A 61,135-nucleotide genomic window follows, 5' to 3' on the forward strand; every position below is an offset into this window, starting at 1 on the left:
GAGCACTTACCACTTACTACGCGCACCAGGTACTGCTTAGGCAGGGGTTGGGCTTTGTGGCTGGATGCACCTGCCTTTAAATTCCAGACTTACCAATCACCAGCCCTGACTCTTACTGTTACTTAACGTCTGAGCTTCACCTGGTCTCTTCATACATAAGTGGGGGTGGGAAATGCCGACCCCACAGTTGCAAAAGCAAATGAGATGAGAACGGTACTTAGCACACAGTGGGAACTCAACAAGGGCAGTTACTACCGACAGGTAAGTCCTTGTCATTATCTTCAAAAGGAGGTCTTCCTCAATGGCTGTCCTGTTAAGACGGAGCTCTCCAAGGCCTACGGCCCGTAAGGAGGCAGACCTGCAGACCTGCAGAGCCACCCCGGGCTGGCTCCCTTTCGTTCCTCTGCACGTCGCAAACGAAGTCAGGCAGGTCAGGCATGTCCTTAGAGCTCCGTGTTCAGAAGGACGATCGCCGAGTGCTTCCTCCGGGAGACACGCTCCCAGGGTTCAGGGTCAGCACCTCGGGACGACGGTCACGGAGCAGCACGCAGGCTAACGAAGGTTCTGTGCGCAGGAGGCAGTGTTTTCGGCCCTCTGCGGCCTGGCCACAGGCTGCCCCCACCTAAACATCAGTGTCCCCCATCGTTAGGGGAGCCAGGCAAGCAGAGCCCAAAAAGCTCCAGGTGAATTCACCTGCACCGGCGAGGTACACTTCAGAGCGCACATTCTGACATATGGATCATCAGCCGCCCTCCCGTCCCCTCCCCTCCCTTCCCTCCCCCTTCCCTCCCCCACTTCCCCTCCCCTCCTGGCAGAAAAGAGGCCAGGTTAGTCCCAAGGCTGAAGCTACGGTTTCAGTATAAGGCAGTTAACTAAGTACTTCCCTCCTTGCACAATAAGACACCGCTGTGGTACATCCACTTCACGTTTCTCCTTCCCGGAGGGTGGGTTTCCGCACGGCCATCCGCCTGTCACCCCTGGCGGCCAGGGAAGTGGCTGCCCAGGGCTGCCCAGTCCACTGTCAGGAGCCAAGCTATCGCTCAGATGGAATTTAAATGCACAGGCCTCATTGCGGGATCATTATTTTATAACGGCCCAGCCTGGCAACCGCAGGCCACAAAACCCGGATGCGGATCCAGCACCGGGCGACTGAATGGTGGGCTTAGGGGCCACTTCCCAGAAGGAAGACACGAAGGGCCTGAGGAGGGGGCTGCAACAGCAGCGCGGGCTGGGGACCCCCTCCGGGTGCTCCAGTGACCCCTGGGCTGAGAGAGAGGCTAGGGTAGGACAGGTCCTGAGCTGGGAGGGGTGTCCAGTTGCTGGGCTTGTTTGTGTAAGTCACTGGGTAACCACGAGGCAGCCACCTAACTTACTGAGGAGGAGAAGGAGCAACTGGATAAAGCGGATTAAGGGTCCAAGTCCTTCTGTTCATAAACGTGTCTCCTGAGTGAAGGGTGCAGGCTGGCCCCTCACTCTCTCAGGTGGGAAGTGAGTGGACTTGAACCCTTGACTGCTTTTCCTGGCCTCGCCTGGGAACTCCACAGCTACCGCTCCGGACGGGGCACCTGACATGAGAAGATGCTCAGCTACGGGAGGTAGTAGGGGAGGCCCGAGGGGAGGGAGCTCGTGAATGCCAGAGCATGTGGGTGTGGCGAGGGATCCCTTCCGTGCATGGGGTGCCTGGGCGGAGGGACGCCCAGGCAGCTGGGGAAACAGTTCAGGGTGCATCCGTGAGGGTGTTTCCAGAAAGCACGAGCCTTTGCCTCAGTCAGCTGAGCAGAAAGCACCCCCACCCATGTGGGCGGGCATCATCCAATCCACCGAGGGCCTGGCTGGAAGGAAAGGCAGAGGAGACCTGACCTGGCTCTCTCCTGGAGCAGGGACGGGCATCCCCTCCTGCCCTCGGACATCAGCGCTGCTGGTCCTTAAGCTTTGGACTTAGAATGCTGCCCCAGCCGGCTTTCCTGTGTCTCCGGCTTGCAGGGGGCAGGCTGCGGGGCTTCTTGGCCTCCCTACTGCAGAAGCTAACTCCTGCACTAAACCTCTTAGATCTCTTCACAGCCTTTCGGTTCTGCTTCTCTGGAGAACCTCACCATCTCCTAAGAACCCCTGGAGCTCCCTGTGCACTCCAAGTCCTTTCAGTGACTACACCTGTATTTGGGGGAAACCCCCCCCTCGAGATTCACTCTTAGCTGAGTGAAGAGGGTGACCAGATTTGTGTTTCTTTCTCGGCGTCTCCTGGGCCTAACTGTACAGCTCAGCTTACAGGACGACAGCGTGATCGACGGAGCGGAGAAGAGAAAATGGCAGCCGAGGGATCCTCCAGCTTCCCTCGCCCGCGGGCATGTCGGTGGTTACAGCCTGTCTTCACTCTAGGACACTGTCCCTTCTGCCGGACTCCAGCGAAGGGTGGCTGTGTAGGTCCCGAAGCCACTGACATCCTAAGCGTGACTGAAAATCAGAGGGGGTGCTCTATGGAGAGGAGGGGCGCTGGGCACGAGGTCGGGAAACTCCAAGACGGCTTAGAAGAGGCGCCACCGTTACCGGGGCGATCACACATAGTTTATGTTCTACAGCCTCACAGTCAATTTGCTCTTGCAAATGAGTGTTCAACATCCTTGCTTTTTTTCAGATCCACCTTTTGCCACCATTTCTGTTCAGACTTTAAATGCCACACGCTGCACACACACACACACACACACATTTTCACACCAGATGCCCCTTTCCTCCTAACTTCTGAACATTCCTGCTTTATTCCTACGTGAAGCTCGGAGGAAAGATGACTTTTCCCTGTTCAGTTTATTCTCAGCCTCCTTCAAATAGGCATCTCATCACCTTCTTGACAAATCTCGACACAGCAGATGACGGAAGTTCTTTGGCTTCCCTTCAGTCCTTAATGGCTCCATGCTGCTTCGCTCGTTTTAATAAACGTGTGATCGCTCGGTGCCTGAGTGTGCCGCCCCGCCGTGCTAACGCGACAGGCACCTGTTTAAAACCTTTATGCAGGACACATGTCTTATGTTGGAAATAGTTGCACTATGTTCTTTTGAATTTTCTCAATGGGCAACCCTCATTCTAAGGTTTTATTTTATTTTTAGAGAGAGGGGAAGGGAGGGAGGAAGAGAGGGAGAGAAACATCAATGTGTGGTTGCTTCTCACACGCCCCCTACTGGGGACCTGTCCTGCAACTCAGGCATGTCCCCAGACCAGGAATGGAACCAGTGACCTTTTGGTTTGCAAGCTGACGCTCAATCCACTGAGCTACACCAGCCAGGGCCGCTGTTAAGTGTGGATTTGATGCCTAAAAATGGTCAAGTGTCTTTCAAAATAAAGTCTAGTATTCATGCAGAATACTACTGTTTTCTCTAACAGCAACCAGTCAGGTATTAACTCCTCGTATTGTTGTAAAACAGAGCTGGTAATGACGTCGCCAAGGTCCCTTTTTGTTCTTCAGCAACCTGCTCTGACAAGGAGGTGCTGGCCGCACCCCGAGAGGTCAGGGAGGTGGAGCCGGCCCTGGGATGCTCCCATCTCTGCTGGGCCCGCACGCTGCGCCGCCAGTGTTCTGTGCGCCAGGTCTCCGGGCCCAGCGTCTGCAGCGTGCACAGCTCACAAGAATGCCGCTCCTCCCGTGGCCCCCGGAGCTGCTGACCTACCTACCGAGATCTGGCAGAACTGTCTCAACAGCCATTCCCAGAGCCCTGTTTCCCTCCGAGCCCTGCCTCCACAACCAAAGTATGGCTTCCCACGGTGGACTCCAAGACCCTTTATTAACCTCCAGGGCACGGCTCCCTGCTCCAGGAAAGCAGGCTAACCGGTCACGTCCAGTCCTATAATTCGCTTTCTGTTTCCACGGCATTCTAAACTCCAGGTACGTCAGAGGACTTTAAAAAAACATCCAGGCCCCATCCCAGACGAGTGGAATCGTGCCGGGGTGGGCCCTGGCACACACGGATGGTTCCGCAAGCTTCCCAGGTTATTCCAATGCTCGGCTGGCTGAGAACCAGCAGCTCAGGCTTCCTGCTGCTCCCTGTGTCCCATGTCCTTGTCCCAGCCCCACAAGGGGATCCCCTGGGTGCCATTCTAACGATCACTTACCGGCTAGAAAGTTATGATTGATTGAATTATTCTTGTTCCTAGTTTTTATCCTGTTGTTTGCTCACGAAGTTGGTTTCTAGATAGTTTTTTCTTATATAATATTTTTTAATAACTATAAATTCAAAGCCAAGAACTGGCTTGATGCACAGAGTTTTACGTACATCCTTACTCCTGAATTCTGCTGGTTGAACCCAGTCTCTCCAGGAAGATGCCCGCCTTCCTGATCTGTTGTGACCCCTCGTAGGTGTGAAACTGGTTATCCTGCAGACATCGCTGGTAGAAGTCAGCACATGGCAGAGGTGTTTTCTTCAGCCCGCATCGCGCCCTGTTGTCAGTCTCCGCCCACACCTGCTTCTGCTCCCCCACCCCGCCCCCCAACTGCAGTGCCAGGCAGCCTCTCCCCAGCACCCAGCCCGGGCCAGCGAGTTGGAAGTGAAGGGGCCGGCACTGCGCAGTCCTGAGTGAGAAGCACCAGCACCCCAGAAGCTGTGTGCCGGGTCGACAGTACCTCTCCGGCATCTGCTGCAGCAACACGTTCTCCTCAGGCCTCCTTCGTAAAATGCTTCAAAGCACTTTGAAGACCGCCCTTCATCTGGGCCTCGCACCACCCAGGTGCACGTGGGAAAGCGTGCATTTCCCTCACGCCACGGACAAGAGACCAAAGCAAGGCCTCCTGACTTCCCTTCCAGGACCGTTCTCATTAAAGCAAACTCTTGTTCTTATTAAAAGCATTAAGAATGCTATACACATGATATTTTACATTACACAGAATTTACGGGGAAAAATAACTACTGAATGACCCCAGCGCTCTAGAACCACCACTATTATTTTGGTGTGTTTTCCTATCCTTAAAAACGCAATCAGCCCCAACTGGTGTGGCTCCATTGGTTGGAGCATCGTCGCATAACCGAAAGGTTGTGAGTTCGATTCCCGGTCAGTGCACACACCTAAAGAATAGGTCTGACACCCGGTCTGGATGTGTAAGGGAGGCAACAGAGGGAAGATTCTCTCCCCCATCGATGTTTGTCTCTCTCTAAAAGCAATGAAAACATATCCTCAGGTAAGGATTAAAAAATGCAATCAACTGCATACTGTGTATTTAAAACAAAATTTTATAGTTTTGCTTAAATCTTGTCAATTTGTGTGGCTTTGGAGCAATTACAATGTGGTTACCACGGGAGACTCTTTCTTCAGTCACGATGCTTACCTCTCTGAGGTGTTTATTCTGTTGGATTGAAGCAATCACTCAGAAGGGGAGAATCGGGAGAGAAACCTGACAAGGAGAACAGGACCAGGCAGCAAAACCTCAGAGTCCATGATTTCAGAGTTGGAAGTGACCTTATGTTGCCATCTTGTTTGAGGGGCACGTCAGAATTAGGAAAACGAGGTGAGATCCCCACACCGCCAGCGGCTCGCCCCGTATCAAGAAGGCAGGGAACATTCCACTAGGGCCAGAAGCCAGGGTTAGCCCCTGCTCAGGTGCGCTTCTCGAGTAGCTTGATTTCTAGACTGCTTTCACAGTTTCACAGCAAACGCTGGCTTTGCTAATGAACAAAATCAAAGCCACCTAGCCCAGTGAGGTTTGATTGGTATTTTACTGGAGCTGTAGCCTGGCCATTTTCAGAGCGTTGGAGCACACGGCTGTCGAGGCTTCTCTGATTACACTGCGCCTTTCTGCCTTTAGTGGGCAGATGGTCTTAGGGGTGAAGTAGTTTTTTGTTTTGAAGGAGCGATCTGACCAAGTTGACAAGTCTCTGTATGTCTAGTTATATACATACACACATATGTACACACACACACACACACACACACATCATTATGGCCACTAACACAAAATAAAACGGAAGCAGGGCCAGGAAGGAAGGGATAACACCCCAGAAAGGGACAAATTACTCCTTCTGCAAGACACATCAACAGCACCTCCCAGGTCCTTTATGCAAGGGACAGTAACCTCTGACCTGACAGTGCTAACAAGGTCATCTTTCGAGGAACCCTGACACAGGTGAGGCTGCTTCTCTCCCGTCCCGGTCATACCAGAAACGCCACATTGTGCCACCGTCTGCCCACTGCCAAGTCACAGACCCTGGCGCGAGGGGGTCACAGACCCTGGCGCGCGGGGGCCCCAGGGCCTTCCCCGCCAGCTGCAGGTGACTGAGCCAAGATGAACACGTAACCCACGAGCAGCCAGTCTAGCAGCTGGCTGGGAACTCCTGTGGCCTGGCGTGGAAAGAGGAGCCGGGCCAGAACCGACGCCTTAGAACCTGAACTAAGAAAGCCCACGGGAGCCAGAGCCACCAGGTGCCACAGCACACGGGGCTGTGTGGAGCTGGGAGTACAGAGAAGGTGGAGTGAAAGAACAGGCTGCGTGGGCACGCAGGGCGGGGACCTCAGGTTTCCCGGGCTTCCATGGAGCCACTTCGGTTCTTGACACCCTGCTCCAGGCTCGGCCGGCTTTGCGGCCCCGCTGGTTGGGCCTGCACACCTCCCGATGGCTGCCATCCCGACCCCTTCTGCACACCAGGCTCCGTGCTCAGCACCTGCACTGGCGGGACCTCGCCTAACACCTCGGGGACACAGGTATCGCTCTCCTGTTTCACAGATAAGGAGACTGGGCTCACTGATGGTTAAATAATACGTGTACGTTATGTCACTTCTGCTGATGCCAGGACTGGAACCCAGGGCCAAGTCCATTCTCCAAAACCATGAAGCTGTACTAACCCCATGACGTGGCTTCATATTAAGGCCCGGTGCACTGACCGCCCCCACTCCCTCCCCACCCCCGGCTTGACCTACCTTGACTACCTTTTGCTTGTAAGGGCCCGCCACTTCCCTAAAGAGAGTCCTTGGCCCACGAATGCTGCTTCCTCTGGGGAGCGAAGAGACCAGGGCCAAGGGTGCCCACCACGCACACAGACAAGACCCGCATCTGAAGGCAGCCAGTCGGGGAGCAGTTCCTGGTCCGTGAGAGCTCTCTGGGGAAGGGCGTGCTTCTACCCACTGCCCCCGAGCGGGCAGCCGCGGGGCGGCCAGCTGTTGGGAGACACTACCATATGGGGGAGGAAACGGGGGCTTTCCTGCGCCCCCTCAGGAGGACATGTGAGCAGAGATGGGGGTCCTCCACGCCATTGGAGCGAACAGGATACAGGAGCTCGGGGCCTCTGACATCAGCAAGGCTTTTGCAGACTCGGACGGCGGGCATGCTGTTCCCGGGGAAGCCACAGGGTCTGGTCATGGTGGAGACAGGCACGGACACTCAATCCTCTCAGAAACGCCCCCACCTGCAGCCCGGCAGCCCCAGCGCGACGGCAGCCCCAGCGAGACCTCCGCAGACTGTCCTGGCCCAGGGCCAGGGGAGCGACGCGAAGCACTGCTCCTGCCAGAGCGCGGCCACGGGCCGCCGACACCGCGCATGCGGCAGAAAGGACCAGTCGTCAGCGCGCTCCTTCTGGACAATCAACTGCCATTTATTTTCACATCTGCGGCTGAACCGGAGGTTCATCTCATGGTGACAATGGAACACCTAGTGAGCACAGGGTGAATCTGGTCCTGCAGTCGACGCCGGGCTCCACTCTGACCGATGACACAGCACCTGGCTCTTCGTCCAGAGGGCGTGCCGACGAGCTCGCTCTGGCTCTGGCTCTCCCTCTCTCCTCCGCGCTTGCTCCTGACCACCACCCCGCAGGTTCTCAGCTAACGGCTGGGGCATGTTCGCGGCTGCTCTCGGGAGCCCTCGACGGACCCCGCTTCCCCGCACACAGAAACCTTTCTGTTGGGCTTTCCTCTTCCCACCGACCCATTTCACTTATCTGTTCTGGAATCTCGGGCAAACGAACTCTCTGATTTGGAGCTGGCCTGGAGTTCCACTCGGTGGAGGGAGAGAAGACCAGAATGCACCACAGCTGAACTCCTGGCCTGTGCCCAGGCCAAGGCCAGGCCCACACCGACCTCCCCTTTCTGACGTGGCCCTGCCCCCTCCCTTCACTCGGCTTCATGGCTCTAGCTTCACTGGCACAGGAACCGAGTTCGCTTCTTGTGGAGCTGCGGGACCCTGCTGACGGCAGCCCCTTGCGGGAGCTACCTCTAGCACTTTAACCCCCGGGTCTCTGTCACTGGGAAACTCGGTGTCTTCAGTAAACCGCTCATTGCCCATGCCACCTAGTCCAGCATCACACCTAGAAGCCCCTCTGCGGCACACCCTGGCAAACGCTTCAACCCCTTCAGAAAGGGAACGCACCATCTAAAGGTGGTACTTTGACTCTCCCACCTTTTCTTGAGGGAGATCCAGCTGCAAACCCAGCTGGACCCCGCTCAGGTTCCCAGTGGGTCACCATGCAACTAGAACTCCCAGAACCCCCAATTTTCTCAGAGCATGAGTCCAGGTCCTCGCTAGAGAGCCCCAGACACGCCAGCATTCTGTTCCTCCTCTGTCTCGGCCTGTTCTACACCCGTGGCTCTCTCCACCCCCTTCAGACTCCAGGTTACGGTCTCACACACACTGCTGAGGTCTCTCTCCCGTGGTCCCTGGCGCTGTGGGTGGCGCAGGGCAGACGCTGTAAGTGCGATCGTCCTGCAGAGCGGCAGCGTTCAGGCAGAGCCTTCCCAGGAGCAAAGCTAGCTGGGTAAGTGCTTTTCCCCAGCGTGGTCATATACAACCAAGCGGGGTCAAGGGTGAGCTAGGTGATAAGGAAAACACGGGTCCTTCCCTCAGCATTTCAGTCAACGAAGTGTCCTACCTGCTCCCGGACCTTGTCCGGAGGCAGCTCAGGTGGACTCAGGGGGACCAGGAGGGTGGGCAGTGCGCAGCCCGCCCGCCTAGGACCTAGTGCCGCTGCGCTCCCCGTCTTCCACCCCAGGCTCAGAGCGAGAATAAAACAACAACCCAAACTGATTTCAGTCAAGTTTCAGCAGGAATGTGTCTGCTTTGATTCTGCTGCTTGCTTGGCGTTGCCTGGGTAGACGCCAGAGGCAAAGATAGGATTTTGGCAGGAGGAGGAATGTATCACAAGATTTAAAAAAATTTCCTTAGAAACTCACTTTTTCCCCTTTCACCAGCCTCATTTTGCAGACAAAAATCTGAGATCTATAAAAGGAAAGGAAGGGACTTACACCCAACTGCGAAGCCACTTTGGTGCAGGAAAGACTCAAAGGCTCCCAGGTGACTGAATGACGGTGACAAAAGCACACACGAAGGCCAAGGTCCCTACAAGCACAATCAGCAGGCGGAGGCCGCCCCTGTCTGTGGCCCGGCTCTAGGTGATCTGCCCCTGCCGGTGCGGGAAGGGCCAGACGGGCGAGCCCACTCCGGTGGCTCGAGGAAGCTGCGCACCGCGCTCGCACCTCACTGCCGGGGAGCGGGAGCTGGGCGCCCACAGGCACTCTCTGAAACTCCTAACACCTCTGGCAAGTGCTGTAACCTTTTCTGCTGAGGACTGTCAAGAACATCAGACACCAGAAATGGAAAAGTCATCTACTGACTTATAAATAATAAAGAATTTGAAATAAATGACTCGAAGGAATGTGTCAGGCACAGCTGTTAGGCTGCGTTGCCATTTCTCCGGGACCTCTAGCTTTTGAAGCTGGGGCGGAGAACCCTGCTCCAGGCCTTCCTAACCGGGGCCTGGGCAGAGGTCTCCAGCAGTGTAAATGCCAGCAAGGCTGACAGCTGCAAATCAAGCTGGTAAAAAGTTAAGGGCTGTTCTCCTTAAGAAGCTTTCAGATTTCTTACTCACCCAACGTTTGACAAAATGTACTTAAAGGAGTTAGCCTAGGAAACCTAGGAAGACTGTACTGAGCTGTCATCTGGGGAGAGGCGTCCATCGGCACTGAGTGGACTCCAGCTGGCGTTGGGAGGAGCAGGAGCACGCACTGAGGCTTGACCGATCTCTCGTGACAACCAGTCTCACATCAGGAAACGAACAAAGGGCTCAGTGAAACTCGCTCTGCCTTGGGTGGGCCTCCATCTCCGGCGGCCATCCCCACGCACCCATCCCTACCCACAGCCACCTCGGTTCCCTATCCACTGCCCCGAGACGACTGAGAGGCCAAACCTTTGCTTTCCTATCTCCCTGCAACGTCTGCTTAGGTCGCATTTTTGAAAAGATGGGGGTGCTGGACTCCTTTCCGGGCCTTTCTGGGTTTCAGGATGTGGTGTTCTTGTAATGCTATGAAGTTCCCAAACTCAGGCATGTCTCTGGTCAAGTGCACAGGACCCCAAGTGCACCAATGTGCCAACAGCGATTACTGCGGGGGCCTTGGGTGAGCACGGACAACCAGGAAGGGAGGGAGGTTCACAAAACCCCCCCTCCGCTCCCCTCCCCGTACCACTGACTGGCCTCCAGGCCTTCAGTGTTAACGCCCAGGCCAGAGGTTTCGAGCGCAGTTAGGAGGGGACCTGGAGGGTCAGGCGGCTGTCCAGATGGGTCACTCTCGCCCCCACAGCCTCCGTTGTGGCCCGAACGCAGGTGGTCCTTGAGCGTCTGTTTGTAGCGGAAGCTCCTGCCGCAGTAGGCGCAGGGGTAGGGCCGCTCGCCCGTGTGGATGCGCTGGTGCTTCATGAGGTGGTGCTTGCGGATGAAGCTCTTGCCGCAGTGCGCGCAGCTGAAGGGCCGCTCGCCCGTGTGCAGCCGCCGGTGGTTCAGCAGGTGCTCCTTGCGCATGAAGCTCTTACTGCAGTCAGTGCACGGGTACGGGCGCTCGCCCGTGTGGATCATCTGGTGGCGGATCAGGGCCGAGTGGCCGTTGAAGTCGATGCCGCACTGGGGACAGGAGAAAGGCCGCTCCTGCGCGTGCCCGCGCTGGTGGAGCAGGAGGCTGATCTTCAGGCTGAAGCTCCGGCCGCACTGCGTGCAGCGGAAGGGCCTCTCGCTGGCGTGAGCCCGGCGGTGGCTGGTGAGGCGGGCCTGGTCTACAAAGCGCTTTGGGCAATCGGGGCAGGAGAAGGGGCGCTCGGCGCTGTTATGGACCCGGAGGTGGTAGGTGAGTCTGGAGGGGTGAGTGAAAGTCCTGGCGCAGTGCGGGCAGGTGGGGGGCGTCTCACCGGCGTGGGCCTGGGGGTTGCCTGCCGAGCTCGGCTTGCTGGGGAAAGTGCTTGGGACACTGGGCACAGGGCAAGGGGTGCTCGCCAGCGTGGCTACACTGGTGGGTGAGCATCATGTCCTGGCTGAGGCTCTTGCCACAGTGGTGGCACGAGAACGCCTGCTCCTCGGCTGGCGGCAGCAGGGGGTAGCTGCCCAGCTGCGTGAAGGTCACTTGGCCCTCGGAGGCTTCCGCCAGGTCAGTGGCCGGCCGCCCAAAAGGTGCCATGGACGTAGACTGCTGGCTTTTGAAAGTCACATCTGAAAAAGTATCCTTTGCTGCCGCTGCTGGTGGAGAAGGGAAGGGGACTGGAATCTCCGGGCACAAGGAGGCCCTGGCAAGGCCTTCGGCTTTGATGACGAGCTGTTCATCTGAAAGAAAGGACTCAGAGTCACGCCCACCAGCACAGGTCTCGCAGCCACTGGGTGGCGCTCCCGAGTTCTCACAGACTGCCTGGAGCTCTTGGTGGAGCTCTCGGTTTGCTCCCCTACGTACCCCCTAAGTACGTAACTGCGTGGAGGGAGGAGCAAATCGTCACATCGCCCACAGACCCTGCGGCAAATCACCTGAACCCCCTCAATGCCCCCGGCTGGGAGAAGGAACCCCCTTGGCACCAGGCTTCTCGGCGCTGCTCTCATCACGTCCCTCCTCTGCTCGCCGGCTTCGGGAGGGACAGCGGCCTACCGTGACCGGGTCTACAGTCACGGATTAGCCTACTCCTGCCCCTCTTTACTCTGCCAGGCAAACCCTCCAGGATCATCAGCTCTCTCACGGGCCCTGGAAATGCAGTGCGCAGCTCTGCCTCGCACCTCTGCTCATCCTGTCTCCCTATTGCAGCGTGCCTCCCTCTCTGCCACCTCGTACCCAGCCACACCGTTCCAACCTTCCAGGGCCCAGCTCCGGCTTCACACCTTCCCGAGGCCTTCTCTAAAAACGTAAACTAAAACCGGCGCGTGTTCTGCAAACGTCTCGTTTCTTGTGTACGGGTCATCTATCCCACTCGCCCTGGACGCTTACCAACAGGCAGGCCCAGTGTTGCTGTGCGTGCCCCCAGTGTAAGTACCCTGAAGCGCAGAAACGGTCTCCTTTAGCTCCTCGAGTCTAAAGGAACCCAAGGCGTGGGAGACACTGGAAATCAGGTTGCATGAAGTCACGTAAACAATCGGGTCCCTTCTGACCTCGAGGTTCTCCTTGAGGATTCAGATGGCAGAGCAGGGAGGGCGCTCAGCACAGCGGAGGGAACGGGCGTGTTTCCTTTCCCGTCACCGCCCCTGCCGAGGGCCAGTCCGCACCGACACTCCCGTCTGCGCCTCCCCGCTGACATTTTCGTCTCCGCCGCCCGCCTGCCTGCATGTCCTGCCCCCCCTTTGTTCTGTCCTTTCCCCGTGATATTTAAATGTTCTCGTGTCTTCTCCACCCTATTTTTGGTCTATCTGCATGTACTTATTTTTCTTCCTCTGACAACGCTGATTTGTCTTTATACTTAAAAGTGCCTTCTCACTTTAAACTTCTCCGTTTGATTTCGGTTTCATTTCTAACTCACTTGGGCAGGTCCTTTCCCGCCCTTCTCCCAGTGTTCTCCCATCCCCTCGCCTCCGCAGGCCACTTGGCCCGCCGCGGCTCCGGGCAGCCCCGGCACACACTGGCCCGGCCGCAGAGGCCTCTGACCGCGTACTCACCGGCGTAGGGACCCTTGTACACATCGCTCTGCTTGGACTCCGGAGGGCCCCCAGACCTGGGGCTCTTCCTCTTGTTTAATCCAAGACAGAATATCCGATGTTGAAATGCCAGGCTCTGTTTGTGGGGGAAAAGAAAACCGCCTTCAGGGACTTGAATCAGAAAGTGAAAACAACCACGGTGGTTTGTCGCACACCATGCTTTTGCCCACATTTAACTGCTAACCAACTAGAACAACAAAACTGAACCGGCCTTTAAAAAAATGCATACAACACCTAGAGACCCAGTTCGAAATGAAGCCAAATTAATTTATTTTTACAGGAGGTACAGTAGTACTCAGCTTGATTTACTACTTTCAGTGAGCCTACCTCAAAACAAATCAATTTTTATTTTGGAGATGACACCCTGAAATAATCTAAAATCAATAGTACTTTTCACTTCATTAGCACAATTATTTTAAAAATCCTTTCATTGTTTTGTCTTGCAGCTTTTTAATGAAATAATGGAAACAGGAATATTCTCTCCGTTTAAAGTAGAGAGGGCCCACGGGTGTTTAAATAAACAGGGAGACTTTATGGTGAAAGAGCACATTTTCAAATGTTTACTTTAAAATACAGCACAAAAAAAAAAGAAACACTATTGACCGAAGTTTTTTCTTCTTAAATATTAATTAAAAACCAAATACGCTTCCGGAATTAGAAAGCTGGATCAGTTCAAATACAGACCTGACTCCTCAGAAAGGTTACTTTTCAGATTCCCCATTCTAGGCTTTTTCTAAGAGAGTGTAGTACCTTTGCTTATTAAATGATACAGGTCATTGTTTCCTGAGGGGGGCGGTGCAGAGGGGTGAGGAGGGGAGAACTGTACTTGTAAGTCCCTCAGGCTTATGGATGCTTCCAGAAAGAAGGAAAGAGCAGCCTCCAAAGGCTTCACACACACAACACACCTCCTTTGGTCAGTGCCGAAGCAGCTGTGCCTGCCATTGCAGCCGAGGCCTATGGAACCTTTTTTGGCCTCAAAGGACAAGCTGCCAAGCTGACAAGGTGCAGAGAGTAGTTTCATCCTCTCTCTATTGTTTCCCAGAAAAGCCTTGTAAGCAGGTTATGGCTTTACTGCTAGCCAGTGAGGACTCACTGGTCTCCCCGAAGCCTTTAACTCTGGCAGAGAAGACCCCTGAGATGTGAAGGCACGCCCAAGGCCACAGTGAGAGGCCGGGCAAAGCTACGGCCCCAAAGACTGTCGGTCACGTGGGGAGACTGGAGGGGCAGATTTCAGCACACGTGGCAGGCTGCCTCTTCAACTTCCTACTTTGAGCTATAAGGCTAAAATCTGTGAAACATCTCCGACTTTCATCTTTTCTTTTTCTTCCAGATTAAAAAAAATTTTTAAACATTCACCAAAGAATACATTCACTGATTTTAGACAGAGAGGAAGGGGGAGAGAGAAACATCGTTATCTGCTGTCCCCTGCCCACACCATGACTGGGGCAAACCTGCGACCTTTCAGTGTGCAGGACGGTGCTCCAGGTAGCGGGGCATCCAGGTAGCAGGGCCGCCCGGCCAGGGCCCGATTCTCTACACACACACACACACACACACACACACAGAAGGACGCGGAAGGGCCACGGGCAGGAATAAGGAAAGTGATCTTTAACCGACATCTAGAGGATGAACTTCTATTCATCAACAATATGAGACTTTTAAAATGCTTAATTGCTTCTCTGCATCCATTTTCTGAGTAACAGGTTAGTGCTCTGGAAACCTCGGTGATTCCGGTGGTTTGCCTCTTTTTGGCTTATCATTATGGGTTCATATAATGTTATACATCTGATGAGTTACAATCCACTGCAGTCATTGTTCTTTTTAATGCTCGAACTGTCCCCTCTCTGGCCAGCAGGGGCCCCTCAGATCTGCTCTGCGTCATTTCACATCGCGGAGCACCCGGTTTCTGCATTTCTGGTGCGGCGAACCATCCCAGGCTCGCCTTGGACGCTCCCCTCTCCGGGCACACACTCAACGATCTCCGAGAAATGGGATTTGGAGACCACAGTCGGGGAGACAAGGATGCTAACTGGTACCGGGCTGTCACTGCTTCAATGGACAGAGCTATAAAACACACGCCTTTTAGGAAAAGTGTTACGAGTTTACACTCATATTTAAGGTTACAGGCTTTTAATTAAATCCTTTGATTTAGCACTTGTATCTTTTCTGTATTACCCTGAAAATGTTTGGTTCTGAATGACATTAACATGATCTCTGCTTTTCTGAATATGTTTCAAAATGATGCCAGTATTATTAACAAAAACATGAACTCGATGTAAATTGAGTGGTACTTTGCTGGTACTGTTGGTCTTTAGGATATATTCCTTCAGGGATATATGGTTAAAATACTATGTTTTAAAGTTATTTGGAAGAAATGTACTCTATGCATTTGTATCTGTCACCAGCATGATACAGTTTACTTGTTTCGGCATGTTTGATTTAAAAGAAAAATTTTTTTAATAAGAGAGTTTATCTAGAAAGTGACAGAGGTGGTAGCAGTGGGCCGGCTGGGCTGTGCAGGTGCAGCAAACAAGCTGCAGAGGCAAGAGAAGGGCCCTCAGGCTCAGGAGAGAGAAAAGCAAGGGTGCTGTGCCCGGGGGCGAGGAGAGGGGGGAGGGAAAGACTCGGGCATGCTCCCGAGAGGAGAGCGAACCTGCAAAAGTTTTATATTAAATATTTACAAGATCCCAAAATCAAAACTGTAAAATACAGTACATTCAGAAGGTCTAGCTTCCAAGCTGTTCTTACTGGTTTTTGTTTTAATTTCCCATCGTTTCTTTGTGAAACTATAAGCCTGGTATGCATGCACCTTGATAATTTCCCTCTGGATCCGTGACGCTACACAAATTGTGCTGCACCTTGATTGCCACTTGCAGTATATCCTGGACATGCCCAGAGCAGCCAACAGGGACCTTTCTCCCTCCTTGTCATAGCTGTTCGGTGTAGCTGCTCCATTGTTTACCCAGGAATTCCCTACTGATGGGCACTTGGATTCTTTCCAACCTTTTGTTACAATATCAGCCAGCAGCCAGCCATAAAAGCCATGCAGGGCTGAAAAAGAGCAAGCCAGTCCTCCAGAAGTGCGCCGTGGCTGTTGTTACCCAGCTCACTGACTAAGTGTGTCTTCACTGAACTTGGGAAACCCTAGGACGCTAACCATTCGTTTTGAATACTGATGCTCAAAGTTCCTCTGGTTGCCTAACTAACTGGATCCGTACAACCAAGCTAATATTTTTATTGTACGGAACAACTGGGTCTTAACCCTACAGTCACCAAATACATAGAACACAGCTACATCCGCTGAGCTTTGGTGGGCGTGTGTGAGCTGGGGACCTTTCAGAAGTGAAGGAGCAGGACAGCATGAACACTGAGATGGCCTGACACTGACGCCTGCGTGGTGACGGCATGGCAACTGCTGGCCAGATCGCCACCATGGCCCTCGGCATAGCACACCCCTCAGAGGCCTGAGGAATCCTGCCAGTGCATACTTGGAGACACAAGTGAACGTACGTCATTGGTTTATGCAAACTGTGGGCTCTGGAGGAAGCCAGATAATCGAGAAAAACCGAACACTGACCAGGTGAGAGAGTCGATAAACGCTGAGGTTTTAGGTTTGAGAGGCAGTTAAAAATAGGAAGTCTGATCACAGGAAAATATGAGATTATAACATCTACACTGGTTGAATATGATTTTAACTATGAGGAAGTCTGACTCCTCAAGCAGATGATAAAAACATTTGACACACGAAACCACCATTGGTAAAAAAATAAAAACTTTCTTTTGAAACTTTCTGTGAAACAGGTGTGGGGCTATAACATCATTGAGTGAATGTGTTAAGTATTTGTGCAATAATTTAAAACCTCTAAGTTTTATCATTTCCAGGACGATTTGTGCTCTCAAATAGGATAAACTAAATAAAGGATTATATTGGATGTGACTTAACCGCTGGTTTTGTTTGTCAAAAGGAGGTCTTGCTGGCCCAGCGTGAACAGTGATAAACGTGGGACAATGGTGATGATGCACACGAAGTAAAAATCATCCAAGGAGTCTCCCCAGCTCACCTTGGACAGAGACAGAAGGAATAGAAAAAGATATTTCGTGAAAATGGAAGCAAACAAACAAACAAAAAAAGCAGGGGTAGCAACACCTGTACCAGACAAATCAGACTTTAAAGCAAAGGCCACATAACAAGAGACAAAGGAGGACCCAGCAGTTCCATCTTTGGGCATTTACCCAAAGAAATCCAAAACAGTATATCCGAAAGATGCAGGGAGCTGTATGTTTGCCGCAGCATTATTTACAACAGCCAAGGTATGGAAGCAGCCCAAGTGTCCTTCCATAGATCAAGAAAAAGTGGTGGCTGCCCCGGTCGGTGTGGCTCCGTTGGTTGGAGCATCATCCCCAACACAGAAAGATTAGGGGTTCAACTCCCAGTCAGGGTACATAGAGGTTGTAGGTTCAATCCCTGGTCGGGGTGTGTATGGGAGGCAACCAACTGATGTTTCTCTCTCACATTGATGTTTCTCTCTCTCTCGTCTCCCTTCCTCTCTTCCTAAAAGCAATGAAAAAATGTCCTTGGGTGAGGATTAAAAAAAAAGTATATACTATCAGTAACCAAAGAATAACCACACACACAGGTGGTCTGCAGTTTGGCCCTAGTCAGAGTTAAAGAATAATCTCAGGAAATTCCAAGTTTATATTTTTCTGTATTCTCCCATTCACTACTTACTATTCTATTCTCTACTAATTGTATTCGCTTTGATCCCAGACAGCAGGCATCAATGACTGTTCCAAAGGAGGGTATAATAGTTTCTCTTTCCCTTTATCAGATGCAAATGATGGAGAGGAAGCATAAAATTAATTCTATTCCACCTATATATTTTTATTTAATAGTAATGCGCAGTTCTTCTGAAAGCTCTAAAATGTAATACAATAAGAAATTCTGGGTTTTACAAGGAAAATGGGTAAAATCTGACATGTATTTTAGAAAATCAAGCATATCAATATTCTAATATAAGCACATGGGCCTAACAACACATTTCACGGTGCATTAAAACTGATTAAAAGACGATGTTAGAGGAGAGAGAAGTTGCTTGCTCGCTTGAAAATCAGAAAATCTGATTAGCTTTTTCTAATGACTTAAATGGTTCAAGTGGACAATCACCCATCAAAAAGACATTTTATTAGTTCCATCACTAAAGTCGCCTAAAACCAGCATCCTCCACACAAGCTTCCTGCGAAAGGACTGGTTATGCACCTTAGTGGCAGACAGTTTAATACTATTCTCCACGGAAAGGCAACGGGACCTTAAAAAATATTGACTGATTTTAGAAAGAGAAAAGGAGAGGGAGAGAAATGTCCATCTGTTGCTCCACTCACTGATGCATTCATGGGCTGACCCTTGTTCGTAACCCTGACTGGGGATTGAACCTGCAACCTTGGTGCGTTGGGACGCTGTTCCAACGAACTGAGCTACCTGGCCAGGGTGAAGCAGGACTTTTGTAATGGCAAGGAGAACACAAACCCACACAGGCCTGTTGTCAGGAAGGCCTGCTCGCGAGGCCGGCCCCTGGCTGGCACGCAGCTGTCCGCGCTGATAGAACGCCTCCCTGAGAGTCGAAGTGCCTCGGTGGGCCTCCGCGGTCCAGCGCGGTTTGCGCCGAGCAGCCGCTGCTCTCCTTCTGGGAGCCGGGACTTGGGGCACGTGCTGGGCGGAGGGGTCCGACGTGACCGGCCCCCACAAAAACCTTGGGTGCTGAGTCCCTAATCAGCTTCACTGGGAGATAACACCCTGCGAGTGTTGTGACAGCTCTGCTGGAGGAATTAAGTGCGTCCTGGACAAAGACCGGGACTCTTCAGACTCCTCCGTTTCCGCCAGGCCTTGCCCGCTGCTTTTTATCTTTGCCGCTTGCTTTGCATCCTTTCGCTGCAGTAAATCTGAGCCCGGGGCGTGGCTACACGCTGGGTCCGGTGCATCCTCCTCCTCGTGGACTACCAGACTGGAAGGCGGTCTTGGAGCCCCAAACACAGCCCGGAACTTTTTTCTTTTTTTTTTTTTTTTAAAGAAAACAAGCACTGAGGCAGTACTTGGAAGGACCCAAGAGACAATCTGAAGTCCTCTCACTTGCCAAGCTGACAGTTTGAACAACACAAAGAAAATAAATGACTTAATAAAAAAACTCTTGGATATATAGTTAAACATAAAAGGGGAGAATACAAAGGGGTTTTTTTTTTTGAAGATTTTATTTATAGAGAGAGGAAAGGAGAAAAAGAGGGAGAGAAGCATCGGGGTTAAAGGGTTCTACAGACAGACACACGGAGGGCCTTTTTCAACGCTGTGCGCTGACGGGTCTAGGCGAGGGCGTCCAGCCTGTGGCCCACAGGCGGCATGTGTCCCAGGGTGGCTATGAACGTGGCCCGACACAAAATTGTTCATTTACTTAAAACGTTATGACCTTTTTTGTGTGATTCTGTGTTGCAACGTATTTAATGTGTAGCCCAGGCAACTCCTCTTCTTCCAGCGTGGCCTGCAGATGCCAAAAGGTGGATGCCCCAGAAGTCCTGTGCCTCCTACCCTCAGGTTCTGGGGAGTACCTAGGTGGTTAATGGCTAATGACAGCTACGACTGTGCAGATCAAACCACAGTACTAGGTGAATCCAAAGCTTACTGTATGTAATTTTAAGTAAAAATGAAGTACTGTCTACAGGCTGACTGCCCACAAATTGACAAGACGGAAGGTAAACGAATCTCTCGTACATCATTACAAAACCGCTCGTCCCCAAGGAGAAACGACACACTGATTTTTGCTTGCTGAGGGCTGTGTCGGGCGGCTAACAGGAGCAGACTAAAGAGTTACTTCCGATAACGAACCTTTCTGACTAAGTCTCCCACCTCTATCTGTGATGTAAGTTTAGGCTCACTACATACATCCATGACGTCGATATTAATCGAATTCAGTCTGTTACGTTGCCGAAATACTGTCACCCACACAGCCCTAAAAATGACGTGTGGCAGGAATGTGCTTACCTCAGGGAGAAGGGTCACTTAGGATTTGGGCATTCCAGTGGACGGGAAATTTACCTCAAGAGAAGAAACACTGGACGCTAGGTTGGTGACCTTCACGCTGAACGCTCGGGGGACGCACTGGTGTGTGTGCTGACTATGAAATACAGGGTGGACAGGACGGCGGGCCGATGGGTGGAGAGGGGGGCGCAGAGGTGGGCGAAAGAGTGAAATGTCAGTGGAAGAATCTAGGTGACAGGTATTGAGGTGTTCACTATGAAACCACTTCGACTTTTCTGATGTTTGAAAATTTTTGTAATAAAACGTTACGGAAAAAAATAACAGCGTATGGGATACTTGTTTTCGTTATGGAAAAGTTCCAGGCTATGTTTGGGGTCCCAAGGCCGCCCTCCGGTTGAGTAACCCACTAGCTAAGAGAAGCGCATCTGGTAGAGACACCTGCAGGGTGAGCTTTCCGTGAGCCTTCTGTCCAGCAAAGAGCAAAGAGGGCGTGAGAGTTTTCTGCAGCACAGGGGGGACTTGAGAAGAAAAAAAGCACAACTCTACCTTGGCTAGCAGTCTTTCCCACACAGGACCAAGCAGCTGCCAGCGAAAACAATGGGGAAGGTTACTTAATGACAGCTGGCTCCCACACCGGGCGACACCTGCTTTGGGGCCCCCGGGTTAGGAGTGTCTCCGAGGGACCACGCAGAGATGGTCCCAGCCCCCCCCCTGCACTTCTCTGCGACCAGGTGCACGGTCCCAGAAGCCACCTCCCTCCACACGAACAGCACTGCTCGCCCTGCCATCTGCGGACGTGTGTGTTTTACTACATAACGAGGGCTCGCGACCTCTGTCGTGGGATGCAATCAGTAGCCCTCGGCCGTGTGGTACTGATGGGTGAAGGCACGGACAAGGCGACCTCTCCGCTCGCCCCGCTACCGACCTGGCCAGTCTGGCTGCCGCGGCACGGAGAGGCTCCGGGAGCCCCGGCCCCGCTTCCTTGTGCTGAGCCGTCACCTCCGACCGGGAAAGGCAGAGCGGCGAACCTCTGCCCCCGCCTACCTTCGCTGGGGTCCGTGGGAATCGCGCTCTCCTCTGGCCCCGCCTGGTCCTCTGTATTGTGTTCTCCTTCGGGCTGAATCTGAGATAAGACATCAGGCTGATTCATGGCATAATCTAGGAGGAAGAAGGGACAGCGGTATGACAAAAGAGATAAATGAGAACGACAACTGAATTGCCATCGAGGCTGAGGCGAAGGCTCTGCGGTCCCCAGCCCAAGGGGACCTCTTTTAGGCTCGGAATCACTTCTTCCCCACCCATCCGCCTCCCACTGCAGACTGTGTCCGTCAGAAAAGCCGGGAAGGGGAGAGGCAACGGGGAGAGGCAACGGTGGGAGCTGCACCGTGCAGCTGGAGCACACCCCGCCTGCCTCTCTCACTAAGCCGCCTGCCTCTCTCGCTGAGCCGGGGCGACAGTGTGTCCCGAGGGGCGGGTCGAGGCCGTCTCCAGGTGAAGGGCACCCACGAATCCCGCTGCAGCTGGCACACCCGTAACCCTGAACTTCTCCTCCGTCCTGACTGGCACGGGGAGAAGTCGCACTTCCCAGTTAGCAAGGGTGAACTGGAAATCCCTGGCCTGGAGCCACACTCTGACGTGTGCGAGGACCGCACGAAAGCAAGCACCACCGGAGGAAAAGGGGTGGTCCTGCGCCCTCCGGGGGCTGCCGTCGCCTCACTCGCTCACAGGGTGCCCACTCAGCCTCACCCATGGAGATGAGCGACTCGTAGTTGCCCTTCATGATGTTCTTGTAAAGTTCCTTTTGCCATTCTTCCAACTTCTCCCACTCGGGAGTGGAAAAGTAGATGGAGATATCATCGAACGTCACGGGCACCTGAAATCACAATGACACGGGGGTCAGTCTCTGCCACCGCAACTCAGCCACTCAGTAGTCTGTACTAAGTGCTGTCCGGCTGTAAGGAACTAAGTGAGCCGCTGATGGGACACAGGAAAACATGGAGACCCAGATCCAGCCTCCAAGAGCTGACCACGTTTCCAGGAGAAAGGCGGTGGGTTTCAGGCTGCGGTCACAGGGACAGGAGCAAATGGGCGGTGTTTCATCCACACCACACAACAGATTCTGAACATCCGCCACATACAAGGTTGATCCTAAGCACCACTGTAATACAAATAAACTCTGTCCAAAAGGAGCCCGTGGCTGTATTCAAACTAATGACACGGAGGAGAAATTCTGGAACCTGGGGCTGTGGTGAGCCTAGAAGAGACAGGACTTTGGCTGGTCCTAAGGGACAGGGCAGGTTACAATACAGACAGGCTAGAACCATAAATTGCCCATTTTTACAACTTGCTCAGCACCTAAAATTAGTCTCAGGGCAAATATAGATACTCAATAGTTTATTTTTACCTACTCTCACCACACAAAAGATGTGTGATAACTTACAGCAAACGTACAGACCATAAAATAACGGCAGAAATAAAGGGTCAGGACGGCTTCTGGTTCAAGGCGGTGAACGACGCACACGCACTCCCAGAGTTCCGTGGAAATGACCGTCGTGGGACCAGGAGGGACCATCCGCAGCAGCACCAAGGGTGAGGAGGAGGAGAGGCCATCACTAGGATCACAACTTTCGGGGGTTCCTCTCACTGGGGCCCAGAGGAGGGGCTCGTGCTGGGGTCTGAGGTGGAGGAGGCGGCGGCACCTCCCCGCGCCAGGCAAGGGCCGCAGCTGGGGGTCCCGGAGAGCCCCAAGCTCCGAGCTGGCGGGCACACTGAGCAGAGGTGCAAGTGGTTCCAAACTGCACCTGAAGGTCTATCTTGAGAAGAGCGGCCCCCACGGCGTCCTCATCCGCCCGGCAGAGGAAGGAGCAGCAGCCTCTACCACAAAGCTGAAGCCACAGACCTCATCTGAGAGGAAATCCACCCACCTGCCTGGAGACAGCGGCGCCTCCAGACACGGGTGACCACCGGGAGTGTGGTCTTACTGGGGCCCCTTCGTGGTCCTGCTACTGCCTATCTGCTCCACGCCACGGCTGCTTAAAGAGACGCCCACGTGTGCGGAGCACCTAAGTCCCCAGCGGCTGTCCTGCAGAGGGAAGAGCCCTCTGGCTAAAGAGACTTGCGCAGTGGGCGAGGGGACACGCTGCTTCCTATAAGCACCCCGTTAATCAATCGAATCCTCCCCTTACATGTGTACGACCAAGGGTTACTCAATGTTTAAAAAAAAACAACAAAAAACTAACAGCACCAAGACAAACAAACACTACAAACAACCCTAGAGGCAAAAAAAAACACAATAAACTGGAAATCAGACAAACCACTAACACACAGTCTCAGAGAAAGTCAAATGCATATTGCACCCATTAAAAAAATTCCAGCTGCTTTTAAAAAAGAACCAGGAAATATTGTTTTTTAAATCCTTACCCAAGGATATGTTTATTGATTTATTATTATCTTTTTTTAAGAGAAAGATCAGTTGCCTTGCATACCCACCCCTAACTGGGGATCGAACCTGCAACCTTTCTGGTGTACGGGATGATGCGGCACCAACAGAGCCACCTGGCCAGGGCAGAAAATAAATTAAACATGTAATTGTTGAAATAAAAAGTAGAAAGGCTGGAAGGCAAGGTCACAGAACTCTGGTTAATAAGGTGAAAAAATGTAGGAAAAGTTAAAAGACAATAATCCATCATCTGTCAAACTAGTTCCAAAATGAAAATAGAAGAAAAGGCAGAGGGGACTAAAATGTTACAAATACAGATTGGCAGAAGAAAATTCCCCAGAGCTGATGAAGACACCAGTCTTCTGACGGACAGACCACTGCCAACTGCCCACAACACAAATACAAACAGACCTACACCCAGATATTTCCGCAATAAATTTCAGAAAAACTAGTACGAAGAGGAGATAAGAGCTTGCGGAGAGAACACATAGATTTCTCACAAACAAACGAGAACTGGTTTGGTGGCTAAACTTTTCATCGATGGCATCTGACAATGTGAGACAAAGGGCCAATGACTTTAACATTCTGAGAGAGGTGGAGTACTATCCAGGCTTAAAGAAGAAGGAAATTCTGACATGCTACAACACGGGTGAACCTGAGATGTGATGTTGGTGAAATAAGCCAGTCACGAGAGGACAAACATTGGATGATTTCACTTAGGTAAGCATTGTCAAGTTCCCAGAGAAACAGAAGTAGAATGGTGGGTGCCGGGGGGCGGGAGGGGAGGGGGCGTAGGGAGGGGGAGAGTGTTTGGGGGACAGAGCTCCGGTTTGGGAGCTCTGGGCACAGGTGGTGGCAGGGCCGCGCCACGTGACCACACTGCGTGGCTCTGAACTGCGCGCTTAAACGTGGTGAGAACGGTCACTGTCACGGATGGCTCCCCACCATTTTAAAAATTAAAATAAAGAAAAAATTCGGAGGGAAAATTATTTTGCACTTGGAATTCAAAAGTAGGGGCAGAATAAGAGTATTTTCAACAAAGCAAGGACACATAACTTTACTTCCCATATACAGATCTAGCGAATCCTCAATGTATGTGATTCCATTAAGGAATCTCTAAGAGAAATCTCAGTAGTACTCTATATAGGATTTCAGAGTTTAAGACAGCCAGTCTAAGTGTTACCCATTTACCCAGGGAAGACAATAAGTAACTTTAACTTACCTTTTCTGTTATCCTTTCGGCAAATGCTAAGTAAATTATCCTAACCAAAGATAAATGACTCGGGGGAAGGGTCCCCACCAGACACGGACTCGGGACCCCTCCCAGGGAGCTCCCCGGGCACGGCACCGGGGTCAGTGACCCTCACTCTCCCCGCAGACCCTCCCCCAGCAGCCCTGTCCCCACCTCGGCGCTGGGACAGCTCTGGTCCAAGTCGCCAGCGAGGCCTGCGTTGCCCAGTCACATTCACCACGCTCATCTCTCCAGGCCTCCCAGTAACAACACAATCCAAACGAACACTCTCTCCTTGAAATACCTTTTCCCCTCGTCCCCGGGACCCCACACACCTCCCTGTTTGGTCTCTTGTCCTCCCCCACGGCCACCCCTCCTCCCACCCCCGGAGCTTTTTGCCTTCGGACCCTCTCCCGCTTCTCCGCTCTCTCTCCTGCGGACACCCCTCTCTCGCTCACAGGCTTACACTGCGACCTGCACATTGACGATGCCCAGACACGCCTCACCTTCCGGCTTCAGAGGCCCCTCCACACCTCTCCTGCACGTGCCACGGCATCGCCAACCTGCCGAAGGAAACCTCCCCCACTCCCCCACCCCCAAGAGCGCCCCCATCTCAGGAATCAGTCAACACCCCCTGCAGCTCCTTAAGCTCAAGGCTAAGAGTCAGTGAACCTAAGAGCACGTTCTCTGGGCTAAATATAACTCTGTTATTTATACTTAGTAACTGTGTGATCTGGGACAAGTTAGGGTTCTATGGGGATAACAGAAACTTATGGAGATAACTTATCACACGGTGGACTTACAAGCATTGTTCTCAGCTCCTCACTCCCTGACTCCTACCAGCAAGGCCCGTCACCAGCTCTGCCACCCAAACGTCCTCACTCTGTCCTCTCGCACCCGTTGCCACTGCTGCCACCCTCGTCCAAGCCACTCTCATCCCTCCAACCATTACAGTGGCCTTCCTCGTTTTCTCATTTCTGTTCTTCCCGCCCCGGTCCATTCTCCACACAGCAGCCAAAGTGACTCCTTTAAAACATACAGCAGATGCCTCTCCTCTGCTCAAAACCCTCCAACTTCTTCCCTTAGCAGTGCTAAGACAAAATCCAAATTCCTTACCTCGGTCTCTGATGTCCCACATCAGCGGTTCACAAACCCAGTCCCACATGTTATAACCAGCTATGGAGCTTTAAGAATCATTAGTGCTCAGGCTCCATCCTGGACCCATTGGATCAGAATCTCGAGGAAGTGAAGTTCACCAAAGTTTAAAGACCCCCCAGGTGACGCCTGTGTGCAGCCAGGGCCGAAAAACACTGCCCTAGGTGACCCGACCAGGCCATTCTTCCAGTCACGGCCCCCTCCGCTCGCTGCCCACCCTGCCAAGGCTACTATCTGCCCTAGTCGAGAATGGTGCTTATTTCCCTTCTCTCTGCCCCGGTGCTCCAAGCTTGTTGGTGCCTCCGGGACTCAGGCTAGCTCCTCTTCCGGCCAGAAAACCCTCCCTCCCTCTCTGCACAGCAGCTGGGTCCTTCCTGTCAATCAGTCTCAGCCTGAATGTTAGCTCCTTTCTGAGACCTTCTCTGATAGCCCATCTAAATTAAATTCCCGGGTAGCACCTTCCGTTTCATCAGAGCACTTAAGTGTATTCATTTTCTTGCCTGTTCATATTGTCCCCCTTTCCCCACTAAGATGTAAGCTCCAGGGGAATTTACAGTGAACTGTTCATAGCTGTGCCTTCAGGATGCAGAGACCAGGCGAAAAAACAGTAAGTGCTCAAGAAACCCGTGTCGAATAAATGAATAAACAAACAGGCGCGGCTGGGCGCGGCTGGGGACCAGCTGCCTCAGGCTGGCTTCCATAGCTAAGAGTGATGGTTATTTCCTTCTGTTTTAAAGGCTATTCCCTCCGGGAAGGCTGGGCCTCAGCACTGCAGCCCACCCCTCCCATGAAGAAGCTGAAGGCGGGGTCTGCGCCGTAAACCTACCGCTCACCCTGTGCCCTCACCCCACCCACTTACTCAACATCCCTTCCCTTGGCCCCCCGCCACCTTTCTCACCAGCACTGCCAACATATTCAAACTGACTCAGTTAAACGATATTTAATTTAGTTGCCACATCAAGATCGTGGCAGACAGGTTCGCAGAGAAAAGCGACTTGCCGGTAATGAACTGGAGAAAGCGAAAGAGGGGAAAATCCATCCAGCCAGATCACCAACTTTATCTGGAGTTTCCAGTCTGAAGTCTGGCACCTCAGGTGATCGCTGAACTGAACATGAAGTGCTTCCCCAACAGACAGACGCAATACGACTCCACAGGCTCCCTAGACTGTCCCTTACGGAGGACCAGCGGTACCCCTTTCCATCTAGAAGTGAGGTACTACCTTTGGGATATCTCCTTTCATACCCGGGGGCAGCCGCAGGACCCAGAAGTTCCTGTTCCTCAGCAGGTTCTCCAGGTTCTCCAGCCGCCTCTGCAGCAGCCCGTACTCCTGCAGCAGCGTGCCCAGCACAGCCCACTTGCCCTCCAGCTGGTTCCCGAGATCAGCCACTGTCTTTTCACAGCTGGCCAGCTTCTTCTCAGCCGTCCCCGTCCGTCCTTCCAGGTGCAGGAGTCGCCGGCTGTGCACCTCCACCTTTCGCTCTATAGCCTGCACGGCTGCCACTACCGTCCACAGGGAGATGGCTGCGGTCTGCAGGTGCGCCTCGTTCGCCGCTGGGGGCGTGGGCAGAGGAAGGGGCTGCAGGGACGTGAGGCATTCGGAGTCCCATTCCGAAGTCTGTGTGCAGTGGAGAGATGAGACAAGACACTGAGTGTTAGGAGGAGCCTTAATGCAAACTCCAGGGAGATAAGGACTACTTAACTGGGCATCTGAGGTCCACCCAGTACAACACGGCTTTAGCAGTGCCTGCACAAGCCTCACGGGCACGGGGCTCATCCGCTCCAAGAGCCAAAACTGCTGGTGGGTCAGGGATCAGGTTAAGACAGTAAGTGAAACTGGATCAAGAACCAGCTGATCGTCCGCAGGCACAGGCTGCTGCTGCTGCTGCACTCTGTCCAGTGGGAAAGGCCCGTGGGCCCCAGGACGTCCCAGGTTATACCCGGCTCATGCTGCCCTAATAAAGCCCGCACTGACTTACGTGAGGGCCCTGCCTACCAAGCACAACCACACCATTCAGTAACAGTGAGGACGCTTTGAAGGCTGAGTCTGGAGGGATTATAAAACAGAAGGCAGGGCACACCTGTTTATTCTCACACTGTGTCACTCTGCCGGGCAGAACTAGAGTCAACGTGGAATTTTCAGGCAAGCAAACTTTGGCCTATATAAGTCACTTTTGACCTAGATCTTTAAAGAAAATAATAAGCTGTCCCATCACTGCATACACATTGAAACAGTGTATTTAAAAAACAAACAAACAGAAATTCCTACAACAAATAGGAGGTGAGCCGAGCATTACAAAGACTTCTGACCCTGTGGTTCGCGGCACTCTGGCGATGGCCTCCCACACGTCCAGCTCGCCCCCTATCTTATTTTCACTTTACCTGCTCTGCGACCCCACTAAACCCCCGACCGGTCCGTTTGCTGCTGCTTCATCAGCCTGCTCTGAGCACTGTTCTCCTCCTCAGCAATCCCTTCAGCCACCTTCCACCCTGCTACCTGCCTTGCCCTCGCAGACCCTCCAGGTGTGAATCAGTCCAGTCGTTCCTCATCCCCTGTTCCTGTGGGCAGGCCGGTGAGTCGCCCAACCAGGTAGACTGGTAGCACACACTCCAACGGTCTCTAAGCTGGGCGGGGACTCCCCCTCTTGGTGCCCCCCCACCCCGCTGCTTTTCCCCAGTCCCTACAGTGGCCACTGCAAACCCGAGGCTCTCTCCTCAAACTAACGTGCGTAACAGTCATCGGGTTAAAATGCAGGCTTTGATTGGCCAGGGCTGGGAGGGAAACTGAGATTCTGCATCTTTAACCAGTTCCCCAGTGATGCTGCCGGCGGCAGGGAGCACGTGTTGAGAAGGAAGAGTCCGGCCACCACAGGGCCCTCACTCTCAGACGGCACAGGGGAGATGAGAACAGTCAGACCAAAACCCCCTCACCTCTCCCTTCACGCGCCTGCCATCTCAGACTCATGAATCACGTAACCCCTGCTTGCCTTCCTCCCCGCAGGAAAAGGTTTCATCCCACTTAGAACCAACCTTTCCACTCACGGCCCAAATGCCGACTCCTTCCACATTTTTAGGGACGCTGCTCTCCCCGCCCCCCGCCCCCCCCGCCTCTGTTTTAGGGCCAATATTTCAATCCCTCCTGATTCTCCTCCGTGAGACCGCCCCGCACTGTCCGACACGGGAGCCACCTGTGGCTACTGCGCAGGCGTGTGCGCGCCGACTGACGTGTGCTGCGGGCAGGAAATACACACCAGATTTCGCAGACTTAGTGCGGGGACAAACGCAACAACACTCGGTTCATTTCCTGATTCTGACCACACGCTGGAAATGCTTTCTACACACTGGGTCGGATACAATAGATCAAGATTAATTTCATTTATCCCTTTTCACTTTTTAAGTGTGGCTACTAGAAAATGTCAAGTGAGAGCTGTGGTTTCCGTTATATTTCTATTGGCCAGGGCTGGCAGACACGTGCCACCGCCACCGTATACATGCATGCATGCATGCATGCATGTGCACACACGGGTGTATATGTATGTAAAGCTCGGAAAAGGAAGTCCAGGGCAGAGATTCCGCTCCTCTCTCTTCCCCACCCCACTGCTCCTGCTCCTCTCTTTCCTGCGCTTTTTTCCCGTTTTCCAGTCACGCCTCAGCAGCCCCGTCTGGCTCCCCACCCACGGAAACGGCTCTCCTCCGGGTGACCAAAGCCTCTTAGTCGGCAAATCCGAGACCTAACTCGCCAAGCCCCACGCCCGTCGTCTAGTCCCTGCGCACTGCTGCCTGGGTGTCGTGTGCCCAGACTGGGACGGTCACTTGCAGCCCCTAGCCGCTGGCGGAGGGCTTGGCGCCCACAGGCCCGCAGTCAACGCCCCCTGGGTGAATAAACACGCAAAGTAAGCCCACCCAGGGCACTGACGGAGGGCCCCCCTGTGCGTCCGGCACTGCCGCGTGCTGGACCCTGGGGATCCCTGACCCCCCGCAGTCCCTCGATCACGCCTGCCACTGTCACACCGCCTCTGTGGCTGTGCGAGGCTCGGGGGGCCGCACCGAGGACGATCTCGCGCGCGGGGCTGTTGAACGGTCGATGAAAACGCCACGCCAAGCCCACCACCCTGCGTCCGGCCGGCGCTAAGGGGCTGGCACCCCGCGCTCGCTGGAACCCTCGGATCGGCCGGGGAGCCTGGGGCCTCGCACCGAGGGCGGGGCCTCAGGATGCGGGAAGGGACCGGCTCTTCCACACTCGCGCTGGGCGTCGGGGTCCCAGGCCCCGCACCGGCCGGCGGACCCCGGGGCCGCCGGTGCTCCTCTCGGTTGCAGCCCGGCTCCTGACAGGCCCGGCTTCCCGCCCTCCTCCTCTCCCACCGGCCCGGGGACCACAGCCCGAGACGCCCGGACCCCGCCGGGCACACAGCACTCCGCGCGCGAGCCACCCTTACCGGAGCGGGGGCCGCCTCGGCCATGGTCCTGCGCCGTCCGGCTCGGCCCGCAGTAGTCGCCGCCGCACGGCCCCACACAGGCGGCACCCGCCCGGCCTGCCTTCCGCGTCCCGGCTGGCGTGGCCGCGGGGCCCTGCTGCTGGGGGCGAGAGGACGCGGCAGGGGCAGGGGCAGGGGCAGTGGCGGCCGGCCGGAGGTGGAGCTCGAGTGACGGAGGAGCTCAGCAGCGCTCGGTCCGCAGCGGCCCCTCAGCTGGCGCTTTGTGGGCACCGAGCGCACGCCAGGCACGGCTGCGGCCTAGACGCGCCGCCGGCCGCCCTCGGCGCAGCGCGCCCCCTGCCGGCCCGGAGGACACTCGCGTCCCGCGGCTGGCCTGGCTGGGCTCGTGCACCGCGGTTGCACTAGCAAACGAATGTGTTGTTTTCCCCACACCTGGGAGCGATCCACAGGTTGCAGTTTAGGGCCCAGCCGCAACCGGGGTTCGTCAGGGGAGTGTTTTCTTCCAGGCGGCCCTATGAGCAGGCACCGCCCGAAGGGAGGCGCTGGGGCGGGAGGTAGCCGAATTCAGAAAGATGCCGGGCTGGGGAGTCAGGGAGCCTGCAGGCTAGGACGGGTGCCAGAGGGGCCCAGGGCTGTGACGAAGAGGACGTTCGTCATTTCCAGAAACTGCAAATGTAGCTGCCTAGATGAAGCGGGTCACGACCCACGTGGTCCGTGTGAGGGCCAAAACTTACTGTACAGTTGTCCTCACAGCCCGATCACTGAGGTCGGTTTGTTGGGTCTGAACTAAGGTCAGGAAAGAAGCTCGTGTTCTGTAGGGAGGTTGTGTTTCGGGTTGACAGTGACGTCATCCGGAGTTTCCAGCACAGTTCTCATTTCAAACAAGCTGAAAGTGAATCGCAGTCTTCCTAAACCTGTATGTCAACAACTGAATCAAGCCAATGTCCCTAACAAGGTACATACATCACAAAAGTATGAGAACCATCCTGTTGGGGCACCTGCATTCTAAGCTATTTTTAGGCAGTAGCTACACCTGCAAGTATGCCAGTAGCTACACCTGCAGTATGCCAGTTGAGATATACCTGAATGTATGTGTTGGTCGGAAGGAATGCTTAGCAATTAAAAATCGTAATTCTCTGAATCAGAATATCATCACAACAGAACAAACTTCTAGAAAAAAAGGGGGAGAATCTGAATGTTCTCGGAAAGAATGTTAATTTTTATAATTTTATTAAAAAATGTAGATAGTCAACTGCTGCATACCTCAAGGGCCACTTAAACAGGGATGTCACTAAATAAGATACTTTCAACTAGCTTCATGGGCCAGCAAGGCTAGTTCTGCCAGTATAATACGGTAACATTGCTACTAGTTTATTAAGTGGTCCTTCCTCTAGTAGGAACTTATTAAGGTAAAGTCTTCACTACCTTTTAATTCTTGGTCTTGAAAATTTTTTGGATGGGGATGGCATTTCATTGAAGCAATTTCACAGACTGAAATTTTGTGCACTATTTCAAGAAGATACCTATTTTCAGAAGTAAATTTAAGGTTGTTGTGTTCATATTTTTTATTTCCAACTTCTGATGTTTTTGTCTGTTCTTGCTGCTATACACAATCACTAGGGAGATAATTTGTCCTTAAAGTTTGGACCTAGAAATGTGAAAATGAAGCAATTTAATCGGTTTTCAAGTTAAGAAAGTAATCGAAGTTTTCACCTGCATCTTAGCTTTCCCTGTAGGCACACAAATTGTAGCATCTTCTTCACTGGAACAGAATCAAAGGGAAATCGTTTCAGCAGAAATCGTGTAAGCACGTCAGTTTGTTGAGCAAGTTCTTGCCAACTGCTCTCTATGGAAGCAACTATTGGTCATTAGTAAATCTTACTATGCAGTATTCTCCGGAAAACACAAAATTAAGGTTTTCTTTGTTCTATAAGTCTTTGAAGAACCTAAGAGCTGCTGTTTCATCTTGTTTAAATATTTTGTATATATACATGATAATTTCAAAATCTATCGTAAATCATATAATGTATTATTGGCGGAAGTGGCTGACAACCTTTCCACTTACAACCAATTATTTTCTATTACCTGTTTTGAAGCTACCTCCATCCCTGAATATAAAACGAAAGGGCGTAAACAAACTATAGTATGCGGTGCTCCTAGCCTTCACCATATCTGGTCCGCAGTCAATGATCATTTCACGCATTTCTCTTCACTGACTTTGCATTCCATGAATATTACTTGCAGTCAGCTTCACTCTGCGTGTGGGACCCAGGACTCTTTCGTCAAGTAAGGAAAGTGGAAATATGGTTGAATTAATCATCACTCCTCTATGTTGTTGAACCTGAGAAATTAAGGTTGATCCTTCGTGTCCAAATGTCACAGAAACCAGACACGGTGGCAGCGTACTTAAGAATTTCATTAATCTAGCCTGGCTGGCATGGCTTAGTGGATTGAGCGTGGGCTGCGAACCAAAGTGTCTCAGGTTCGATTCCCGGCCAGGGTACATGCCTGGGTTGCGGGCCATAACCCCAGCAACCGCACATTGATGTTTCTCTCTCTCTCTCTATCTCCTTCCCTTCACTCTCTAAAAATAAATAAATAAAATCTTAAAAAACAGAATTTCATTAATCTTTTTGTACACAGCAAATATAAATCAGGAAAAGGTACTTATACATTTTTCTAAAGGAAATTAGTATTTAGAATTCATGGCTTGGGTAAATCTCAAAAAAATCCTTGTTGTTCAACTGCTGAAAACAATGATCAGCCTATAGCAATTATTTCTACAAGCTTAAAAAAAATAGCCTTCACAGTTCCCAAGCCATGAGGCATTGTCTTATCAAAAACATTTTTGTAAAGTTAATTGTTTAGAGAGAACAAATGTATTTGGGGTGTCTCATTTTATCTAAACTCTCAACTTTTTTTCATCTCTCTCTATATTTTCAATTATGTTTCAATCAAAGATTATTTACCATACATGTGTTATACAGTACCTGAGTATTTTTCCCTTGTGAAATTTTGAAGTAGCCATATTAATATTCTCATTTCAAGCCATAAAAGCAAATTAATATTCTGCTTTTAATATGTCCCTCTGATATGTAAAAAACCACAAAGACTTTTCTTTTTAAAGATTTACAGACTAAATAGTTAAATGATTAAGTATTTAATTAACAATTACAGAATTAAATAATTAAACATCAGCTTCTAAAGACTATTTTACTTAGTGTTATGTATGCAATTGCAACAAATTATTCTACAGTAATTAGATTATGATGTAATATAACTTTTATTATTTTCCCCTGTAGTAATAGTTACATTTTCATAAATATCTGTAGGCTCAAAAAAGATATAACATTCTTTCTAAAGGTATCTGGATAACATTTTCTCAATATTCATATTAACTGTTCATATATTTATTTAACTATTTGAAAGTTCTCATTTATTCCACAGAATCAATACTTTCCATAACCTTCAATAATTATTATAGCATTTTACTTTTACAATGTTAAAAATACAATCATATACACTTCAACAGGCTGTGAGCATTTCAACATAAGAAGTCCATCATCAGATCTTGAGCTTCCTAGTTACTGCTAGAATTTGGAACCCCTGCCCTGGAAAGCAGGTACTCAAGGAGTACCAATAACTGCGGATGCCTGGCCATGATTCTGCCACTGCAGACTGATGTGCTGGTGGGACGCGATGGAAATCTCCCCAGCTGCCGTCATCACTCACGGCCAGTCTGAGGTGCCGGAAAGGACACTGAGTGCTCAGCTCTTCCATTCGGCAAAGGCCAAGGCTGCAGCCACAGAGACACAGCAGAATCTGGCAGGAAGGCCGAGCTGGGGTCTGAAGGCCAGCCCGCGAGCGTGCATCTCTCACCCGGGCAAACGTGCAGACCCAGCAACTGCGCACTGATCTCGTTCCTGTGACTGCAGATGAAGATTTCTAAGTGGTTGTTGTCCACCTAGGCTGAAATTATGGATGTCATTTGTAAGTTTTAAAAATCATTTTATATTTATGTGGTGTAAATAGGTTGAAATTATTTTGTATTTTGCTAGCAATGGCCACTAACATCCTGAGATGGATGCATTTACTTTTCCTTTTTGTCTGTCTCCATTGACATTTATTATTCTTTTCCTGTGCTTTGCTTCCCACATCCCTTGGCCTCAGATTTTGCACTATGCTGACAGGCACCTTTTGCTGTATACCTTGAAGTCTCCTTGGCTCTCTTTTCTCATTAAGATTTTATTTATTTATCTTTAGAGAGAGGGAAAGGGAGAAGAAAGAGAGGGAGAGAAACATCAATGGGAGATTGGTTGCCTCTCGCACACCCCTCACTGGGGACCTGGCCTGCAGCCCAGACATGTGCCCTGACTGGGACTAGAACCGGCGACCCTTTGGTTCACAGGCCAGCACTCAATCCACTGAGCCACCCAGCCAGGGCTCACAAGTCTCATTTACTCTCTTGGCCTGATCTTGGTCCTGCTTTATCTCCCTGCAAATGATTCTGCATACAGCCAGGATATCAGGCAAAAATTATAGAGTGTCAAAAATGATCTCGAACATCCTTTAACTTGCTCCTCAAGTTCAGGGCACGCGGTTTTATACAACTCTGTAGAGCAATTCGTAGACACACCCATGTTTGAGACATGGAGAATGAAGTTCCCAGGGCCCAGGTGACCTGCCTGCTGTCACGAAGGTGGCAGATGGTAGAGACGACCTCCAAACGCACGTCTCTCCCACGGTAAAACGCAGGCTCACGCTCACTCCCTCCTGGCTGAGGACTTGCTGACGTCAGCCAGAAAAAACTGGGGGGATATTGGCGGCACTGAAAGCTGGCTCAGGAAGACCTGAAGCTGGTTGGGGCAAGATTCTTGTGCGGCCACAGAGGGAAATGCCTTCCTTACCTGTGGAGAAGGTGGGGGCTGCCCCTGGGGGGGATGATTTAGGGAGCCAAGCAGAATCTTCCAAAAATAGCTGCCTCCCCCCCCTCCCCCAGTTCAGGCTTTCTTCTCTTCTGAAAGCAGGGCGGGCACACGCAGAGGCCGGCTGCCATTTACACACCAGGTGTGCAACCCGCAGCTGGGGCCTTTGAGGCACTCCCCTTCCTGGTCCTTTGGCAATGTCATGCAAGTGTCCAGTAAAGGGAATTATAAACCCAGAAACTTAATGATGACAAAAACTGTAATTGCTCAACAACAACAACAACAACAACAACAAACCAACCAACGATTTCTCTTCTGGGACTACATCCAAAGAAACACAAAACACCAATGCTAAGGAATATAGGCACATGCAGGCACCCCCACGTTCATTGCAGCATTATTCACGATCGCCAAGATATGGAAGCAACCCAAATATCCATCAATAGATGAGTGGATCAAAAAGCTGTGGTACACGTACACAGCGGAATACTACTCGGCCACAAACATAAAGAAAAAAAAAAAGAAAGAAACCTTACCTTTGGCAACAGCATGGGTGGAACTAGAAGGTATTATGCTGAGTGAAATAAGTCAGACAGAGAAAGGCAAATCTAAAGAACAAAATAAAGAAAGAAAATAGGAACAGACTCATAGGAGTGCAGACTGACAGTTGATGGGGGCGGGGGAGGGGGGTCGGCGGCTGGGAGGGGAAGCGGGAGGGATGGAGAAGCACAGGCTGGCGGTTACAGAGCAGCCACGGGGGTGTCAAGTGCGGCCCAGGGAAGAGAGTCAGTAACACGTAGTAACTGCGGACGGGCCCGCTGGGGGCTTGAAGCAGCAGGAGGACCCCTCCGTACAGCACACGCTTCTCTAACCGCTGTGCCGCACACCTGGAACTGATCCAGGACAAGAAGGAGTGGAAACTATAACTGAAAAATATACGCATGAAAAAAGCACGCCCCCCCAGCTTTGAAGATGCGGTGGCAGCTCTGGGAGAAACAGCCGCTGGCCACAACGACAGTGGACACCTGGAGCTAACCCCACGCGCTCCTTCCCCTCCGCAGGAAGTGAGGGGGCGCTCGGGAGAAACTACAGCCACACGGAGGAATCCTGAGCCCTCCGGATGCTGATCAAGAGGAAGGGGCTCCAGCAGCTTTGAAGGCTCACAACACCACTGAGTAAGGGCCTGGAGCAAATTCCACTGCGGTAGAACAAAGGATGCCAAAGGAGCACCCGGGGCCGCTGGAATCATAAGAAGCCAGAGGGAAGTAGAAAAAAGTTCAAGTGTTGTAAGAAGCCTGTGTTGTCTGAGAGGAGGGTAAAGTTTTTGGTTAACCACACACAGGCTGATGGAGTTTCTAGTATAACCACAAAAATAGAAGACATAGCATTTATATTTGCAAACTAGCAGTGGAGCATAATGACATTATAAAGAAATCTCAATGAAATAAAAATAGAAAGAGAAAAACGTGTAAGGGATAAGCACTGAAAGCACCAAATAAGGTAGTAGATGCGAATACCAACACATCAGCGATTGCATTGAAAGGAAATAAATGGAAAGCCCCAGATTAAAAGACAAAGACTGTCATACTGGGTTAAAGCATCACTAACTCTATGTACAGAAGGTATCTAAAACACTATCTGCATACCAAAACCCAACAGGGGCAGTGCAAACAAAAAAGTATAGGCGGATCTGACTCATAACATAGGTCCAAATCAGATAAATTGTAATCCAACTAAACACACAGGGATGGGCAAAAGCAGGCTCAGAGTTGTTTGTATGGCAAATAATGCATTTATTAATAAATAGTAATGCAAGGATACGCTGAGCCCTGGCCGGTTGTCTCGGTTGGTTAGAGCGTCATCCCGATACACCAAGGCTGTGGGTTCGATCCCCAGTTCAGGGCACATACAAGAGACAACCAGCCCTGGCTGGCGTAGCTCAGTGGATTGAGCGCGGGCTGCGAACCAAAGTGTCGCAGGTTCGATTCCCAGTCAGAGTACATGCCTGGGTTGCAGGCCATGACCTCCAGCAACCGCACATTGATGTTTCTCTCTCTTTCTCTCTCTCCCTCCCTCCCTCCCTTCCCTCTCTATAAATAAATAAATCTTAAAAAAAAAAAGAGTCAACCAGTGAAGGCATAACCCAGTGGAACAACAAATCCATGTTTCTCTGTCTCTTCCTCTCTCCCTTCTTCTCTCTCAAATCGATAAATAAAGAAATTTAAAGAAAGAATAAACTCTGTTTTGAGTATGCGTAACTGAAAACCTACTTTAGCCCTGCCCTGTATAAAAACGATAGGACTCCATGACCAAGTTGGATTTACATCTAGAATGCAAAGCGTGTTTAGTTTTATAAAAAGCAATATATGTAATTCACCGTTTAATAATGGACTAAAGGACAAAGAGCATATGATTATCTCAACAGCTTAAAAAAGGAGGGGTTTGATAAAATTCTGCATCAATCCACGATAATTTATTTTAGCAAACTAGAAGGAAAATTCCTTAATTTGGTCAAGACCATTTACACAAGTGAAGTCCACAGCATGGACTTAACAGTGGAATGTTGAAAGCTTTTCTCGTGAAATCAAAACGAGACAGTATCCACTGTCAAGGCCTTTATCCAGCATTATACCGGAGTCCTGGTCGGTACAGTAAGGTGAGAAAAGAAATAAAATTTATAAGGAATGGACAGAAAAACAAAATGTTTGCATTTTTAGACGATACGATCGCATACATAAGAAATCTAAAAGAAGCAACAAATTACTACAATTAATGAGGGTTTGGCAAGATGACTAGCATAAGACCATGCATTCCCTTACTGCCTTTAACTTGGCAAAACGCAACCTTCAAAACGATACCCCTGCCCTGAAGTGGTCTGGTTCAGCGGGTCGGATGTCATCCCGCAAAGCGAAAGGTCGCCTGGTTCGATTCCTCATCAGGGCACCAAACTGATGTTTCTTTCTCACATTGGTATTTCTCTCCCTTTCTTTCTCCCCCACTGCCCCCCCCATATATATATAATAAATGGTATTTTAAATATTTCTACATGTAAAGTTTTAAAGTCTAAGTGAATAAATCTCTTCACTGTCCTCTCAAATTACACTGAACTCTTATGATCCCATTCCTTATGTTATTGTTAACCAGTATTTTAGTTCTACCTTATTTTTCACAGCATGATGAATGTCAATGTCTCCCCTCTGGAGGGGAGGAGGTTAAGCTATGCACGTTTCTGGAGATGGCAGGGAGGGGGTCTGGGCCAGATGAGCAGAGCACGGGGTGGCCCCAGTTCCTGGGGACGGAGGCAGCTGGTCCAGGCGGATGTGGGGGCAGCCCCAGCTCAGGCTGGGTGCAGGCCGCTGCGGTGGCCATCTCTGCCGGGTCCACCAGCCCACTGCTCTGGAACCACAGCTGGGTCTCCTCCCTCTGGGCCTCCTCCTCCGAGTCGCTGGCGTGGACGACGCTCCTGCTGATGTGGAAACTGAAGTGTCCTGGAAGGTGCGGAAGGGGTAGGGGGACGGCCTCAGATGACTCCGTGTGTCCTACCATCACGCTTGATGTACAGACCGCACTGGGGCCTCCCCAGACCACGCCACCACAGCGGGAGCTCATGGAGCTGATGCAGGCTGGGTAGGAGGGCTTCCTCTGAGGGTCTCGGTAGTGCTCAGCAAGGACACTCTCTGGCACCCAAGCTGGGGTGCACCAGCAGGCAGGGGCCCGGGTGGGCCTCACCACGGCCTCCCCAGCAGGGCACGCCCCAAGAGGCCGCTCATGCTGCCAGGCCGGCCATGCTGGCTGAACACTAGAGGAGCATGCGGCCAGTTCTTCCTTTTAAAAAACCTTGTAAATGAGACGTTGATATTGTGTTATATGGTCAGTGATTTTGGATTTACTTACGTATCTTACAATTTCCTTGTTCCACTTTCCTTCTCATGACTCAGACCTCCCATCTGGGAACATTTTTTTTTTTCTTCAATGTTTGTATTTAAAATTCTCTTTAGTGAGAGCCTGTTGGTGGGGACACTCAGCCTTGTCTGTCCCTGAAGGACAGTTTAGCTGGGGATAGAACTCAGAGCTGGCTCTTGTTTCTTCTCAACACACGCGCTGCGGCGTTGCACCATCCTCTGGCTTCCCTGGGCCACTGTTGAGAAGCCGGCCAGCAGGCCGACTCTTGTTCCTTCACAGCTGGGATCTCGATTTCTCTCTGGCCACAGAGAAGGCCAAGTCCTCGGGCTCAGTCAGGAGATCACATTCACATTGGAGAGCAGGGGACCAGGCGAGGGGACCATGAGGAGATCAGAGGACTTGGACAAACACCTCACCTGAGCAGAGCAGCCCTGTGCTGGGTGGGATGGGTCCCTTTGCTTCTTCACCCTTTGCAGGGAGACTCGGAGACCAGACTCAGCAAGAGGAGAGAAAACTGAAACTCCTTTGAGACCTTTAGAGACTAAAATGCTAGGGGGCACCCAGATTTGAACTGGGGACCTCTTGATCTGCAGTCAAATGCTCTACCCCTGAGCTATACCCCCTGCCATACCAGTGAGCCTGATGAGCACCCTTTGTCCCTGCAGCCACGCCCAGAGCTTCTGCCCCAGATGACCCCCTTCCCCGTGGCTTGGCTGAGTTGTCAAACCTGCTTTACCTGCTAATTCCTCCCCCCACGTTGGAAGAAGTGACAGGTTTCCTCCTCCCACAGCTCCACAGCCTCTCCACCGTCAGGTCCCAGAAGCGGGCAGTAACCTGGGGAACAGCCCCTGACAGCTGGAAGGACCAGCAGTCACATCTGTGCAGTGGGTTTGTGCTGAGCACCTGAGAATAGACTCCAGGTCCCCATGGCCGGACCCAGCCTGGAGCCCCTCAAAGACGGGACTCCCAATATGCCAAGGTTGTACCAAGGTTGCATGTTCAAGCCCCGGTCAGGTCATAGGCAAAAATCAACCAATGAATGCATCGTTAGTTCAAGAGCAAATTGATCTCTCTCCCTCTCTCTCTCTCTCTTTCTCTCTCTCTCTTACTGTCTCTACCTAAAATAGTGGGATTTGTTAACATGAAGTAGGATGGGTCTTTACTCCAACGTGATGGGTGTCATGAGAAGAGAAGAGACTCACAGGCCAAAGACAGAGGCAGAGCCTGGGTGATGCACCTACAAGCCGAGGAAGGCCAGGGGTCACCAACAAATACTGGAAGCTGGAGGGAGGCCAGGAAGGACCCCCCTCTAGAGCCTTAGCAGAGAGCACAGGCCCGCCTGACACCTCGATTTCAGATGCTGGCATCTAGGACTGTGAGACACCGCATTTCTGTTGTTCATGTCACCCACGCTGTGACACCCACACAGGCACCCCCTGCACAAGCTGTAGGACATTGGTATGCTGGTTAGCGATAATTTACATCACATCCGGTTAGAAGAACTGGCTCAGTTTTTGTCTCTGGACTGGACCGTGGATGATACTGAAGTTGGTCCCATTGGGGTCCCAGGAAACAGACCCTTGAAGTTGGCATTGGGGGTGGATTTGGGCTTGTCCTTGGCCTTCAAGGCTGTGCCCAGTGTCCTGGCTGGGTCCTAAATCAGAAGGGGGGCCATAAAGGGGGTCTACAGTACGGTCTGCACAGAACTGACTCTGTCAGTTCAGCTCAAGGAGGAAAAAGAGACCCTCTGAGGGGGCACCCGGATTTGAACCGGGGACCTCTTGATCTGCAGTCAAATGCTCTACCCCTGAGCTATACCCCCTCTGATTAACAATGATGTGTAATTAATACACTTTACACCTCCACTCACACACAGGCTGCGGACTCTGACTCAGCAGAGGGTTGCTAGTCCTGCTCAACTGTACTTGCGACTCTTAGGCCATAATTATTCCTCTCCCAGAAAGGCGCCATCTCTTCTGAGCACCAGTGTGAAAGGGTCACTGAGGGTCCATCCGGGGCAGCGAAGTGTGTACCTCACCTGGTGTACCAGGCGGAAGATGGAGCCCGGAGGCGAGCTGGTCATTCCTGAGCAAGGACTGGACTGCTCTTCGCCTGCTGATCAGTGGAGGCTACTTTTGAGCTGTCCACAGTGTGGGGCCAAGACGAGCTCCTCCGCCTCCCTTCCGAGTCCTGCAAGCTTGCAGGGGGCATCTCTGGCGGAGCACGGACTCAGATCTCTAAGGCACTTGAACTTCAGCTCTGATTTCATCTTTCTGTCCCGTGTGCCCTGCCCTCCCGGCTCACGGCTGCTTCCCGTCTGTTCTTTAGCCGTCCCCTCCAGTCCATGATGACACACACTTCCTAGACCATTTCTTGGGATTTCTCTGCCATGACCGAGTCCCTGTCTTCCTGGTGCTTTCCCCAACAGGTTAGGGGGCTCGGGAGGTTCCAGGGCAGGTGCGTCAGCATTGATGGCACAAGGACTCCGTCTTAGACACAAACTAAATGAAAACTTAGCAACTTCGGATGACACATCTTCACCCTGTCTTGCAGGTTCAGGGGTTCGGAGATCTGGGGGTGGCTTTGCTGGGGGGCTCTGGCTCAGGGTCTCTCAGGAGCTTGCAGGTGCACTGTCAGCCGGCGCTGCTCACCTGAGGGTTTGCCTGGGGCTGGGGGAGCGGGTCTCGGGTCTGAACTCGCTCTCAGGTGCTGCTGCAGAGAGGGCTCCGCTCCTCACGCGCTGCGGGCAGGGGGCTGCTTCCCTGTCCCAGGGGCCCTCTCGCACTTACTCTCATTTACAAACACCCTCGCCCCCACCCCCAGGGTGGTGTCCCACCAAAAATCTGAGCAGCCACGTGACCAGGCAAGGCCACACAGAAAACCGGCCATCACATGTGGAGTGTGTGCATTCAGTGTGGTAGGAGTCTGTCACCCTGTTTCCCGGAGTGGCCGCGCCTGTTTCACCCTCTGACTGCTGTATGTGAGGGGTCTGTTTTCTCCGAATCCTCACGAAGTCACAGGAAGAGCAACCTCATCTTTGCCTCTCACGCTGTCCCTCTAAACTTTTCTCAGTGAAACTTTTCTCTTCTCCAGGCAACTTGAATGACCATTCCTAGGCAACAGAAAGCCCCGGGTGGCAGGCTGAGTTCTGTCGTCAGAGTGTCTGGTCCCCGGCAGTAACCAGCACTCTCTCTGGACCTGATTGCATGTCCGCCCTCCCCGAGAAGGGGGAGAGTGGGGACGCGGTCCTTCGTCTCCCATCCGGTCTCCCCCTGGCATCCAATGCTCGCGTCTAGGCGAAGAGAAGGAAGGGAAGGAGGAGAGGGAAGGAGACGGGGAAAGCTCTCGCTGGGTGAGTTCTGGGTAAGACACACTCATTCTCTCCAGGCTGGGGAACATCTGGAGTTGCTCCTGGGGCGTCTCCTCGGAACGTCCGAGGCCTCTGCCGGGACCCCCGACCAGCTCCGTGGCCCGGTCGTGCGTCCCTCTCCCGGCTCTCCGGGATCCGCGTCCCAGCCCTCTCTGTTAGGGCCCGTGGCCCTGTCCTCTCGCAGAGAGCCTGAAATCGCTGCAGAACGCCTCTCTCCGTGTGGCCCAGGAAACCCTCGTGGGCCTTGTGTTCCCACCCACTCGGGTGGCACCTGCTGATTCCAGAGCGCGGCCTGGCCCCTCTCTGTCCAGAGGGCTAGACACACCCCACTGCAGACACCAGCCCCAGGACGCAGGACCCGGGCCTCTGGTGAACCCCACAAAACCCCTTCCCTAGGCTCAACGTGGGGGAGAACGCCCCGACTCTTCCTCTACTGAGGAGGGGCCCTCACAGCACCGTCTGGCCGGAAAAGCGTGTCTGCACAACACTCGGGATCCCCAGCACCCTGACGCTCTCACACCTGGGGGAGGGGGGGTGAGTGATCTGATCGCCGGGAGGGACTTGGGGGCGTGCCCGGGGCGCTCTGTCTCACTCCTCCCTTTGGCGCCTGTGCCTGTTTCATCTCGGACTCCCCATCAAACTACCTTCAACTGCTTTATTTGGGTGCATTAGAGAAGCGCAAACGTTGTATGCATCTGTGGCACTATGAGTGGGCATACTAGGGATGTTCCCTGTTGTTTTGCAAATGATGCCACAATGAGCATCTTCGTACACGTCTCCGGATGCTCTTCTGCTGCGGCTTCTCCGGGGGATCTTCCCCGAAATGAAATTCCTGGATTGTATGCACACTTTTAATGTTACTATTACAGGGTTATGTAGTTGTTGTCATTTTACTTTACGATTTTTATTGCCCAAAGTTTCCCCACAGCGAGTGTACCAATTGTACTTCCATTGTGCACAGATGCAAATACCATTTTCCCCTCGCCAACTCTTGATCTAGTAAAATCTCAACGTATCCTAAGTTTTGGGAGGGGCGTGAAGATGGTGCCTCTCTATTGTTTGAATTAATTTTTATTTCCCTCATTTCTAGCAAAATTGAGCATCTTTTCATAGGTTATTTGGCATAAAAAAAACCTCTTCTGTGAATTATTTAACCTGTCTTTTTCTATTCTTTTGCTGGGCTATTTTTTTTCTGTATAGAAGTTCTTTTAAAAATAATTTTAAAAGTTTAAGTTGAAGGAAAAGGCATGCAGAATTTACCCTCTAAGCCATTTTTAAGCGGACAGTCCAGGAGTGTGAAGTATGTCCACAGTGTTTGCAACAGACCTCCATGACCCTTTCATCGGCTTACATTCTCGTACAAATCCATTCTCCAGCTTACGTGGCTGCAAAACTCAGAGTCCCTTGCTTAAGGAATGTCTTGTCTTAAGAAAATTTCAATTTAGATCTCAAATTTACCTTTTTTAAAAAAAGATTTTATTTATTTATTTTTTTAGAGATGGAAGAGAGGGAGAAAGAGAGAGAGAGAAACATCAATGTGCGTTTGCTGGGGTCATGTCCTGCAACTCAGGAATGTGCCCTGACTGGGAATCGAACCTGCAACACTTTGGTTCGCAGCCCCCGCTCAATCCACTGAGCTACGCCAGCCAGGCAAATTTACCTTTTAAAATTACCTTTTGTGATTTGGGGGTGTGTTAAAAAATCCTTTCCTGGGTCATACAGACATGTAGTACAGATGGGGTGTTTGTGGCACCCCCAAATTAGTATGTCCAGGTGGGTCCTTTGGGAGGTGATTACCCCAGGTCACTGGGTAGAACCCTCGGGAAGGGGATTAGTGCCCTTGTGACACAGGCCCCAGAAGAGCTCTGTCGTCTCTTTGGGTGCGTGAGGACGCAGGAGGAAGACAGTTTGTCCACGAACCAGGAAACGGGTCCTCACAAACACGGAATGTGCAGGTACCTTGACCTTGCACTTTCCAGACTCCAGACTGTGAGAAATAACTTTCCGTTGTTATAAGCCACCCAGTCTCCTATGTTGTTGTTTTGTAAAAGGGATCCAATTTGGCCAATTACTAGGGCCCTTAGGTTGTGCCACTGGAGGGGACTATGAGCTGGACCTGGCGGACCGGTGTGACTGTGCCCGCCCTCCTGGCAGTCCCCACCCACTCTCCCGTGGAGCCTCTGCAAACCCTTGTCGTGTAGGTGCCCTGCTCTTTCTCAGAGCTAATAAAACATTCTACTCAGCAGACGAGTTACCATGTTCTCACCTCTGTTCAAACGCTGGGAAGCTCAGAGATAAGCTTTGTATTCAGCGGAAGCTTTGTATTCTCCTAACCTGGGCTCAAGAATATTGACTGACCCTCTCTCCTAAACATTCAGACCTTGTTTTTTCTTTTGCCTTCAATGTTTAAAACGATGGTAAAACACACACACTATTTCTAAGCGTACAGTTCAGGGGCATCAAGTAATTCATCATGTTGTGTGACCATCGTCACCATCCATCTCCAGAACTGTATCACCTTCCCCAAGCGAAACTGTCCGGATTGATCAACGACTCTGCCTCCTCCCACCTCCAGCCCCTGGCTCCCGCGATTCTCCCGTCTCTGTGGCTTGCACTGCCTCATATACATCAGCCCTTGCCTTTTTTTTTTAATACCTGCTCGATCAGTTGGCCTTTTATTGCATCTTTTATTGCAAGCTGCCTCAGATCCTATTTTTTTTTGAAGGAAGCTTGGCATAAACAAATAAAATCAGGACGATGATAATTAGGCACCAGGGAAACAAGGAGGGAGCCTGGGACAGGCGTCCTCTACCCCTCCAGCAAATGAGCATGGCCGAGGGGGTAAAAATGAAAGGCACGAGGTGGGTCACAGGAGCAACACTTAAGTCTCGAACACGTGTTGGAAATTTACACCCCACCAGACTGGGCCTGTGGGATAATAACGAGCTATACTGCCACTAGAGTAAAAGTCAAATGACATAGGGGGCACTGGGATTCGAACTGGGGACCTCTTGATCTATAGTCAAATGCCCTACCCCTGAGCTATACCCCCAGCATTACCCTTTCTTAGTAAGACACTTTCATAATTGCAGTCTTTCCCAAGCTCTGCTCTTACCATCACGTGTCTCCCTCGGGAGCTGCGTGAACCACTGCTCTGGGCACCCACCTCCATATCTATCAGAAGCTGCTCCCTTTTCTCAGGGTCTGTGCACTTAATGTTTGGACTTATTATGATGATTATGACTGGTACGGGAGGAATCATACCCATTCTCTTAGTATCTAAGATATTTCTGCCCTGGCTGGTGTGGCTCAGTGGGTTGATGTCAGCCTGTAAACCAAAGGGTCACCAGTTCAATTCCCAGTCTGGGCACATCCCTGGGTTTCAGGCCAGGTCCCCAGTAGGGGGCGTGTGAGAGGCAACCACACATTGATGTTTCTCTCCCTCTCTTTCTTCCTCCCTTCTCCTCTCTCTAAAAATAAATATATTTTAAAAATATCTAAGATGTTTCTTCCTTCCTTCCTTCCTTCCTTCCCTCCTTCCTTCCTTCCTTCCTTCCTGCCTTCCTTCCTTCCTTCCTTCCTTCCTTCCTTCCTTCCTTTTTCTCCATCTCCCACTCTCTGTTTTGGTTTCCCTCCCCAGGGACCGAGGCCTGGGACCTATCAGCAGCTCTCAGCAGTCGGCTTACCCCAGGAGAGGCACCTGGCTGAAAAAGCTGCAGCCCAGCTCTTTGGAGGAAGAGGAATGGGCAGGGATAAACCTAGACGTCAGCGTCGCTAGTGGCCTGGGCCTGGGCACCAAGCCTCCTTGCTCCAAACCTCAGAGAGTCCTTGCTTCGCACTTACACGTGCTCTGCCCCTGCGCCATCTCTGCATCTGTCTGAGGCTCTTTTGGCTATGTGGGACTGTGGGGTAAGACTTCTGGTCTTTAATTCAGATTATTCTGAAGTGTGATGGGCCTACTCCGATTGAGGAGGACTGTTCTTTGGCCAAGAGTATCCGAGAAGCTGGAACCTCCACACATGCTCTCGAGGCCCACTTACCAGAGAAGGTCGTGTGTCAAGCTTCTAAGACTCCACAAGGCCCAGCATGTGGCAGTTGCCTTTCTTAAAAAAAAAAAAAAAAGAGTTAAGAGCGCTGGCAGGCAGATGATTCCCCGCCCCCCCAGGATTCTAAAGACCTAGATGACCATGAACACACATCTTTGCCCAGTCTCCTTATTTCCCTAGGAGCGATTCCTGAAAGTGAACATACCAAGTTCAAGGCCATCCCCCCGGAACTGTAGCTCTGGGCAGCGGTCCTCAGCGGGAACTCGGTGCTGGTGGGCCTGCTGTGCTCGCCCCTGCGCTTTTTTATCCCCCCGCCCCACCCCTGCCTCCATGGTCCTGCAGTGTTTGCTTGGCCCCTCCCTGGAGTGTTAACAATCAGCTTCAGAAAAGCATCCAGAAATTCGGGACTGGCACAACCATCCAGGTGTGGAGCATGCCTCCCGGACTCGCAGCCCCAGACCCTGACCCTGGTCTGACCTGGCTCATGAGGCCTCCCCCACCAGACTCTCCAAGGCAACACTTAAGCCAGAATGCCCTCCGGGTTACCTGGGAAACCAAATAAGCGATCAGAGGGTTGCTTGGTGAGGCTGCAGCCAGAGCAAATGGAATTGAATCCTCTGGAGGGTATTTTCTCAGGCCCAGAAAATTTATATGAGCTATTCCTGCTCCAAAGTACTGTCCGTTCTCGAGAGCCCAGAACATCCATGTGCCCCAAGCTGGGGGACCTCAGCGTCCTCCCTCCCTGCGGGTCACTGAGTGCTGTCACTCCGTGTCCTGAACACAAGCGTCCCTTCTCCTCCACCTGGTGTCTCAGCTCAGTGACCCACTTCCTGTGCACAAATCTTCGCCCACCAATGGAGGGGTAGAAGGTATGGAACTTAGTTTTTCTACAAACTGGCTGTGACCTCTGATTTGCATCCCACTCTGCTAAGTGGCAGAAATGTAACGTCCCAACCCCCCAGGAAACCCCACAATTTCCCCCGTCTTGCAGCTAGGTTCTGAAGGGGTTTTCAGGGCACCACAGCGTGGGTGGGTGGGCACCAGGTTCTCTATGTCAGCTCAGTCACATTGTGAGTGCAGGACCTTCTGAGCTCACGCTGGTGCCCCCGGCATCTCCTGCTTGGTTCCCCTGGCACTGCCAGCATTGGCACCTCCCATGTGGCTGTCCCGTTCTGGCACAATGTTCTCTGCTCTGGTGCCAGTCTTACTCCCTGAGTTGCCCAGCATGCAGACTGTTGGAATTTGACATCCGACACTGACACTGTGCATTCTACAGGGTCGTCCCCTCCCTGTGGGGTTACAGGCAGAAGAGCCACCCGGCTGGATGGGGGGAGTGGCTGGATAGCAGCCCTAGGAGGCTTGGTGACCGTCTCCACTATGTCCTGCCACACCTGAACTGTAGGAAGAGCCCCCCCCGGCTCTCCATCCCTCCTCCACTGACCCCACTCCTCTCTACCCTTCCAAGACAGCCGTGCGGGGCCACCCGGAGACTCAGCACTGAACACTTTCCACGCGTTGTCTCCTTTTGTCTGCACATCGACCCTCCGGAAAGGGGCGATCATTATCCCCGGTTTACAGGTGGGGAGGCTCAGAGAAATTCGGTTCCCCAGGACAGTCTAACTCCAGAACTGAAACTGGCCACCGTGTGGCAAGAACTCTTGCTACAACACAGATTGAACCGGGTCTCTGTCTGCGAGGCAGCATTAGATGAAACACCAGCCCGTTCTTTCCTGTCTGATTTCCCTTCGACGATATTCGGGAGATACCGGTGCACCCCCATGGCTGTAGGCTATCTGGTTGTGACACAATTAATCAGGTCATGGCTCTCTCTGACAGTCCTTTGGAGAAGTCACTTTGAGGATTTCTGCTCATAAATGTGTCTTTCCATGTCACTTCTGACGGCCAATCCTACCACTGGGTGCTGATTCTAGTTTCACTTTTACAGGGTGGTGGAACCCTGCAGTTTCATCCCAAATACAAATAAAAGTGGGCGGGCCCCCGGAGAAGCAGAGGTAAGTGCTCCTCCCCGCAATGCGCAAGGCAGGAGCCCACCTGGCCTAGCCGCTTGTGCCGGCCCAGGCGCCCTCATTCGTCACCGAGCCCGGCGATGCCAGCGATGCCGGCGATGCCGCTAATGAGCCAGAGGCCACAGGGGCTGGTACTCAGTGTGCGCCTGTGTTTCTTCTTGCTTCTCGGCAAAGTCCCTCCTGGAAATGTCAGCCTGTCTCCATGGCACTCGGACGCATGAGGAGTTTCCGCCTGAAACACCAGTTTGGTTTCCTTGATGCAAAATGCAAACTCAAACCAGAACCAGAAATGGAAACAATGATTTTTAATTAGCATAGTTTCCTTTGTTGTCTATAAAAATATGTATCTATGAGAAAGAAAGCTTTCTTCTCTTTTATTATGGAAAATCTCAAATGTAGAAAGAAGTGGTGGTATCTATCCAGTATATATGTGTCAGGGTTCTCCAGAGAAACAGAACCAAATATATATATATATATATATACACACATACACACACACAATTTTATATAACTGATTGTATATAGATACAATTTATACAACCAATTATATATATAAATTAGTATAACTCTATATGTTTATATAATTGATTATACATACATATATAATTCATATAACCAATTATATATATAAATTGGTGTAACTATGTATAATTTTATATAACTGTATATAGATACAATTATATATATAAATGGGTATAATATATATTGAGTTTATATAACTGATTATATGCATATAGAATTTATATAACCAGTTGTATATCATTGTATATTATCTGCATAGAGAGAGAGAAAGAGAGAATAAGGAATTGGCTCACGCGATTACGGAGGCTGAGGTGTCCCGTGGCCCCGCCCTCTGCAGCCCCGATGTGGCTCCAGCCTGGAGCCTGAAGGCCCGAGGACCGGAGCTGACTGGTGTGAACTCGGGTCCGAGGCAGACCAGTGTCTCGGCTCCAGCAGACGGGCAGAGAGCAAGTTCACCCTTCTCCTGCCTTTCTGTTCTGTTCGGGCCCTCGCTGAACGGCTGACACCAGCTAATCTCATCCAGAGACACCCTCGTGCACACACACCCCAAGATAACATTTAACCAAATACCTGTGCCCTCCTCATGATTAGCTGGTGCGCCAAGGTGTTCCCCGCATTACAACTTTCCCCATCACACACCAGTCCCACGGCTTGAGCAGGCATCGGTGGAACTTGCTTACATCCTCTGTGTCATTAGGAGTTGCCCATGGTTTTATTCCAATTCCCGATCTCTGCTAACTCAATTTTTTTTGATAGGCTATTTGGTTCTGTCGGAATATAGTTAATACAGAAAGTATAGAACAAATGCTTGATTGTGTCCTTTTCTTTATGAGTTTTCAGAACAGCAAATTGATGCCTTAGCAACAACCTTCAAATCCAACTAGTCGGAGCTTTAAAAAAAAATACCATAATGAGTCAATGGCTTTTTTTTAAATGCATGTTTTATGTGTTCCAATCAATGGCACTTGGTCTTCTTTTCCATCCTCAAATGGTCCCATCTCCGGCTACTGGGAGCCTGTTCCATTGGCTCCCATGTCCACTGCAAGGTGCTCTAGCAGCCTTGGGGAGTTTCCTTGTTTTCTGTGTGATGTGAGTGTGTGTTTGCACAAGTAAAGCAAAATTGCCAGGTTGGGTGGGCTGCCTAAGTAGCTGTCATGCCCAGTCTCTGAGGCAGAGGGAGGCAGGTCGCACTGGAGAAGTGCTGGCTGGAACCGCCAGATGGGAAGGCAGGTCCGGGTTGGGGAGCAGGCAGACTCCCAACAAAACTGTCTTTGGAGAGGCCTCCAGCAGAACTGGGAAGGCCTGGCTGAAGGTCCCTGGGCTCAGCCCCGGGGGGAATGGGACCCTGGGGAACCGCTTGCCTCCACGTGGCCTGAGCAGACCTGGGCGAGGAGTGAGCCTGAGCGCCCATCACCAACTCGAGATTCCGGCAAAACGCAGCAGCAAAGGGGAAGATAGAGCGAAGAGACCCAGGCCGGGTTCCCCACCGCTTTCGGTGGGTGAGGCCTCACGTGACTTGATTATTTTTAAATTTTCCATTGTATTTGTAAAAGTAAACATGGAAATCACAGAATTTGCATGACACAGTGTGCAAAAGGTACAAAAAGCATGCAGTCGGAAGACACTGCCCCCAGCAGGTGAGTGGGTAGATAGACTGTGGCACGTGCGGACAACGGAGCTGACCGGAGCCCTGCAAAGGAGCGAGCTGACGAGCCCCGAGAAGACAGGGAGGAAGCCTCGCCGTGTATCATTCAGCGAGAAACGCCGATCCGAAGAGGGTTGCCTACTGTACGACGGTCTGGAAAAGGCAACACTGTGACGACAGTCAGCAGGTCAGCAGGGTGCCAGGAGTTGGGGTTTGGGGGAGACCAGCAGGCAGAGCACAGAGGACTCTCAGGGCAGTGGCACAGCGTTCGGTGCGGCACCGTACGGCTGACTGCGTGTGTCACACACTGGTCCCAACCCCCAGAATGCACACCTTTCCCAGAGCAAACCCTAACGTCAGCTGTGGACTTGGGTGACAATGACGTGTCAGCGGCTCACCCACTGGAACGTGTGCCACTCTGGTGAGGGACGCTGACAATGGGGAGGCTGTGTATGGGGCGAGAGCAGGGATCTACGGGAAATCTCTGCATCTTCCTCTCGACTTTCTGCAAATCTAAAGCCAAAAAAAAAAGCCCTTAAGAATAAATAGGCCCTGGCTGGTGTAGCTCAGTGGATTGAGTGTGGGCTGGGAACCAAAGTGTCACAGGTTCGATTCCCAGCCAGGGCACATGCCTGGGTTGCAGGCCATGACCCCCAGCAACTGCACATTGATGTTTCTCTCTCTCTCTCTCTCTCTCTCTCTCTCTCTCTATCTCCCTCCCTTCCCTCTCTAAAAATAAATAAATAAAATCTTAAAAAAGAATAAATAAATAAATAAATGAAATTTAAAAAACTATACAGTAAACATTCTTCCTCTCACTAAGCCTCCCCTGGAGGAAGCCCATGTTAATAACTTCTTTACTTTTGTTTTTTTTTAAATCTTCACTGAGGATATGTTTTTATTGTTCTTAGAGAGGAAGTGGGGAGGGGAAGAGAGAGAGAGAGAAGCATCGATTGGTTGCTTCTGTACGTGCCCCGACCAGTGACTGAACTTGCAACCTAGGTATGTGCACTGACTGGGATCAAACCTGCAACCTTTTGGTGTCTGGGATGAGTCTTCCACCAACTGAGCCAGACTGATCTATACATGTGAGTCATTAAAGCATAGGCTCTCCCTGACTCTTCACATATAAACACAAATGGTAGCATAACATACACGTCACCAAGAAGCCCGGCAGAGTAAAGGAAAATGTGGGATAATTATAGGGGGCACCCAGATTTGAACTGGGGACCTCTTGATCTGCAGTCAAATGCTCTACCCCTGAGCTATACCCCCTGCTGGAATGAATGGGCCTCCTCAGGACTTCTCCATGGGGTAGCCACACCCAAGACACCTGTAACAACAGCTATGACACCTCATATTTATTAAGCACTTACAACAAGTGAGGCAAACTATTCTAAGAGCTTCATATAAATGAATTTAAAAGTGATCTGTGATAGTACTACCCAGGACGACCACCACCATCCCCATCCTCATCACGGATGATGGTGACACAGGGGACGGAAGCAGCTTGCCCCCACTCACAAAGAGTAAGCGACGGAATCAAGAAGTCAGTGGCCTCCACTTCATCCTGCCTCAACTCAGCTGCCCTTGAGGATGGGGGCTAGGGCTCTGCTGCCTCTGGACCAGCCCGTCTCCCTGCCCTGTGGCAACCAGCAGCCCCTCGTCCCCCACCTCTCTTCAGACTCTCCCCCCTTTCATGATGGGGTGGCCCAGAAAAGCAGACAGGGGACTGAAGCCAGGGCCTGGCAAGCACCTGACAAAGGCTTCTGGAGGTCAGAGCCCTTGAATTGAGGTGATCTAAGTTTGCAAATTCATTGGCTTTTATATGACAATGCCTTCCCATGGCACAGCATTGAAAATGTACGAACTAGCATACGGAGAAAACTTAAGACTGTTATTACTGAGGTGATCCTTTTGTAATATATACACATATGGAATCATTATGTTGTACCCCCAAATTTCTACAATGTTACATGTCAATTATATCTCAATAAAACCGGAAAAATATTACAAAGTAAAAAGCAATCACTTCAGTCTAGCTAACATCCATGAGAACTTGGACGATCTCCTCGCTCAGCAACTTTCTTTTTTTTCCTAAAGATTTTATTTACTTATTACTTTTTTTTAGAGAGGGAAGGGAGGGAGATAGAGAGAGAGAGAGAGAAACATCAATGTGCAGTTCCTGGGGGCCATGGCCTGCAACCCAGGCATTCCCTGACTGGGAATCGAACCTGTGACACTTTGGTTCGCAGCCTGCACTCAATCCACTGAGCTACGCCAGCCAGGGCAGCAACTTTCAAACACATAACACAGTGTGGCTAACCGGAGTCGCCATGCCACACATCACACCCCAGCAGTCATTAATCTTGGAACTGCCTCGGTTTCCTCTTTTGTGAGGTGGGGACCACTGATGAAAACACCTGTCTCGCAGGCTTCCTGTGAGGACGACATAAGAAGGTGAAGACATCTCTCAACAGAGGGCACGGAGGTGGGAGGGGGGAGCCCCCGTGGTGTGGCAGGGCAGGGCGGAGCCCAGTTTCATTCTAGAGGGGATGCTGGAGCCACAGTGACCAGGGAAGGCTGGTGGGAGCCTGGAGTCCAGGCAAAAGTGACACACAGGGGGCACCCGGATTTGAACCGGGGACCTCTTGATCTGCAGTCAAATGCTCTACCCCTGAGCTATACCCCCAGTTGTATATGCTTCCTTACTCACACCTCCATACATACACAGCCACACCCAGACCCTATAAACCATCACAGCCTCTGAGTCTTCTGCTGCACGTCTCACTGGCACTCCAAACTGGCCTTTCTCATGGGAACCCCAGCCCATAATTGATGGTTTGGTCACAATTGTTAGCTCACAGCAGGAGACAGCAGGGGCAGGGACCCTCCCATTACCTAGATGAGAAAGCCCAGGAGGTCTGGAGCCCTTCCCCACACGGAGCCCTGGGTCAGAGGGCCCAGCCCATCTGGTCTACCTGTCTTTCCTTCACCCATCCTTTCTTTTTGCCCTCCTTCTCTTTTATTCACCCCATCTTTCCTCTTCCCGCTCTTCTCTGACCTCACTCACTGCCCTCCTCCCCACCGGCTCTCTTCGCCTACCGCCCAGGCCTCCTTAGTCCTTCATCCAGTCCCAGTTGTGTCTTTTTAAAACTGCTGGCCTGAGGTACGAAGGAAAGACAGGCCTCGTCAACAAGAGGTGGAGCATTTACTTCCCCAAACCAGACAGATGGGGGAAAGCCGAGAAAACAGTGACAATAACAGCGCAGCCTTGGAGGACTTGTCCTGGGAAATATTAGGCCGTGCACTAAAACACCAGACTGAAAACAGCCCCAGGGACCGGGCCCCTGGAAGGCAGACCTGTAGGGTCCTCCACAGTAAATGTGCAGGTTTAACGAGAGACAGCCACAGCCTGCCGGCTCCGCGGCCCAGCTGCCAGCCTGCGGGCGCTCCGCTCCTCCCTGAGACACCCACGCTTGTCCAGGTTTGCTCCTGGCTAAAGACCAAGGCTGAAAATAAATAGAGCGATTATGGGCGACTCCTTAAACTTTCTTACTTCTGACTCCTCTACAGTCTCCAACTGTATTGCATACAATGTATTACTTTCAAAATCAGAAAAACCAATAAAGGCCTTCTGGCCAAGATGGAGGTATAGGCAGACACACTGTGCCTCCTTGAACAACCAAAAGAAGGACAACAACAAATTTAAAAACAAAAACTCACCAGAACCGACAGAAAATTAAACTGTATGGAAGTCCGACAACTGAGGAGTTGAAGAAGAAACATTCATACAGACTGGTCAGAGGGGCGGAGTACAGGCAGCTGGGCAGAGATGACTTGCAGCAAGGCGGTGGCTGGTGGACAGGGAGGTCCCACATTCACGTGCAGATAAACCAGGAGGAACAACTGGGGAGCGAGACAGACTATGTAACCCAAAGTTCCAGAGCCAGGAAATAAAGCCTCAAGGCCTCTGACTGAAAACACCTATGGGGGTTGTGGCATCAGGAGAAATTCACAGCCTCACAGGAGAGTTCGTTGGAGAGACCCACAGGGTCCTAGAATGTGCACAAACCTACCTACCCACCCAGGAATCAGCACCAGAAGGGCCCAATTTGCTTGTGGGAAGTGGGGGAAGTGACTGAAAGCTGGCCAAGAGCCTGTTCCCTCTCAGACCCTCCCCCACATACAGCGTCACGACGCAGTGATGTGGGTTGCCCCACCTGGATGAACACCTAAGGCTCCGCCCCTCACTATGTAACAGGTGTGCTGAGACAAAAAAAAAAAATGGCCCAAATGAAAGAACAAAGCTCCAGAAAAAATACAACTAAGTGACAAAGAGATAGCCAACCTGTCAGATGCACAGTTCAAAACACTGGTAATCAGGATGCTCACAGAATTGGTTAGGTATGGTCGCAAAATAGAGGAAAAAATGAAGGCTATGCAAAGTGAAATAAAGGAAAATGTACAGGGAACCAACAGTGAAGGGAAGGCAACCGGGACTCAAATCAATGTGTGGACCAGAAGGCAAAAAGAAACATTCAACCAGAACAGAATGAAGAAACAAGAATTCAAAAAAATGAGGAGCTTAGGAACCTGCAGGACATCTTTAAATGTTCCAACATCTGAATCATAGGGGTGCCAGAAGGAGAAAAGGAAGAGCAAGGAATTGACAAATTATTTAAAAAATAATGAAGGAGAGCTTTCCCAATCTGGCAAAGGAAATAACTTTCAGGAAGTCCAGGAAGCTCAAAGATTCCCAAAGAAGTTGGACCCAAGGAGGAACACACCAAGGCACATCATAATTACATTACCCAAGATTAGAGATAAGGAGAGAATCTTAAAAGCAGCAAGAGAAAAGTAGACAGTTACCTACAAAGGAGTTCCCAGAGGTCTATCAGCTGATTTCTCAAAAGAGACCTTACAGGCAAGAAGGGGCTGGAAAGAAGTATTCCAAGTCATGAAAGGCAAGGACCTTCATTCAAGGTTAGTCTATCCAGCAAAGCTATCATTTAGAATGGAAGGGCAGATAAAGTGCTTCTCAGATAAGGTCAAGTTCAAGGAGTTCATCATCACCAAGCCCTTACGATATGAAATGTTAAAGGGACTTATCTAAGAAAAAGAAGATGAAAAACTATGAACAGTAAAATGACAACAAACTCACAGTTATTAACAACTGAACCTAAAACAAAACAGAAAACAACTAAGTAAACAACTAGAACAGGAGCAGAATCACAGAAACGGAGATCACATGCAGGGTTATCAGTGGGGCAGTGGGATCGGGAGGGAGGGAGAGGGAAAAGTTTCAGAGAATAAGTAGCATAAATGGTAGGCAGAAGATAGACAGGGTGAGGTTAAGGATAGTACAGGAAATGTAGAAGCCAAAGAACTTAAATATATGACCCATGGACATAAACTAAAGGGGGGAAATGTGGGTGGGAAGGGGTGTGCAGGGTGGAGGGGAATGAAGGGAGGGAAATAGGACAACTGTAATAGCATAATCAATAAAATGTATTTAAGAATAAATAAATAAATACAATAAAAAGACACAGTTGGGGTATATATATATATATATATATATATATATAAAATCCAGCACAAATAGCACCCCTTTTTTATTACAAAATCATACACACATAATTCAGTAACATAATATCAACTCAAGCACACCATATGACATTTTAGGTGAAATGTTCAAATTAAAAAAAAATGAAAAACCAATAAATACTACACATTTAAGCACATTCCCCTCTAGAAATGGCGAGCAGTACCATTTCCAACCGACAAACTTAGTAATTGCTCTGTGACAGAAAAGACCCATGGAATGCTCCCCTGAGAAATATGCATGGTAATTGACATAGAACTCATCCAAGCTTTGAAAGGAATAATTATTTGCATTTTTACAGATGAGGACGCAGCCTCAGAGCTTCATCTGCCACCTGGCCCCCCTCCAGGTCAGGACGCGTGCCCCTCTAAGACATTCATAAAGGCTCAGATGTGTTGAGGGTTTACTATGTTGGAGGCACTGCGGGGACCTCTGCCGCCCGAGAATCCTTGGTAAAACTGTTGTCTCCCATGCACTGGCTAAGACGACCTCCAACCCTTCTACGGAGGAAGAAACAGACACTCGGGGGCTTTGGGAACTTTCATTCATTCAACAAACTGTCCGCACCCACTGCAACCCACATTCGATGGGAGGCAGTGAGGACTCCGTGCTGGGCAAGGCAAACGAACAAGGTCCCCACCCTCATGGAGCTTCTGTTCCGAGGGGTGAAGGGGGCAGACACGCACAGAACCCCGTGGACAAGATTGTCGCAGACACTTGAAGACGCTTTAGGAAAACAAGGCAGGGGGGTGTGATGGAAGACGGTGGGGATGACATGGCATGCTCAGGGAAGTGACCATTTGAGCTGCAGTCTGGCTGGTAAGAACCCAGTATGGACGAATTTGGATGCAGGCTGTGGGAATTTGGATTCCAGGCTGTGGGTAGAATGATCGCCAAGGCTTTAAGGCGGGAACTAGCTAGGCAGGGTTGTGGCGCACAAGCAGTACCAGTGTGGCTGCAGGAGAGGGACAGAGCAGGACAGCATCAAGCAGAGGTGTGGCAGGTCACAATGCATGAGGCTCTGTAAGCCATGGTCAATGGTGGGTTTTATTTCATTGCCATATCAGCAAGGGTGGAGCCTAGACTAAACATGAACCTGTCTCCTTCCAGGTGCAGGGGCTTTCCCGACGGGCTCTCTGCAGAGCACCTGACCCAGGACCTATCGTGACAGGGTCCCCGAGTGTCCATAAACCTCCTTGGCTGCGAATTTAGGTTTGCTACTGTTCATCCAGTCGGCCATGTTCCTACCCTCATGGAGGTGACATTCCAGCAGAGGAGGCACATAGGAGTGTGATGTACTGTCCCCTCAGATATTTCTTCAATCTACCATCATGGAAAGAGCCATCCACCCAGAGAACAGGGCAGGGTGACCCTAGCCTACGGGGTCAGGAGAGCTTCTCTGAGGAAGTGACATTTCCATGACACCTTGCAGGAGGAAAGGAAGTTAGTTAGCCCAGGAGGACCAGGCAGCAGTGGGTGGAGCCTGAGCCAGGACTGTGGAGAGAAGGCCAGAATGCTGGAGTCAGGGACAGCGCCTCCTGTGGGTTACAGTGTCTTCCCACTCAAGTCCTCACAGGATCCACAGAATGTGACTGCCCTGAGGAAACAGGGTCCTTGCAGATGTAATGAATATAATGACGATGAAGTCATACCGGAGTAGGCAGGCCCTTAATGCAATATGACTTGGTGTGCTTATTAGTAGAGACACGAGGAAAAAGCCAGGGGACAATGGAGGCAGGCATGGGAGTGATGTGTCTCCAGGCCAAGAGACGCCCAAGAGGACCGGCCCCCAACAGAAGCTAGGTGAGAGGCATTGACCAAATTCTCCCTCGGAGCCTCTAGTGAGAACCAACCCTGACCACACATGGGTTCGAGACTTCTAGCTGATAAATTTCTGTTGTGTAAAACCAGCCGGTTGGTCGTACTTTGCGACGGCAGCCCTAGGGAAACTAACTAACTAATACCCAGCCCAAGATAGGGCTGGAGAGGCAGGCATGGCCTGGGGCGCCCTCAGGATGTTCTGGATTTTACCCCCAAGTCTCAGCGCCCACCCCAACCCTCCCCCTCAAGAGACCATCTTCCCTAATTCTCATCTCTGGCTGCAGGTACCCACTAGAGACAAATATGAAGCTAGGGGACCTTCTGGAAGCGGGTTTGGCAATATGCATCAAAAGCCTTAAAAAAAAAAAGTCCATATCCTTTGACAGGGCAAGTCCACCTCTTGGACATAACTAGACCAATACCTGAAAATATTTCAAGGACCAGAAGAGGTCCGGGGCGCTTCTCACAGTCCATCCACCTACACATGGGGTAAGTGCATCTGCCACTGGCTTAAGTGACCGGAGCTTGAGGACAGTTGTTAAAATGAACTGCTGTCCGGGAAAAGGTTTTATAAAGCCTGACTCTCGGGTAAATTCCAAGGGCCCTCCCTTCTCGGTTCCCGCGACTCCGGCATTGCTTTGCGCTCTCCGGGTGGGGCTCGTTTCAGCTCTGTCGCACCCTGCACAACCCTAAGGCCCTCCCTTTGTGTGCACACCACCTGGTCCCCAGCTCCGCGTCTGCACAAAGCGCGGGCCCCGTCGGGCGAGGCGCGGGAGGAAACGAGAAAGCGCGGGAGGAAGGGCTGGTCGCTGGAGCGCAGCAGCACGGTTCCGGAACTGCCCCGGAGGAAGGGCCACCGCGCGGCCCACCCGGGCGTTTCTGGGACGGCCCCTTCCTGGGCGCGCGACGGCGATCCCGCGCCACCACCGAGAGGCCTGCGTTCCTAGAGCGGCCGCGGGCGGCCAGGTGCGGCGCCGGCCTCCCGGCCTCCCGGCTCCGGCCGGCAGGGGGCAGCACGGCCCGGCGGCCCCACGTGGCGCGGGCGCCCGGAGCGAGGACCCGGGTGGGAGGCGGGGCCAGAGCGCGCTCCTCCGGTCCACGGGATGGCGAGGGGAGGCTCGAATCGAAGAATTTAAAAAATTCAAGTCGTTAAAAGTTAAATTTACAAAACACATACACACTTCTTTAAACTTTAAATCTACATATTTTTTAATTAAAAAATTTATAGTGGTTATTAATCCCGGCCTCCCATCGTCCCGTAGCATCGCCCACCCCGCCCGTGGGAGACAGACACGGTGTGCCCCCATTTCGCAGGTGCTCACTCGGACCCCACACTGAAGGGGTAGATGGAGTCAGGCAGGAAGAGACGGAGCCAGGAGGTCGGCGAGGGCGGCTGACGACAGCACAAGGCTCTCCCCGTGGGGACCTCCAGGATGGGGGGCCTGGGACTAGGGTGGTCGCCTCCCGGGGGTCGCGACGCCCCAGTGCTGTGGTGCGCGCGCGCCGCTGCGGTAGGGAGCGGGAAGGCTCAGCGGAGCAAGGCCACTTAAACCAAGAGAAGGTCTGTGCGAACAGACCAGTCACAACGTGACAGCTCGCGGCCAGCCAAGCACCGGTAGGAGGGCGCCCTGGATGCCAGGGACGTGCCTGCGGCTCCATCTCCTCGCAGTCTAGCTCCGCCGCCCGCGCACCCGCCCCTGGACGCCTTCTCAGGGGCCTGGGTGACCCAGCAGCCCAGAGGACCTGTGCCATCACTCCAGGTACCCTGAGACTGGTAAGAGGATTCGGTACTGACCCTGGGGCTGTACCTAATATCTGAGCTGAAATATGGGAGGAAATAATGAGATACATTTTTATTACATCTTTTAAAGCTTTGGGATTAGCTTTAATAAAGAAGGTCATCTGCAACCCAGCGGGGCAGAGATTTGGGGCTCTACCTGTGTTTCTTCCTGCACTGTTATCTGTGAATTTTTTTGCCCTATTCAGTTAACATTTATTGAGTACCTTGCAGGGCCAGACCCAGGAGCAAGTACAGAAACAGAAGCCTGCCCTTGGGGACATCGAGCACTCATGCCACCCAGTGTGCCCACCGAGCCCAGGAAAGTGGGGAGGGAGACCCTCAAAGCTGCCCGCAGTTGGGTTGCGTGGCCCAGGGTCCTGCCTGGCTGTAACTCACTACTTGAATCTTCCCTTGCCTTCACAGTGTAGGCGTTTTGCTGTAAAAATAACTTTGGGGATCCTTGTAGCTTCTGACGGGGCTTTTCTGGACATCTGTGCTGCTAGTTCCCCAGCCTTCCAGGGATTCTTGGGGGGTGTCAGCCGGCTGGATTCATGGGTGAGGTTATAAGGGCTCTGCTGTCTGCTGAGACCATCTCCCAGGGATGGAGAGGTTACAGAGAGGAGAAATGCAGGTATACCCTAAAAGGAAGAAAAATACTTAAGAAACCCTGTGTCCTATAAAAGCATTGAGAATAAATTAAACATACAGAGTTTGGATTGAGACTGGGGAAAGTTGTAGCAAAAGAGAGGGGTGGGCAGGACTTGGCCAGGGCAGGGGGTTTGAAGCAGTTTCCTCTTCTGAGACCCTCTCAGAGCAGCCCCCAGGGCCGGGAGGGCCAGGCAGGGGGTAGTTAGCTGCCCCTGCCCCTCGAATCCCAACCCCTCTGGCTCCACTCATTATTTTACATATGTAGCTTCTGAAAGTGGTTCTATTTAAACTAGAGATCCTAGGCTAAAAATAAAAGCTTGAAAACCCTGACACATGAAGCACAGAAAATTTGGCCGATCGTTGTAAACTTGATGAAGATTTTGTGTCCTGAATCTGAAAGAGATTCTAAAATACACTAGTAGAGACTGAGTTTCTATAGAGCGGGGATGAATTCTAATCATCCACTGAATTTCACAGGCGTGGAGATGGTTAAAAGTCCGCATCCTGGGGAGGGGGGAATAAAATTATTTCTTCTGTTTTATGGCCAAAGTTTGATACCATCTCTTGAAGAAATTAGGGGCTCCTTAGAAATTTAATTCTGAGATTAGTTTTTATTGCTTAGAACTCTGAAATTCCTTTGCGGTAAGAAAAAAAACAACAGCAGCCTTTT

At 51.5% G+C, this 61,135-nt stretch overlaps 2 protein-coding genes and 4 non-coding genes across 6 annotated transcripts; all 6 read right to left on the minus strand.

Annotated features, from left to right (window-relative positions):
- Nucleotides 1-7,537: 7,537 nt before the first annotated feature.
- ZNF398 (zinc finger protein 398) lies at nucleotides 7,538-30,443 on the minus strand. The gene is given in 8 exon segments (XM_028525569.2): nucleotides 7,538-11,159; nucleotides 11,161-11,543; nucleotides 12,852-12,903; nucleotides 12,905-12,966; nucleotides 20,959-21,072; nucleotides 21,661-21,787; nucleotides 26,960-27,355; nucleotides 30,174-30,443. Coding segments are annotated over 8 exon segments (1,932 nt in total). The 5' UTR covers nucleotides 30,198-30,443; the 3' UTR covers nucleotides 7,538-10,385.
- Nucleotides 30,444-38,429: 7,986 nt separating this feature from the next.
- Nucleotides 38,430-39,384, minus strand: LOC114507418 (nucleoside diphosphate kinase, mitochondrial-like). Its single transcript, XM_036010289.1, is given in 3 exon segments — nucleotides 38,430-38,467; nucleotides 38,470-38,923; nucleotides 39,346-39,384. Coding segments are annotated over 3 exon segments (525 nt in total). The 3' UTR covers nucleotides 38,430-38,435.
- Nucleotides 39,385-39,552: 168 nt separating this feature from the next.
- On the minus strand, nucleotides 39,553-39,624 carry TRNAC-GCA. Its single transcript has one exon. It is a non-coding gene; the product is annotated as a tRNA-Cys (tRNA).
- A 1,127-nt stretch (nucleotides 39,625-40,751) lies between these two features.
- On the minus strand, nucleotides 40,752-40,823 carry TRNAC-GCA. The gene has a single exon. It is a non-coding gene; the product is annotated as a tRNA-Cys (tRNA).
- Nucleotides 40,824-51,814: 10,991 nt separating this feature from the next.
- On the minus strand, nucleotides 51,815-51,886 carry TRNAC-GCA. The gene has a single exon. It is a non-coding gene; the product is annotated as a tRNA-Cys (tRNA).
- Nucleotides 51,887-53,231: 1,345 nt separating this feature from the next.
- TRNAC-GCA lies at nucleotides 53,232-53,303 on the minus strand. Its single transcript has one exon. It is a non-coding gene; the product is annotated as a tRNA-Cys (tRNA).
- Between the last annotated feature and the right edge of the window lie 7,832 nt (nucleotides 53,304-61,135).

This window comes from Phyllostomus discolor, chromosome 10 (genome assembly GCF_004126475.2).
Source record: "Phyllostomus discolor isolate MPI-MPIP mPhyDis1 chromosome 10, mPhyDis1.pri.v3, whole genome shotgun sequence".
NCBI classification, from domain to species: domain Eukaryota; kingdom Metazoa; phylum Chordata; class Mammalia; order Chiroptera; family Phyllostomidae; genus Phyllostomus; species Phyllostomus discolor.